Genomic DNA, 56,504 nt, shown 5'->3' on the forward strand with positions numbered 1-56,504 from the left:
ATGCGAGTGGCTAACACACAAGTCGTACAGCCCTGGGTGGCCCACAGGTGGCGTGGCGTGGACTGAAGCCTGGCCGCGAGCGTGCAGCCCTGCCCCCAACCCCGACCCGGGATGGGAGAGGCACCCCGAGAGCTGCAGACATGGGGGTCACAGGGCCCATCCCAGCAGGAGGAGGAGAGGGCTCCAGGCAGAAACCAACCTTCCTCTCCCCAGAAAGACAGGATTTCTCTCTCTCTTTTTTTTTTTTGTTACAATATTTTATCATGAAAATGTGCAGACCTCCTGCAATGTGGGAAGAACTTGAGTGAGAGTCTGCGTCTCCGCCGCCCACATTCTGCCGTGACTGTCTGGGCGGGTTGGCTGCACCGCGGACGGTCCATCTGCCCACCCCTCCAGCCTCCCACTCTCTCACCCCTCCCAACAACCTGCCCGTAAATGAGCGGGGAGGAGGTTTTGGAAGGTGTCCTGGCCACTTCCTGTCTTCTTGCAGACCTGCATCCTGGCTTTCGTTCCCCAGCTCCTCTGCTCTGTAAGGAAGGGACCTAGAAACCCAGCCCCTGGTCTTCCAGCATCTGGGTGGGTTTAGACGAGAGTGGGGACTGGAGGAGGGGCTGGAGGGGGAAGGCAGGGACCCTCTCTCTCCCTCTCTCTGTCCCTCTCTGTCCCCAGTGGCCCCCAACTTGACTACGAGGGACCCACCAACAGTCTGTCACTGTGGGCTCCCAGCTCCTACCAGATGTGCCTGAAATGACTCCAGTGTCCACCAGGTGGCTAAGGTCCCAGCCACACGGCCCGCCTCTCTTCGTCCCCAGAGGCCTAGAGAAGAGAGTGACTTCCTGCTCTGGCTGATGTCTTCATTGCTGCAGCCGTCAGTACTTAGCTTCTCACCTCTTTCCAGGGCCTGCAGAAACACTTCCCTGCGCTGCGGTCCCCACAAGGGGTCTGCAGAGCTGAGAGGGAGGAGAGGGGGTAGAGGGAGGGCAGGGTGGGGCGGGGCTGAGAACACAAGCCCCGCCCTGAGGGGCGAAGAAACGGCCACACTGCCACCCCCACTGTGCCCAGGCCCTCTCCAGAGCGGCCCCCAAGAATCAGCCTCGGCTCCGGTCCGAGACTGACCCTACAGGTGTTGAATTGGGCCAGAGGCAGCCAGGAACCCCCCTGCAGCTTTCTAGCAAGTTCTTTCTCAAAGGGAAATCCCAGCAGCCAGCCCCACATCCACGACAGCAAACTGCCCATTTGTGACCGTGGCCCAAAGGCAGCTCGACTCCATGCTGCAGGAACTTTGCGTGGGCCGAGAGCGCACAAGAGCCAGCCTCCCTGCCGTGGGCGGGTCCCACCCCCGAGTCTCCTCCCCACAGACTGGCCACACGGACAGTGAGTCACCGGAGTCACGGGGGACAGGGGTCAGAGGGGTGCAGCTGGGGCGAGTTAAACCATCTACAAAGTGCAAAGAAATGTTGCACAAGATAAACCTCACCCAGCTGCCAAAGGGAGCATGGGAAACTGCGCTCGGCCACTGGTCTGTCAGCAGCTCGGCCCCACCCCGCTCAGCAGCAGCAAAGCCTCTGCTTTGGAATCCGATATAGTCTCGACACACAGCAGAAGGCCCCCGTTTCCGACGTCCGTCTCAGTGTGTTGCAGTAAATGAGCGCCTTCGTGGTTGAAGTGCACGCTCGGTCCCGGCTGGCGTGGCCCTGGCACTGGGCGCCAGCAGAGAAGCGAAGGGTCACCAGCTCCATGCCAGGTCAGGGCACACGTCTAGGTTCCCGGCCAGGTCCCCAGCTGGCCATGTGTGAGAGGCAACGGATCGATGTATCTCTCCCTCTCTTTCTCCCTCCTTTCCCCTCTTCTCTAAAAGGAAATAAAAGTTTTGTTAAAAGCACGCATTTTGATGGGTTTCTGCAAATGCATACAGCCACGCAGCCACCCAGAACAAAGACAGACAACACGCCCATCCGCCAGAAAGGCCCCCGTGCCCCCTCGAAGTGAAGCCCGCCCTCGGCTCCAGACAGCCCCTTCCCTAAACCCAGTACCGTGTTGTTGGGCTATAAGACGCACCTAGGTTTTAGAGGAGGAAAATAGGGAAAATTTTTTGAAGCAAAAACTGTGGTAAAATATTTAACAACATAATAGTTCACCAATGTAAATGTAAACAGAACTCAACAGCAGCATTAACAACCATTACCACTGACTTTAAGCTTTAGGCACGGAAAGTCCTCCAGTCATCAGGGAACCCCAAGAACCCTCGTCACTACCGTCCACCTTTATGAAGCTCAGCTCCTCAGAATCACTAGCATCCCTGTCTTCACTCTGGTCACAGAGGATGTCACCTCCAGAGCCGCCCACGGCACTGCTGATGCCGCATGTTGTGAAGGCCCTCACCCCGGTTTCATCCTTAGCTGCCTGCATGGGGTTTTCGCCCACTCACAAACGTGGGTAACCGTGGGCCTCTGCATCCGTCCAGTTGGTGTCAGGTCACGGTCTCCACCAGCCAGCCATCCACTCCTCTTGCATGAAAACTCTAAACGGCTTGTTGATGGAAAGGCCAAAGGTTGCAACTGGCTGGTGAGCCCCCAGGAATTACGGCTGGATAGGTTTTCTCTTCTTTAAATCCCTTTTTTGTGGCTTCAGTGATATGTGCCCTAAACTGGTCAAGCAGTAACGGAGCAGGTTTTTTCAGAAGCCCCCCAGGACGTTTGGACCACACTTTTTCTATCCACATCTTCAGGCCATTTTCGTCCGTCCATCCTTCGTCGTGAACACGAACAACAACTCCTCTTGGGACTGCCTCTTTCCAGATGTTTCTTCTCTTGAAAATCCGCATTGGTGGCAGTTTGGTGCCATCTGCACAGCTGGACAACACGACCGTGCAATGGGTTTTGTCGCACCCTGAGGTTTTCACGGTTATGGTTTGGGCACCTTTCCCATCAACAGTCTCGTCTCATGGACCATAAGAGGTTAACGGGGCTTCATCCACGCCCTGATCTGGCTTATTTCAGACCAATTTTTCTTTCTTGCGTCCAGTACAGACTTGTGAAAAGACACAATCTTAGATTCATATTCTGTAGGCACTTTTTGCACAGCCACACTCTGTGCTGCATCCCTGACCCAGCCACCACCAACCCCTTCACCTCTATAAACTTGTCACCTCCAGATGCTACTGAAAGGGACTCATAATCTGCGGCCTTCGAAGGCAGCCTAGTTCCATGACCACATAAGCCAAGTTCGCCCCTTCTCGCGGCCGAGAGCCATTTCCAAGCGTGGGTGAACTACACCGCACACCCACTGCGGGGTCGGAGACGTTTCCCGAGTGAGGTGGACACGAGTGACCTTTCTATGAAGGGGGTGTGCAGGCGTTTCCTGAGCAGAAGTTCTTGAATTTCGGGAACCAGCACGCAGTGGTGCCTGGCAGGGCCGGGTGCCGAGGGCTCCATTTCACAGGACACAGACACGGCCCTTCCTTGGTGGGGGTGCGGTTTGCAAACGCGTTCCGTCTCCCCACTGGTGGCTGTCCTCTCCCCTCTCTCCACGAACCCGCCCCAGAGCAGGAGCGTTCTGCTCCGATGCGACCCGTGTACCCCTATTTTTCCCTTTATGAACAGTGCTTCTGGTCAAATCGAGCGCCTCACTCCTTGGTCCAGAGTATTTTCTCCAGTGCTCTACCTGGAAGTCTGGTGGTCGTCCAGTCTGAGCCATGACCCCTCTGCAGCTGGCACTTGTGTAACGGGGGACGTTTGGGTCCAGGTTTGTCCCCGTGTCCACGCTGCCCAGCGGCCCCAGGCCATCTGTAGGAAAGACTCTCTTTCCTTCACTGGGCTGCTCTCCCACCCTGGTCAGGCATCCGTGGGGCATTTGGGTAAGAACCTATTCCTGGTTTCTCCACTTTGTTCCACTGATCTGTGTGTCTATCCACCTGCCAATACGACACAGTCTTGATTACGGAAGCTACGAGGAGGGACTCAAAACACCCAGTGTCACCTTCTGGAGGGCAGGTCCCTTGTAGCACTGGCTTCCCCAGCTAGGCGAGTGCTCCGGGAACCCATCTGCATCGGTGCACCAGCTGGCGTTGTTGTGAGAGGGTGGGTTCGGCTTCAGTGGATTTTTTTTTTCAGGTTCTCTCAACACATGTGCCCAATTCATGATGGATGGTTTAGGCTCCTGCCCACACCATGCTGAGTGTTCAGCAGTATTTGATTAAGATCTGCACGACCTTGGTGTCTTAGCCTCCCTATTCATAGAGCATCGTTTTGTCCGGGATGTAAAAAGTCCTCAGAGGGAAATGTTTTGCCAGTGGGGGAGAGGTAAAACAAAACACAGCAGAAGCACTAAAAGGCATCAAAAGCGAGGGGTTCAAAAACTGTTTGGGGCGCCTCCATAGGTGTGTGGCCTCAGATGGAGAGCGCTCTGAAGGTGACTGAAGTTCAAACATGGAAGAACAAACGCACAAGGTTTTGTAAATAAATTCAGGTTTTGGGGGATCCCCGGGGGCCCTAACATCATAATCCATTCTTTTTTAAGAAAACAAACTAAATCAAGCCAAATGCCTGTGTACTTTTCCACACGTGCACTGAAGACCCTGCCGCAGCCCGGACGCAGGTTAGAGACTCGGGCAGCACCCGGGGCCTGGGAACAAGGGAAGGGGCCGTCCTGGGCAGGCCAGTGGGGAAGGCTCCTGGGGCCCCCCTCCCCCGCTGGGTGGGGTGGGGTGGCCGCGGGGCACTAGGCACAGCAGGACGCTGCGGTAGAGGCCCGGCCGCCGGGCCCCAGGTCCACGGAGCAACTCCAGCGGAGTGGCGCGGTCAGCACCTCGTCTGTCCACGTGAGGCCACTTCCCGGCGCCCCCGACCCTGTGCCGAGGCACGTTTCCTGCTGGCCGGAGCCTCCTCCGCCACCGACCCGAGTTGGGGCTACAATACCAGCTCCCTCCGCGGGGGGAGGATGACTCTGCGCCTGCTCGCCCTCCGCGCCCCCTCCTGCCAGCGGGCACGGTGTCCGCGGACGGAGGGAGGGAGGGAGGACAGAAAAGGAAGGTAGTTCATAGTAGCGATAAGTCTTTTTAACGCCATACAGCTGAGACGACGATGGAAATCTTCAGAACGGCCGGAAGCTCGGCTTTGACGACACTCGTGGGACCCGAGGAAAGGAACCGAGTCAAACACGGCGGACTACGGGCCGCGCTTCGCTGAAGAGGGACCGTGAAGAGGCATGGCCGTCACCTCTCCGGTCTTTTGGAACAAAGTCTCAACAAGTAAGCTTCTGCTCCCTTGGACACGAGCCCACGGGCTGGCTGGGCGCAGGGACGGCGACACGACCGGGGAGGCGTGCTTCCTGGCGGCAGACGTCCGCGCGGGGTTGGACCCGAGGGGCGGACACCGGCAGAGCTGCGGGCCCCGGGGTCCGGGGGTCCGAAGTCCTGCCGCCTGTGCTCTGGGCCGTGGAGGCTGTAAGTCCCCAAGCCCGTCGGGCTGAAACCAGACGCCCAGAGACGTGGCCAGCCCTCTAGCGCCGGGACTGGGACCTGGAAGCGCTCAAGCTGCCCCCTAGGGTCGCGCAGAAGAAATCCGTCCGTGCAGGCGCCGCAGACGCTAATGCAGAGGAGATGACGGCCTCCTGCCAGCCACCCGAGCTCCCGGCGGTGGGCGCGGGCCGGGCTGCACGGGCTCACCCCGGGCTCCCGGTCGGGGCGGCGGACAGCTCAGCAGATACAGGTCCGCGGCGTGGCTGCTCTTCCTGGTGCTCGTGATCCTGGGCATCCTGGGTCCCCGGGTTCCCCGGGATCCACCTGGACCGCAGGGTCAGCCGCAGTAACCCGCTCTGGCCAGAAGAGGGCACCCGAGGGCAGTGCAGCGGAGCCGCGGGAGTCCGCCTGGCCTGGGGGCCTGTCCTCGGAAGAGGGCTGGGCAACAAGCTCTCCCAGGAGCCCGGTGAGGCAGCTGGACAGAGGCCAGCAGGGTCACCGGGCTCCTGCAGACTTCGCCCTCCGGGACAATGGTCCTTCCCTCTGTTCCAGGAGGAGCCCCCAGCAGGAACACATCTCCGGGGCAGACCTGTGATCCCTGCACTCCAGGGGCGCTCCCAGGGTAGCGGGTGCGACACCCCATGGCCTCAGGAAGCGCGGAGGGATGCGGAGGGCGTCCAAGGCCAGAGCCAGCAGAGAGGTGGATGCGGGGCTCGGATCAGGGAGCCCAGGAGAGCCAGGCCCTGGATCAGGGGCACAGGCCCTGGGGAACCCTGGGAGTAGCAGGGAAGAGCTCCCTGGGCAGAGTAAGGCACGGGCCTGGGGTCAGAGGAAGGACGCAGGGGGCTGTGCAGGGTGCGTTCAGGGCGGGTGCTGGGGGCCCGGGGCCGGTCTGGCGGGGAGGGGCTGGACGGAGGGTCTCCAAGGGAAGAGCACTGTTAGGTTGAAGGGACCGGCACCCGTGCCTGCGCAGGGCGCCGCCCACCCGAGCGGCCTGGCTCTGCCTTCCCTGAAATGGGGATCAGCGGGGTTGGCCCCCAGCCGTCAGCTTCCCCGGGACCGCTGCAGGGGGCACCCGGGCGGCCTTCCGGGGGAAGCCATGCAGCTGGGGCCACACTGGGCTGTAGACAGACCTGAGAGGGAACCCAGCTCTGTCCGAATGGCCGGTGACCTTTGGAAAAATCACCTTTGTTCAGGGTCCCCAACCTCCCTGTGTGCACCAGGGACCGGTTTTGTGGAAGACAATTTTTCCTCCGCAGGGAGGGCGGGGGAGACAGGAGGCAGAGCTCAGGCCATTATGCAAGAGAAGCTTCTCTCGCTCCCTCCGTGGCTGCTCGCCTCCTGCTGTGTAGCCTGTCCCTGACGAGCCGCAGACTAGAACCTGGGGACCCCGATCTCCAGTGACAGTCAACTCCCCTGAGCCTGCCTGCTCATCCGTAACATGGGGACGTGGGCCGCAGAGCCTGCCCCACAGGAACACTGTGGGGCTGGGTGAGGTCACGTAAGTGGCACCTGGCACGGGCCCCCGCACACTCGGAGGCACTGGGAGCGTCCAGTGCTTGTCACTCAGTGTGCAGCAGGGCACTGTCGCTGGGCCCTGGTCGCTGAGGCTGGGCTCCCCCTGAAGATGAGGGAGCCCAAGGTCAGCCTCCCCCGCTGCTGAACCAGTGGTCTTTCCCGAGGACTAAGCAGCAGAAGCCCGCTACCACTCACTCACCCTACGGGTTGGGGTGAGCGCCTGCGCACTGAGTGTGGGCGTGGCCTGGGAGAAAACCAGGTCCGACTGTCTTCTCTGGAGCAGCCTGTCCTCCTGGTTCCCACCCCAGAAGCCCTGTGGCCAGGGTGGTCAGGGGGCCTGGGTTCGGCCAGCGGTCTGCTTAGTAGGGACCTCGAGGAGCTGGGGTGGGAAGAGCTGGGGAAGCCAGGGCAAGTGTGGGGGCCGGCAGTCCCTCGGGAGGCCTGACGCCTCTAGCCCCCTGTGTCCCAGACACTGACTGCTGAACTTGCACGGACTGGGCCTGGTCCTCGGCCTCCCTGTGGGCTCAGCCCTGAGGGGCGCCAACCAGGCCTGGGGAGCAGGGGGAACAGGCCAAGGTCCTAACCCGCCTCCCTCCCTGCCTGTCTGTGGTGGCCCTGGCTGCAACATGCCCATGGCGATGGTGGCACAGCCTCTCTAACAGGCCCCTGCTCCTCTTGTGTTCTGGAACCTTCTACCTCCTCTACCCCTAAGGCCTAACAGGCAAGGCTGCGGCTGTGGCCCGAGTTAGGACCAGTCTCCCTGCCCTGCTGGTGGTCTGCAGTCTGCCCTCACCTCTGGCAGGGAGGAAGAATGCAGAGATGCCCCTGGGGTGCAGGGCTGGAGCCCCCATGAGGCCAAGATAGGAGCGTGGGCTTTGTTCTTGGCTGGGAGCCCTTCACTTCATTGTGGGCTGACAGTGGGCCCTCGGTGGGGCTGGAGCAAACCTGGGTGCGGAGCAGAGTCTCAGAGTGGCCCAGGCCTCGGTGAGCCCCTCAGGTCCTGGGTGCTGGGCGTGACTGGACCACGGGGAGCACTCCCGGCTTCTCTCCAGAGAAGCCATTGCACCATCTCAGGGAACCCAGGACCCAGCTCCCCACAGCCGCCGCCGCCGGCCCCAAGCCAGAAGCCGCACACCCCACGGATGACTCACCAACCAGCAGACAGCCAGTTTCCCACCGTTTCCTGAGCAACGCAGACCCGGCTCCCATCCCTCTGCCTCCAAGAGCTAGAAACAAACCCAGCCCCTCGCCCTACCCTGCCTGCCCTCCCGGCCCAGCGCTCACTGCCCCTGCCCAGCATCTCTGGTCTGGCCCAAGGCAGGGGCTGGGCCCCCTCGGGAGTTCAGTCCCCAAAGGGAGGAGGTGGGAGCCAGCAGGTCTCCCAAGCAGTAACTGCTTGTTTGGGGTGGGGACCGAGGGTGCAGCCTGGCTGCAGAGGGTCCCCAGAGGTCTCTCACTTCTCCTGGTCCTGGGGCTTCAAGCCAGACTTTGACCCCATGCTGGGTTGGAGGGAAGCCCCAGCGGTCCTGACACCGCCCCCCTGGAGCGTTCCAGGGCTCCCTTAGCTGGACTTAAAGAACAGGGAGCCGAGCCGTGCAACACGCTGGCCAGGCTCCTGGTGGGTCCCGAGTGACAGCCCAGCTGAGAAACAGTTTTCCAAGGGACCCGGCTTTCGGGGACTGGGGCCACCGACAAACCCCGCAGGGGCACCAAGAGAGGAGATCTTTCTGTAAAATTTGCTACTAAAAACAAACCCCCACAAGCATTCAAGTCACAGTGGTGAATAAAACTCTTCTGGAGGGGCCTGTGCTGGATTTCCGTAACTCATTTCTGGCTGGGGCTGGTTTTATGTGGAGTCACATGTGGGGAGCGAGTGAGAACAGGAACAGGTCACCTGATATGTGCAGAGTCCTGGTTTAAAGGCTCTAGTGTCCACGGATTCCAGTGACAGCGGGCCTTTCCTTTTGGGTTTCTGAGGGAGGGCCAGAGCTGGGGTCTCCGCGTTCCAACGAGCAGGTTAGTGCATTGAAGGCGGGTGTCACAGGCCCCTGAGGGTCCCGGGGAAGGACTGGGTCAGGAGCTGAGGGCCTGAATCCCGGGTGTTCCTGCAGCCGCCCCTGGCTCCTCCTGGGCTGGGGGCCCACGACCAGCCCCACCCAGGGGACAGATGCGGGGGCAGAGCGCCTGCATGCCTGTGGGGGATTCTTCCGCCAGAAGAAACCTCATCCCTGCCTTTAATTAGGCGTTTGCGTTCAGCTCTTCGGCCGCAAACGGAAAGGCTTTGAGGCCAGAGCCAGGCCCCAATAGAGGCGGTTGGTAGACTTGGGGGTGGGGGCGTCCCCCTTGTGGGGAGTGAAAGGCGCCCTCATCTCTGTTGGGCACAGAATGCACCCACACGGCACGGAGGCCTCGCGCTGCTCGGGGATCTCCCCCGCGATGCACTGCACTTTCGCAAACGCTCGTCTTGCCCCGGGAGCTCAGACCCCCGAGCACTGGAAGGTACCCCGTGTTAGGAGTGGAGAAGCAGCCTGCCCGATGCAGGCACCGGAGCTGCAGCGTCAACCTTGTGGGCTTTAAACGCCCTGGCCCTGCTGCCACTTCAGGGCAGGAGGTTGGGCACCGCGCATCTAGTGATGAGCCCCCGCCCTCCACCGTTGGCCTGTTTCGCCCCCTGTCGGTACGGAGGAGTCACGGCATGGAATGACCCAGAAGAGGGCTTGGGGGCTGTAACGCCTGTGCTGACCACAGGGTTTAGCCCTGCGGGGCCCACTCTCCCATCCTCCAGGGCAGGATGTCCAGAGGGACCAAACTGTCGTCTGGTTACCAAGCACCTGTCTCCTTGATGTTGGGGACCAGCCCCAGAGGATGCCCCTGACCTTCATTCCCTGCAGTACCCCCCCACACACACACACAACGGTAGACCTGTGGTCAGGATGCCGGAAAGAGGGAAGAGAGGAGAGGACGTTTCAAGGTGATGATGACCACTGTCCCCAGGACCCAGGCTGATGTCCACAGCACGCCTGTTCCGTCAGCGTCCCTGCTACAGTAGATGGCCTCTGGCGCTTGCTGACAAGAGGTGACAGACTCACACCCCCCCGGTACCCACGGTCCACACACGCCTCTCTGTGTCCGGTCATCCCACCCGATTCCCTCCAGGCCCTCCCTGACCAACCAGAGAAGCTTGCGTGCCGGCCAGGACCCGCGGGAACCCTCCCTGGTCCTGGCCCCACCCCCACTGGCCAGCCCTCTGAGTCTCCCGCTCAGCGGATTGATAGCAGAGGTATCCTCTCTCTGGGGCCTCCCGGGGAACAGATTCTGGTGGAATCGATGGTCTTACAGAATAAATACGTCTTTCTCGCATTTCTACTGCATACCCCTTCGGAGCTCTTACTTGGAGCTCTGGCAAAGCGATTTTACAGCCCCCGCACCTCGCTGCCCTCGAGCCCACGCCCTGCATAGCCGTGTACTGCAGCCATTTCCAAGTGCGTCCTCCCGGAAGTCCAGTCCTGCGCCGGGGAGACTCCTCCCCAGTCAATAAACTCTATTCAGTACCTTCGAGGTCCACTCGCACACACGTCCCCCTGAGCTTGGTGACACACAGTAGCCAAGGCCATAGTTGTGCCACTAAAGATGCCGCTGATCCCCAGAGCAGGAACCTAGTCATTGTTCTGGGTGAAGTGAGGAGAGATGGGGACAGCAGCCCTTGAGGACGAGCATCCTATGGTGAGGCATCGGCTCAGGTGACGTCTTCCCAGTGTCCCCATGCCAGCACCTCTGGGAGCCTGCATTTCCAGGCACATGAACTTGTGAAGCAGTGACAAGGGAATGACGCTGTTGGGCTCTGAACAGAGAACTGTTCCTCCAACATGTTCTTCCTGGAGCGAGAAACAAAGATGGTCTCAGACCAACTTGAGGAAGAGGAAGAGGCCGAGCCAAGCTGGGGCCTGGCCTGGGACCCTGCACAGACCCACGTCCCTCGAAGGCAGGGAGAGAATGGGGCCCTGGAAGAGGCAGAGTTCACGGTGGGGCTGTGCAGCCCCCTCCCAGGGCCCCGGGAAGGCACTGTGAGCTCAGCCAACCTGGGGGGACGTGGCGCAGAGCTCTGTTTGGAAAATGTCCATTGGTCAAAGTTAAAGTCAAAGGCATTCTCTAAATGCATGACTATGATTGTGAGCAATGTGTACCCAACACCAAAGGCCTGCTGCAGGCCAGGCCGGTGGCCATCAGAGCACACAGGACAGTCTCCATGTGGCCAGAGCTCCTCCGCACAGGACTGGACGCTAACAGGCAGGACACCAGAGGAAGCTGGCAGATCAGCTCGGTGAACGGCCTGCAAGAGCGAGCAGGGACTGACTGGACCCCCAGTGGTGCAGAGCGTGGGGTGCCGGGTGGGGGGGGCTATTGAGGGCGGAGCCAACAGGGCACCTCTCTGGGCCAGGTGGGGGCCGGTGTCATTCAGAAAAGGACTAGAGTGCCAAGCAAGCAGGGGCGACAGCAGACAGGTGCATTGGCAGGGTTCTGACCCGCGGAGGAACGCCACTAGGGGTCGGCGAGTGTCCTTCCAGTGGTGAAGGGCCCTGGAGGGCCCAGGGGAACCGGGGCAGGTGTCGCCTCCGCCAGCCCTGGCCGCGATTCCCGGCCCAGCTGGTCCCGCTTTGCTTTGCTTTGCTTTTTTTTTTTCTTTTGAGGATGATACCCAAGATAGGATTTTTCTCAATTTCCAGATCCATCCATGTTTTAAAAATTAAGCCGGATGAAAACATGCTTTCTTGTAATTTACAGATAATTTATTGTAAATAAATTGGGGGGCCTATTTTTTGTGGGTTCACCTTCCTGGATGTCCATCTCAAAGACGCAGGTGCAGCAGTGAGCCCAGGGCTCAGCCGGCCCCGGGGACACAGACAGGGGCCTGCAGGGCCCTAGGGCGCCTGGACCGAAGTGGACAGGGGTCAGCAGGCCTCCAGCACTAATCCTGGACTCTGCCACCTCAGAGGAAGCCGGTGGCTCGTGTCGCTGGAGGGCGCTCCCCAGTGGGCAGGGACCTCCTCCCCGGGGGGTCCCCTCTCTGTGAGCAGAGAGGAGCCCAGCACTCAGGGGGACTCATGGAGCGCTCCCCAGCTGGGAGACTGGAGGCCCCTGCCCGCAGGCCTGTCTCCCACCCTGAGCTTCTCTTGGACGAGGCTGAAGCGACCCTTGCTCTGCCCCACACCCCAGCCGAGGCTGGTCCCTGGACAACCTCCCCAAGATGAGAAGGTGGGTGGACCCTCTACCGCCCCCTGGTGCCCACCCACCAACCGGACTTCTCCAGGGTCCCTGATGGCCCAGTGAGAAGCTCCCCCTGGAGGTGCCAGTCACCTCTAACTCATTGTGTGGCCTTGGGGAACCGTCAGCCCCTCTCTGGGCATCAGTTTCTTCGTCTGTAAGACACAAGATTGGGCCACACAGTCTTGAGAGAGAGAAAGCCAGCCCCAAGCAAGTGAACAAGGCAGGGCGGTCACAGGGCAGAAAATGTGGGGGCCACACCGCTGAGGGGCACCCTGAGAAACTGGGGGAGGGGAGTGTGGGACAGAGGCTCAACCTCCAGGCCTAGAATGTCAGGGCGAGGGGACACAGCCAAACCCCACAATGCCAACCAGGGGCCCCCAGCTCCCAGCTCTCCTGTCCCCTCCTCTCTCCCTGCCCCATCCTGGCCGCCCCTGAACAGCTAAGCTAGGACATGAGATGTCCTGAACTGATCCTTTTGACATAAAGGATATGACTGAGACCATTGGCAACATGGGAACGCATTCTCGTGATGGGGCGATAGCAACATTGTGCCCTTTCCCAGCTTCCCCGGGGCAGCCGCTTGGCGGCCACAGGTCCCTACGGCAACTCCCTCACGGGTGGGGGCGGCCTTCACACCACACTCGCAAACCGCTGTGATTTTTGAGGTGGTTTGAGCAGTTTAACATTTCTGTGATTCTAGAATTTTCTCTTAACAATCGCATGCGTCCTTGGAGGCAGCAATTTCCGTTTCAGGGTTTATTCCTCAGATACGTTGGTGTGAGGAGTCGTCCCCACACACGGGTGGGGACGAGCGCACAGACCGCCGTAGTGACGGTCCCCCAAGCGGAGGGGGAAGCACATTCGAATTTTCATTCTACATTGTTTATGTTCTTTACCTCGTATCTTTATCATCCATCACCCCATATCTGTGTTGTACCTTTTAAAACCTACTCATTTAAATAGATAATTACTGAGGTTTAAAACTTGTTTTTAAGTCTTTCATTAAGGAAATTAAAGTCCCGATACCAACTTTGGGGGGGCGAGTATTAATTTTACACGCGATTGTAAGGACGGGCCCGTGGTTGTGGAAACCGGTCGAAGGGTGAGCCGCAGGCACCTCCAGGGCTCACGCGCACCGGTGGACGGTGTTGGGTGAGAGTCCCCATCCGAGGGCAGCCCGGGGCCCTGAGACACCCGTATCCGCCTCCAGCGCTTCACCGGGCACACCTGCAACCCAATGCTCTCGCACAGTAACGTTTTGTGGCTTTCGAGAGCTCCTTACAAATTGTCACCACGACCCTATAGAGTTTTGTTTCCTCTAAAGTGGAAGAGGTAATAATAACTGGTCACCTAAAAGCATTCCTTATTTATGTATTTATTTATATTCCGATCCACATTGTGCAGATACAGAACTGAGTTTCGAATGAAGCTCCAGGGGAAAGAATGTAGCGATCTTTTATTTTTAAATGATAAGCGAAAAGGAGGAGGGGATAGCGCTCTCGCGCGCCCAAATGCGGAGGAAAGAGGGAAGGTGGGGATTGGGAAGGACGGGCCAGCGGGCGGACGGACCGGCCAGGGCGGGTCTGGGCCGAACGCGCTCGAGCTGAGGCGCGGCTGCGAGGTGGGCGTTCCCGGCGCCCGCCCCGCGTCCTCCCGCGCGCCCCGCCCCATCCGCGCGCTGATCCTGACTCCGCCCAGAGCCGCAGGGGCTTGACCCACCTGCAGGCCTTTTCTTGGTGGGCATGGACTAGGCGCCCACCCCGCGGCGGGGCTCCTGGCGCTGTGGGTTTCCCCGTCCAGGGGCGTCCAGATGCCAGGCGGGATGGAGGGTGGCGAGGGGCACGGGATCTGCACGAGGAAACGCTGGGCTCAAAGTCCCGCTGCCCAGTCGGTGTTCCCACTCAGTGCACGGCTTTGGCTCACCAAGGCTGTTTTCCAAGCCTCAGTTCCCCCTCTGTAAAGCTGGAGGAAAGAGCGTCCCTGCAGAGTTGGGGTGGAAATTTAACCAGGTACCGCGCGGGGGGAGCGTTCAGGCAAGCCGGTCCCATCCAGCAAGGAAGGGCAGGGCCGTCCCGCAGTATGGACACCCGGCAGAGTCGCGCCACTCGCTAGGTGCGGGCGTGACTCTCCAGGTGCGGGCTCAACCCACCCCTCCCCGCCGCCTCCTTTCTCTCCGAAGCTGGCTTGGGGCAAGGGGCGAGGGTTTCCCTCCTGCACCGGCGCCTCCTGCGCGGGCACCGGGGTGCGCGCCCCTCCTCCCGGCCCAGCACCCGGAGGTGCCCGCGCTCCCGGAGCTGGGCGGGTCGCAGCACATGTGACCCGGGCGGGCAGCACCAGGGCCTCGCCCGCGCGCTGCCCGCCAGGCAGAGGCAGTCAGGAGCTCCTGCCCTGCGCCCTGCCGCCCGAGTGTGCCGTGACCAGAGGCCCAGCCTCCCCCGGAGCAGGGCCTGCAGGCCACGGGAAAGAGTCGGTGAGTGCTGGGAGCAGGGGAACGGGTGGGGCACCGGTGGTGCCCAGGACAGGAGACTCAGGCTCAGGGAGGGTCCGTGGAGATGTGATTCCCCCTGCCCCCACTCTCTCCAGGCTGGTGAGGAAATCCTGTCCCGCCCCCAGAACCCCAAACCTTAGACTTCACCGGGCTACTCTGACCAGACTGGTCCCGGTCCCCAGACCGCCCATTTTGAGGGAAACGGTGCTTCTAATCAGGAGTCCCATCGTGGGTCCACTGGAAAACAGAGCTGAGGCCACTACCCCAGGGGGTTCTCACTGGGCTGGCCACCCAGGGCCTGAGGCTGTCTGGGGTAATACTTCCTCCTGGGCTCCCTGCCCTGCAGATCTAGGGGCCCGAGCCTGGAGGACGTCCTGACCTGGGAGGAGGCCCCCCGGCCTCCCTCTGGGCTCCCAGAAGCCTCTGTTTCCTTGGAATCCTCTTTCGTTTGCTGGGGGCCCCCTCCTCACCCCCCCCCCCGGGGTCGTGGAGATGTGGGGAGGGTCTGTGGCCAGTGCCTGAGCTCCACTCCCCTGTCCATCCCCCAGGGCCTCACAGGCTCGGATCGCACCCCAACCCTGAGAGCCCCGCTTCATTTTCAGGTGGGTTGGGGCCTTTATCTTCTCTCCTTTGTTATGTGGGCTTTTAATCTTTACATATTTCTTTCTGAGAGGCTGGAGTGACCATGGGGGGGAGGGGAGGCCCTGGGGGCCCACTAACCTCAAAGGCCGGCCCTGCCATGACGTGAGGTTCGGGGAGGGGGCCAGAGCTCGCGGAGCCGGAGCAGCTGAGCGGCTGCCTTGGACCCGGGCGCGGCAGCGCTGGGCGCACAGAAGAGCTCCAGGGCTGAGAAGGCACCACCGGCGGGGTGGGCCTGGCAGGAGGACTGGGGTGGAAAGCAGTCTAATGGGAAAGGGGACCCTGGTGGCCTTGGGTGGCTGTGGGTGACGAATCCTGTGGCGAAGTCGCCTTCTAGTTCTGGCTGTGCTAGTCCTTGCAGAGCCACTGCTGGAGTCCCCCACTCCTCCCCACTCACGGCCCCTCTTTAATTCCGACCCCCCAGCATCTTGCAGGGCAGGAGAGGGCCAGGGTGGGGCACGGAGCCGATCACTGTCTGTGGCGCCGATGGGGAGACCCAGGGAGCCTGTCCCGGGTCCCAGGGCCAGCTGGTGGAGGGGAGTCAGCTCCCGGCTCGCAGCCCCGTCCTCGTCCTGCAGCCTCAGCCTGGGACCTGTCCTCGAGGCGGACACCGGAACTGAGGCCTTTGTGGCAGATGCAGGGCCTGGTCCGTGTTCGAACGAGGGACCTGGCGGGGCAGGGAGAATGGACAGGCGGGGGGCCGGCCGCAGAGAGCCCGCCCAGTGGAGCACCTGCGGGGGAGGGGGCTTCCCACAGAAATAGGCTCCTCTTGCCGCGGAAGGGGTCTGGGGTGGACGCTGGGGGCTGGGCTCCTAGCCGGGGACAGCGGGTGGGAAACAGCGCAGCGGGCACCGGGCTGGCACTGGGCCCGTCCCCCGGAGGGTGCCCGCACCCTCGTCGGCAAGGGCGGCCCCGCACGCCTGGGTTCTCAGTCAGCCGGCCTTCCTGCCCTGGCTGGCTGGGCCTTAGTGACGGACTTCACCGGGCTTCCCGGCTCTGTTTGCTCAGGGGGTGACCGTCACCACCCGTCGTCACCAGTGTTCCAAGGCTCAGGGGCCAGCCCGCCCAAGGCGTGATCAGGCCAAGTGTCCCGAAGGAGGAGGCCCTGCCCAGATCGCTCTTTGTTTTTAAAAGGGATTTTATTTGTTTATTTTTAGAGGTGGGGAAGGGAAGGAGGAAGAAAGGGAGAGAAACATCAATGTGTGGTTGCCTCCTGTGCGCCCCCTACTGGGGACCTGACCCGCAACCCAGCCATGTGCCTGACTGGGAATCGAACCGGCGACCCTTTGGTGCACAGACCGGCACTCAGTCCACTGAGCCACACCAGCCAGGGCCCAGGTTTCTCTTTAATTTGGCCAAAATGTGAACTCAAATCTTTAACAATGAAGACAACACGGCACTGAATTTCAGCCACCTGGGCCCAGGGTATTTATTTTACAAAACCGCTTCCACAGCCTCTTCCCACCCGGGTCCCCACCGCGTCAGCCCTGCGGGTCTCTGTCACGGCTGCTCAGGGGCAGGGGAGGGGCGGGGGAGGGCCGGCCGACTCAGAGATGGGCAGCGTGATTACTGCCTGAGCAGTGGGCGGGCACAGAGTGGAAGCGTTTTGTTCAGGAACCTTGTGACCAGCAGTTATCTGCCCCGAATGGGCGGGGGACAAATAGGGCCCCTGCCTGGAGTCTGCCTCCCGACACAGGCGTCCAGGGAGGGTGCCGCAGGCCAGGCCGGGTGCCCACGCAGCCCTGGCCCTCCCTGGGCCGCCTGCCCCTGACCACTGTGGGAGGGGGCCGGTGGGGATGGGGCCTCACTGAGCAAGGACTCGGGGGCAGTGGGCCAGAGAGGATGGGCTGAAAGGCAGTCCCCTCCCCCAGGGCACGTGGGTCCCGTGACCTGGCTGTGCCTGGCAGAGGGGCCGGCCCTCCAGCTGCTCCCGTGTCCCAGCCTGAAACAAGCCAGATGGGATATGAGCAACATGTCCCCAAAATGCCCCTCACTTTGGTGTGTGCACTTTAAATGCTGAAGTCAAACATATTCTCATTCAGTTTAAGACTTTTTCTAAACACGGTGCTTGAACAGGTGTAAGCATCTTGTTTGTCCACTAAGTGGGAGGGTTTGGTCACAGGAGCAGACGCCGTGCTGTGAGCCGATGCCCCCCCAACCACTGACCCAGGGACGGCCCCAGAGAGCGTCCCTCCGGCTGCCTGGCACAGACGGCTCTGGATGGGGTCACTGCCCTCCCATCTCTCCTGGTTCCTGCCGCTCAGCCGGGGTTGGGCCGGAACCAGCAGTAAGCACCGGAACACAACCCTTCGGGTGACATCTGACCCAGGAAGTGGACGCAGCTGGTCTTGGTGGGGCAGGGTGGACTGTGTGTTTCAAAACATATGTTCCCTCGTCACCGGTTTCACTAAACTGAGCACAGGGGCGTGTGTCCCTCTCCATAAACCCAGGGCCGTCGCAGGTGTGTGCAAGCTGGTGCTGGTCCCTGACCACACCGAGGTTCCTGTGGAGGCGGGGCGGGGTGTCGGGGGGCCGTGTGTCTCCCCTCCGGTCTCCCCCCACCCGTCACGTCTCAGCCTGGTTCCTGCGGGCCTCGCTCCGGCTGCCAGGAGCCAGCATGGGCCTCGTCCCCACGAGAGGGGAGGTCACGCTCAGCTGACAGTCATGGCCCTTGTGTCTGCTCTGGAAACAGAATTTCAATGACTGCCCTTCTTAGGGTACAAGTTTTTTTTCAAAAATAGTAAAGAACAAAAACAAAAAACAAAACTGAATAAATCCCAGTCATCCATCAAATAACTTTTGTTTCGATTTTTTTAAACCCGGAAACTGTGTGTTCCAGGAAGCATCAAAAACCCATTTTGTTTTCACGGTTCCTTGTCCAGAATCCAAGTTCAGCTCGAAAGAGGACGGGGGCAGGGTGGCCCAGGCTCTCGGGGTCCCCTCCTCCAGGTGCAGAACTCACGGTCCCGCGGCATCCGAGGGCTTTCCCACCAGATGTACGGCATGAGCCACGGGACCTCTGTGGGGACTTCCATCTCAGATGGCATGTGAGTGCCACTTGGAAAATGTCACTTTTCCTAATTAACCTCTGAGGCACAAAATGGACACGCATTCCTGGTGCAGAGTTGGTGAGCCCACCACAGGCAGGGTCAGCCGTCCCAGTGCGCGAGGCGCTCCCCACGCAGGAGCCTGGGTGCGTCCTGCCTAGGACTCGAAGGCTCCCCTGTGACAGCAGGCAGTGGGACCCCTCCCCGGACATTCGTGGGAAGACAGACTTCAGGCCCCAGTGAGGATCTCCTGCAGTCGCAGGGTGGCACGCAGGCTTCGTCACCCACACAGAATGCTGGCCCGGAGCAGGGCCCTTCCCTCCGCCTTGGACGGAGCATCTCTCCAGGACCACAGCTGGGGGCTCACGCCCTGACCTTGCCGTCACAGACACACCACCACAAAGGAAAGAGAACAGGGACCCGGTGCCTCAGGGTGTGGGGCCTGTGGGGACGGGAAGCAGATCCCGGTGAATCCAGGGTGTGGGAATCCCACAGGTGGGTTCGTCCGTTTACCTGTTTGGGGACCGTCTAACCCAGGTGCAGACAGACTGCCCGGGACCTGGCGCTGTGGGCACGGCCCGGTGCTCGAGGCATTAGCGGCGTCCGGGCTTCCCAGCTGACGCTGTGGTCTGCGATCTCCCAGGTGGGGCCCTGCCGAGGAGCAGAGATGGGGAAGAAGCTGGACCTTTCCAAGCTCACGGATGAGGAGGCCCAGCACGTCTGGGAAGTCATCCAGCGGGACTTGGAGCTCAGACGGAGAGAAGAGGAAAGGCTGGAGTGAGTGCTTGGGCCTCGGGGGCAGGCGGGCGGGTGGGCCGGCGGGTGGACCAGCAGGCGGGGGAAGCCAGGGGTGGGCAATGCCCCCCTGCGGGCCTCAGCCTCCTCACAAAGGAAACCAGGAGACCTGACTCTCAGGTGTTCCCTGAGGGGGTCTATTTCAACTGGATCTACCTCCCAGGGTGACATCGTCCCCAGGCTGGGGGAGGTTGGGGCCACAGCACTGAGACTAGACGAGCTGGAGGTGACTAATGGTGAAGACCTGATCCACTCGGGAGCACCCGAATGTGGCAACCGAGGGGTTTTGGGAAGAGGCTTCTTCATCTTCCTTCCTGGTTGTGTGGGTGGCACCCCGTCCCCTCCCCACCAACAGAGCGGCCACCCCCACCAGTGCCCACTCCCTTCCGCTGTGCGCCCCTCCCCCACCAACAGCGCTCACTCCCGCTGGGCTCCTGGCTACCCTTCCTGGGGGCCGCAGTGGGTCATAGGCCTGTGGAGAGGGGGCATCTGAGCAGAGACCAGAGCAGAGGCCAGGAGCTGCCTGGTGGGGGGGTCCAGGCGGGGGGGGGGTGGAGGGGGGAAGGGGCAGTCCGGGGCAGCACGGGGCGGTCCCACAGCCCTTACAGGACCTGGGCCTGTCTCCGAGTCCCCACGGTCCCCCAGCAGCAGGCCGCAGCACCCGGCCTCTGCCCTGCAGGGTATAGGTTCCTGATGCGGTCAGAGGTAGGCACAGCCAATGAGCTCGTCCACAGCTTGGATGGGGGTGGAGAAACCGGGAGGAGTCAAAGGTGACTCCAAGGTTATGACCTGAACGGCTGAGAGATGAAGCTGTCCGCTCACTTGGGAAGGCACAGTTAGACCAGGCTGGGGGACAGCAGGAAATGGTGAGCCACGCTGGGTGGGCTGGGCTGCCTGTCAGGCCCTTCATGGACCAGCTGGCCCCCACGCACCGGCCAAAGCCGAGGGGCACGGCTGCGGAGCTCCCCCCACCACACAGGTGAGACCTGTGCTCCTTTCCTAGGGCGGCTGCAGTCGCTGCACCTTCAGTGAGTTGAACACACAGAGGGGCCTCGTGGCTCCTCCTCGTGGAGCTGAAGGCAAGGTGTGGGCAGGGCTATGTTCCTTCTAGGGCCACTGGGGAGGAGCCTGTGCCCCTGCCTTTCCCACCTCCCAGAGCGCCTCCCTCCCTGGCCCCGCCCGGCCCTTCCCCATCTCCAAAGCGGTCCTCGGCATAACACCCTTCACCCCCTCTCATTCCTACCCCCTGCCCTGGGACTCAGGCCACACCCCCAGGCCTGCTGGTCCTGGTCAGGGCCACATCCTCATTCCAAAGTGGCTGAGCCTGTCTGCTAAGAATGGGCCGGCCCGTGGGGGGTGGGGGTGGGGGGCAGAGGATTTCTCCATCCTCTGCATCTTCTCGGCCACCATGTGATGGGGGTGGGCTTGGTAAATACCCCCCATGCCTATCAGATGGGGAGAGGTTGTGGGGGGCCACAGAGCGGTGAATGGCCCCCCAGGAACGCGAGCAGCAGAGAGGTCGCGATGGGGAGCCTCTGCCTCAAAGGACCAGTCAGTCAGGGCCGCGGAGGCCCAGAGAGCCATCTCGGGCCTGGTTCTCTGACTGTGGACAGGGCCCTGGCTGGAGACACGCATGGGAAGGAAGGAGTCGTGTAAAGGGTGGGGGTTAGGGAGGCCTTTTTTCTGTTTTTTGTCGTTTTTGATGCTTCTTCTCTTGTTTACGGTGCCGTTGGTTTAATAAGCCACAGAAGGCAAAGCTGCCCCTGACCGGGAAAAGCCTTTCCCCTCGAGCCCCCCGCGACCTTTCCTCCAGGCCCCCCACCCCTGTGACCCCAGCAGCTGGCAGCACAGGTCACGCAGTCCCCAGGCAGGAGGGCAGGCGTGCCCGGCACGGCTCAGATGCGTGCAGGACTCTGGTCCCTGACACGGAAGCCGGCTCTGCAGAGTGAGTGGCCAGAGTGCCACAGTCCGTCACGAAACCGAAGATGGCTTTTAAAGTACAGACAGCACTTCTCTGTGTCTCTTCTCCGTGTTTTAGAGCATTTAACCAATTTCAACACAGGCAATCGCCCACTTCCTGCTCCCAGTGTCCCCTTCCCTGTAGCCCGTCCGGGTCCCTCCAGGACAGCTTCCGTCTGCTCCCAGTTCCCGATGACGCGTGGTCTGTGATGGGTGGCCACCCTGGGCCTCAGGGGCCGCTCCGTGGGCGGGCGGGACAGACAGGGCAGGTCAGGAATTCTGCACATGAGCATTTGCAGTCTGTGCCCTGAGAGGGATGCCAAAGGGGCAGCCCAGCGGGACAAACCACCCAGGTCGTGGACAGGACACGGTTGGGACAGCGGAAGCTGTGACACCAAGAAACAAGCACACTCGGCCTTGGAGAGTGGGTCCCGGTCCTGCACCTGCGGACACAGGTGTGGGCGCAGGGTCCCCACCAGGAGCCCGTCTGCTGAAAGGCAGCCCGCTGGGCCGGCAACTCACCATGCCCGCCCACCCGTTCGAAAACAATCCGAGAACAAAAAGAGAGGGGATTTCTGTTCATATTTACAAGGCTAACAGAAATGCACATTAGGGGGATTCCTCCCCAGTAGTCATGTTCCCCCACTGGGGAGGGTGTTGGGGCAGATCTGGGGAAGGCCCACCCCCCCACCTGCACACAGTCAGATGGGCCCGCCTCCCACCTCCCCTCCAAGACAAATGAGCCCGCCCACGTCCCTGACCTTCACAAGGACAGGAGACCAGCTTCACCGCACCTGCCTGACCAGATGACCCCCAAGACACCCTCCGACCCTTGGGCCAGGCCTCAGGCTCCCCCCCCCCCCCCCCAGGCTGTGCTGAGAACATTCGGAGCCCCCCAGGGAACCCAGAGGCATCTCACTGGTGAGACTGCAGGGGAGGCCTTGGCCCCTCTCCCCCGGGGAGCCTCCTAACCGCATTCCAGAGAGAGCACGTGTTCGTTCTGGGGAACGGGGGCGCCAACTACCGTGGCTCTGTGTGGCTTTCCTCCGAACTGACGGGAAGGGATTTCCCCTGGGGTCTGGCTCCCCGGCGGCCTGGCAGGGCCCCCGACAGGCGGCTCCAGGACTTGGAGGAGCAGGAAGGCGGGGCGTCCGGCCTTTGGCTCAGTGCAGGCAGCCCAGTCTCTCCCTACGGTTGGTGTGTTCAATCAGGGACCTGGGAGTGGGTGTTTACTGTGCAGGGTGTGATGTTATTTCTGGCTCCCCAGCGGGGCGCGGTGCCGAGTGCCGGGGACGGGAAAGTCAAAGGTGCAGCGCCAGGCACTTTCAGATGGAGGCGGGTGGGGTGTTGCCAAGAGGACGTGCGTGTCTCTGTGAGTGAACTTGGAGCCTTAGAGCAGGGCCGACGTTTGTGCGAGAGAATGGGCATCCTGGGGCCAACCTGCTGCCAGCTGCGGGGCTTGGGCTGTGAGCCCGTGGGTGCGGCCACCCCTGGGTGTGGGGAGGGAGGATGGACAGCTACTCACAGGGGCTGCTCCGCTCTGACTGACGCCCGGGCAGCCTTGGCCTTCGCTGTCCTCGGGGCCCCCGGGGATGGGTGATGAGGGGGAGGCCAGTGGGAGGGGGACCAGGGGAGGCTCCTGGGGGGTAGTTCCAGCCGCAGGTGCAAGAAGCCAGCTACCAAGAGCTGAAAGGCCCTTTGGGAAGGCAACTGCTTCTTTCTGCTCATGTTCTCTCCCTTTGGTGTTTAGTTGTGGTGGAGAATATCAGCTAATCTGCGCACCAGGGCAGCTAAAAGAAATCTTGAGAAAAAGCATAGTGGAAGGAAGCATGTGTCCCAATTTCAAACTATACTACAAAGCTACAATAATCAAAACAGCATGGTACTGGCATTAAAACAGATCTGGGGTCAATGGGATAGAACAGAGATCCCAGAAATAAATCCTCACATGCACCATCAATCACCCTATGGCATAGGGGACAGGGATATACAGTGGAGAAATGACAGTCTCTTCTGTAAGTGGTGTTGGAAGAACTGAACAGATACACGGGGGGGGGGGGGGGGACCAGACCTTATTGTACCACATACAAGAATAAACTCAGAATGGCTAAAGACTTAAATGTAAGACCTGAGACCATAAAACGCCTAGAAGAAAACACAGGAAATAAGTTCTTCAGTATCGGTCCAAGTCATATCTTTTTGGATGTGCCTCCCGGAACAAGGGAAAGAAAAAAAGTATAAACAAAAGGGACGACATCAAACTCAAAAAGGTTTGCACAGCAAAGGAAAACATCAACATTACAAAATCTACGCAACAAGTGGGAGAAGATATTCACCAATGACATATCTGCTAAGGGGTTAATATCTAGAATATATCAATAACTCATACAACTTATCGCCAAATTAAAAAGCACACAAATAATTCAATTAAAAAATGGGCAGAGGACCTGAATACAAAGCTCTCCAAAGAGGACACACAGGTGGCCAATAGACTTAGGAAAGGATGCTCAACCTCACCAATCATCAGAGAGATGCAAATTAAAGCCACAGTGAGATACCGCCTCCCACCTGTCAGACTGGCCATCAATAAACCAGCAAACAGCAAGAGCTGGCAAGGACGTGGAAAAAGGGGACCCTCGGGCACTGTGGGTGGGGACGCAGACTGGTGCAGCCACGGTGGGAAGCCGTGTGGAGTTTCCTCAAAACTACAGTTGCTACACAGCCAGGTGGTAACACTTCCAAGGATGTACTGGAGAACAAAAGCAGCAGCTCAGAGAGGTGTGGGCGCCCCCTACGTGATCGTGCGTGCACTGCAGCCACGGTGGGAGCCGCCGGGCGCCTGCCAGCAGACCAGGGCAAGGACTCTGTGCTGTGTGTGGACAAGGGAACAGCCCGCACCGAGAAAAGAATGACCTGTCACCATTTACAATAGCTCGGATGGACCTAGAGGGTATTGTGCCAAGTGGAATAAGAAGGAGACAAACGCCTTATAATTTCACTTATATGAAGAATTTTAAATAAAAGCAAAGCAAATGAATAAACCAAACAAAGCAGATACTGAGAGCAACTGATGGGGAGAGCCCAAGGGGAGGGCGGTGGGGGATGGGGGAAAGAAAAACTAATCAATAAGAAAATAAACTAAAGCAGCCACCGCGCCCCCAACACCTCATTCCGTCCTCCAACAGCCTCCAGTGTGGCTCCTGTGCTGTCCCCAGGGACCCACTGGGAAGGACGAGGCCGGTTTCCCGCAAGGAAGACCACCCGGCAGGCAGTCTCGGCCGTGGGAACGCAGGGGCGGGCGGCCTGGCCGAGGGCTGCTCTGCGTTATTCATCAAGTACGTGTCCCACATCCATTCCCGCTACTCGTGTGTCGAAACAGCTCTAAGTACAGACGTGACAGTCACATGTCCTCGGTTCTTAGTGTCACATAAACACAGGGGTGCCTTCCTGAAGGGACCCTCTGACCCAGAGACCCAGCTCTGTGACCCCTCCCTCGGGAAGAGCCCAGAACTCCGAGGTGGCCCACCAGCCTGGCTGAGGGACCTGCACCCAGCGTGGGGCAGAAGCCGCTGCCTCTGGCATTCCTGTGGGCCGGGCCCCCTCTCTGCCCATCGGAAGTCCCCTGCCTTAAGGTTGCTCTCCCCGCCTTATGGAGCAGCCTCAAAGCTGTGTCCAGGGTGGCATTGCCAGGCTTTCCTCAGTCCAGAGAGGGACCCGCGCCCCTGGGCGAGGACAGCAGCCCCATTCCCGGGCCGGCCCCCAAGTCAAACATCAGGCCTGGGACCCGCCCAGCGAGGCAAACAGGTGGGTGGTTCATCGAAACGTCTGCAGACAGGCCCAGGTTCCCGAGAAACTCTGCGAAACGTTGCCCAGCGAGAGCCAGGGGACACGTGTAACTTGCCTTAAAAGATCAGAATAATACATTTAAAAGTATTTTTAAAATTAAAGTAAGATACAGATCAGAATAAGAACACAATGACCACGATGGGGAGTTGGAAGTCACCCCCAGGTGGGCCCGTGGCACCCGCCACGCTGCCTGGACCAGAAGTGGCTGGAACAGGGCGTCAGCTGCACCCATGGCCCGGGGTTGCTCAGGTCCAAGGTCGCCCAGCAGATGGTGGCAGCCTCTCTGGGCGCCTCGCTCTTCCCCCCCACTCTTTCCTCTTTGCCACTTCTGTCCTTGTGTGGTCATTCACTTCAGAGGGCCTCAGAGAGCGTGGGCACATTTCCCTGTAAGTCCTGGTGTTTGTTCAGCTGACCAGACTCCGGGTCCCCACAACCTCCCTCTAACGTCCTCACGTCCCCTGTGTCTCCTTCGGCAACGACCTCCAACGGAGTTGGTGTGGTCGCCTGACTTTCGGCGACGTACGTGTCTGTCCCCTCTGTGACTCGGTGTTCTCCGGGCTGCTGCCGCCCCTCCCCGGGTCCGACCCGACACATGTTTCCCGGCCTTTGGAAGACGCACCTTCAAGCTGTTCTCAGGAGGGGCTGGGGCGCGGGTTTTAATTTGGGAATCTCTCGGCTTGGGGGCAGCTCACTTCCGTTCCTCTCAGGATCCTGGCAGAATAACAAGCCCCCCAAACACCCACGTCCAGATCCCCCAAACCTGTGAAAGTCTCAGGTTTCATGGCAAAGGGGAACGAAGGTGGCAGTCACCATTAAGGCCGATGAGCAGCAGCCCTGGATGTGGGAAGGTGGCCCTGGGGAACCCAGGGCGATAAGTGGGCGGAAGCAAGAGGCTGGAGCCCATAACAACCAGAGAGTCACCTGAGACGGACTCCACCTCCGGGGCCAGCATGTGCACCCAGGTGCCCCCGGAAGCTGGGAAAGAAAGGGGACAGGTCGGCCCCAGAGGCCCCAGGAAGGATGGCCAACACCTCAGTCCCAGCGCAGTGACACCCAGGCCGGACAGCTGACCTCCAGAACCGGGAGATAGGAGCCGGGATGCTTTCAGCCCCTGGGTTGGTGGCCTGGCAGAGAAGGCGTGGGCGGCCTCCCTGGGCTCCCGCCGGCCCGAACCTGCTGCCTCCTGTGGCCCAGCTGGCGCCGCCTGCCTGGGACGGCGTTGCCTACAGCGACCCGAAGGTCCGCCCCTCTCTGTCCCAGCCCAGAGAGCGTCCATTCCTGGTTCTCAGATGACAAGGGCACCTGGAGTCCGTCCAATGTTGTCACTGAAAGTGGATACGTTTGATCTCATCTCGACCACAACGTTATGCCTGGCGGGCGTTCTCTGAGGCAGAACAAAGGCAATGTGTTCGCTCTCTGGGGACAGTTCTTGCAGGAGTTTGTGCTGGCAGGCTTCCCGGGAAGGGAACACCAAGTGATTCAGGGCTGCGGTCCTCCTGCGACGCTGGGTGCCGGGGACTCCTGCCTGGACCCTCCGAGCCGAGCTGTCGTAGCCATGCCGGGTGGGGGCAAAGGCAGGGAGTCCGCCCGACTTGCTCCCCCACCGGGAGGCCCCAAACCGCTCGTAGAGGAAGTGCCTCCTGGCTTTGGCCTCGGAACTCTGTGACCACTGTCGGGAAGGTAGAGTGACCTGTCGGTTTTCTCAGCAGGGTGCCACCCTGCCATCCACCTACTGGGTGCTGTCCTCAGCTAGGGGCTACGGACTCAGGTCAGGGTGGCAGAGGGGACGTGACTGGCCAAGGCCCCACAGAAAACAGCGTCGGCCTCTCCTGGAGACTCAGTGACCCTTTCCGCTGCGCTCTCTGTGACGTGCGCTCTGCCCCCTTGTCCACCACTTGGCCGTTCTCTCTTCTCTGTCTCTTGGACATGCCCACTAGGAGCAGATGGTCCCAGGAACCACATAGCCTGACCGGACCACCCGGCCCGATCCCTGCTGGGCTCCCCCGAGCCTCCAGTCCCACCCCATCGGAGGCAGATTAGATACTCAATGCCAGCGACCTCGGGCCCACGCTCGCCCAGCTGGGCGGGACCCCTGGGCTCGTGGCCCAGCTTGCAGATCTGTGCTGAACAGCTCAGGGCTCCGGTGCAGGGCCCGAGGGGCACGGGACCCAGGACTGCTGGCCGTCCTCTGTCCTGCTGAGCTACTCCAGGTCCTGTGGGCAGCGGTGGGCAGTGCCTCAGCCTGTGACTCGGAATCCCTGTGGCCCACGCCCCCATCGCCAATGAGCGAAAGTCACGCACGTACATTCGGGAAAATCGGACCACTGCAAACAGTCACGGAAGCATTTGCATGCCACGTCATTTCGAATAAAAATAAAGCACTTCACTTCCAAGGCCCCCGAACTGCACATCTGAACCCACGTGTTAGGCCATGAGGGAGTGTTTTGGGTGCTCACACATGTAAAGCCTGTTGCAGAAACGAGACATCCAGTTGTGCCCTGTCTCTGTGTTTCCCCAAGGGAGCTGAAGGGCAAGGTCAAGAAAGGGCGCCCCCAGAGGGAGCTGGTGTCCGATGTGGCCCGCCTGAACGAGACCCACTGTGCCCACTGCCTGCAGCCCTACCGGCTCCTCGCCGCCCCCAAAAGGCAATGCCTGGACTGCGGCCTCTTCACCTGCCCGGGCTGCAGCCACGCCCACCCGGAGGAGGGCTGGCTCTGCCACCCTTGCCACCTGGCCAGGTGAGCTGGGACTGAAGCTCCAGGGGCCCCACTGGGTTGGGGGCCTGGCCCGTCCCTTCGGTGGGACAGGCTGAAGAGGGGGTGGGCCCGTGTGTGGCTGTGGGCAGAGCCGTGTGTGGCCAGGAGCCTCAGACCTGAGCTGCGTCCCCCCGCAGAGTCGTGGAGAGGGGCTCCCTGGAGTGGTACTACGGGCACGTGCGTGCCCGCTTCAAGCGGTTCGGGAGCGCCAAAGTGGTCCGGTCCCTGTGCGCACGGCTGCCGGGCGCAGGTGAGGAGTGGGCAGAGGGGACGGTGGGGGTCGGCGGGGTGGGGGAGGGAGCCTTTGTTCCCAGGCTGTTTTCCTGTTTCGGGACCAGTATCCCTTTTCTCTGGTGTGTGTGTGACTGCCTGTCCATCAGTCCCGTTCCTGGGGTTTGTTAAGGGGTTGGCAGCTTGCTGTGTGGGGTGCAGACATTTGCACCCCGGGCCTGGCCCAGAGCCCGGGAAGCCCTGCGTCCTGACTTCCCCCCGTCTCCAAGGTCGCATGTGTCAGAGCTTCATAGCGAGTCGGGAGCTCACAGACCAGGCTCTCCAACTCGGCAGCTGATGGAACAGCCGGGCCCAGACTCGTGTCCCAGGTCCCCAGGTCCTTCCTCCCTGGGCGGTGGGTTTGGGGTGACACAGAGAAATCCCCCAAGCCAGGATGTCTGTAAGAGTGACAGTGGCCCTCCTGATAGCCAGGCTGGGACCACAGAGGACTGGGTGTGCCGCCGGGACACGGGGAGGGGGCCACACTCTGTTCTTGGGGGGCTCCTTCCCCTTTCGTCCTCAGGCTGCTTCTTCGAGGCTGACATTGTAGACTCGGGCTGGAGCCCAGGGGAATGTCACCTCCCTGCCCGCTCAGCCGTCCAGGAGCCAGCTGAGGGGTCTTCCCGCAGCAGAAGGAGCTTGGTCCGGCCCCCTCTGCGGGGCCGGGGGAAGCACCGGAGAATCTCAACCTCAGTGTCGGCTGCTCATGGCAGGAAACCGCATGCCATACCAGAGCCCTGAGGACCCGCTAGGAACCTAGGCTGGTCCAGGAACCTGTGTCATGTACAAGGTCACAGGGATCTGGTCCGGAGCTCAGTTAGCCAACGCTGCAGGGAGCCTGACCATTTCAAAGCTGTCACCACCGAGAGCCAGCAGGTGGCGCTGTGGGGCAGCCGGCACCTGCTTCCCAGAGCGGCCAGGACTCAGGGGTCTCCAGGGACGCAGGCTGCGGTCCAAGGGGTGGCGTCCCAGGGGCTGTGCTGTCCCTGAGAGTGCCCACGAGCACAGTGCATGTGTGCACTGAAGTGTGCAAGGAAGGGGCGCTAGAGCTGGGGAGAGTGTGCTGCTAAAAATATTCAAACAAAGAAACGAGTCAAGTTAGTGTTTTGGAACCTGGCCCAACCAGGACCTGAAACAGACCTGAGGACTGTGCACAGCTGTGGGGGTGGGGGGAGTCCCCAGGGTCTTGGGGTGCCCTTCGGACTGTGGGGTGCGTTTTCCCAACGGCCCCACCACGGGACAGGCAGGCGCTGCGGGAAGAGCGTCTGGGATGCAGGGAGGTGCCCCTCTTCGGTCCAGGAGCTCGCCAGCCCCCACAGGGGTCTTCCCTCAGCGCCTTTTCCTCGGCCGCAGGTTTGTCTGACCGCGTGCAGAGCCTGCCCAGCATCCGAGGTATGTCCTTCTTGCTCGGACGCTTGTGCTTCATGTCCACCTCCCTGCCCAGAAAGCCCTGCCCTGGCTGGTGTGACTCAGCGGACTGAGCGCCAGACTGTGAACAGAGAGGTCACTGGTTCAATTCCCAGTCAGGGCACAAGCCTAGGTTGTGGGCCAGGTCCCCAGTAGGGGGTGCTCAAGAGGCAACTATATATCGGTTTCCCTCTCTTTCTCCCTCCCTTCCCCTCTATTTAAACATAAATAAAAAATGTTTTAAAGAAAGGAAGAAAGAAACCTCTGCAATGTCCAGAACATGGGAAGTCCTTCGGTTTTCTTTAATCACGACTCGATCCTCACAGAGGGGCTACTGTCACTCCCACCCTTGTCCCAGGTGCAGAGGGAGACGTAAGGAGTTGATAACAAAGGGACGTGGAGGTCCTGCTCCTACTCAGTCCCAGGGGCAGGGACCCCACCCTGAGGTCACACACACCCCGGGCCTCTGGGCAGCCGTGTCCACACTCCCTCGGCCCAGACGGAGTCCACTTCTAGAAGCCTCTGTCTGGCTGTTGGACATGAGTTTCCTCAAGGTCGTCACTGTCCAGAGAGATAATTACCAGGTCTGTCCCCTGAGGGGGGGACACCGGCTGGCTGGTACTCATGTCTGGCGGCCTTGGGGGCCGAGAAAGGAGGGGAGAGAGCCCTGGGCTGAGACTCACCCCCGCCTGACTGTGCGCGGGGCTGGGCTGGTGAGCAGGGGAGTGAGCCCGTGGGAGAAGCGGATTCTTCGGGAAAAGGGGACTCGGCTCCAGGCCTCCTGCACCCACCGGGACTCCAGGGCCTTCAAACGGTCTAAAGGGGTCAGTAAATGTGCGGTGATCACCGGCACCATGTGACCGGTGACCATGTCGAAGCAGAGCACTCGTTTTCTGCTGTGACAGGACCAGTTTTAATGATGCTTGGGGGGTCCTTGTGCGGCCTCGTCTGGGTGTTCTGTGACGGATGGGTGGGTGGGTGGACGAGTGGATGGACGAGTTGGCGGGTGGGAGGGCGAGAGGATGAAAGGACAGATTGGGGGAAAGAGGCGGACGGACAGACAGAGGGTTCGCCTCCAGCCTCTCGCTCCCTGAATGGGTGTGTGTTGCAGGTGGGCCTGAGCCAGGCCCTGGAGACAGAAGTGCGGGCAGTGAGCAGACGGACTCGGACGGACAGCTGGACCGGGCAGCCCGGGCCCAGCCCCTTCGCAGCACAGTGAGTCCCCCCAGCCACCCCCAAGACCCCCCCAGCTGCAGCCTCGGGCTCCAATTTCCTGGGAATCTCGGTGCTCGCCAGAAGTCCGCTCTGGCATGAGCCCTAAGACTCTGCCTCCTTCCGCCCTGTGGGACAATCACTGAGGTCGCCAAGCAGGAGGGTGAACCCCAGAGCCAGTGGTGGGCCTGCCAGGAGGGCCGCCTGGACCTCCCAACCTGCGCCCACCCCCGGGCCCCCCGCCAAGGGCACACGCGTCCCTCCCGCTGGGGCAGTGGGAGGCAAACCCTGGGGGCTCTCCTCTGGGAGCTTTTTGCTTTTCTTAGGACCGAGCATGAGCCTTGTTTTCATTGGTGTTTGTTTCTGTTTTCACTCACTTTTACATTGATTTGGGGGATAAAGATGAGCAAAGTGACCACCAAGTTCAGACGGGGAGCGGGATGGAGGGCAGGAGGGTGCGTGTACACGGAGCCACGTGGAGAGTGACGGGTCTGCCCGCTGCTCCTCGGGGGACACGGGCCTCTGTGTGTGATGAAAGCGGGCCCGTGCCCGTCCCTGAGCCTCCAGAGCGCTGACGGGCGTTCACTCTCTTCCCCGCACGTCTGCAGGGTGAACACCGCCCAGGGGTGGGGGTCAGAACCGGCCTCTGCCCCTGCATCTGCAGCACGGGGAGCTCTCCCTCCCACCTCTGCCTCCCCAGGGGGGCAGCACCTCGCAGCCTGCGCCCCATGGCTGCAGCCTCCGGGGGCCTTGTCCTTGGCACGGCCCCTCTGAGCAGTCGCATGTCGGTCATTGGCTTCTGCTTATCCAAGCGTGGTGCTGGGCACACAGACCTGAGGGGGAGGGCGTGGGCTCTGAGCGGCCCCTCTGTTTGTTTCCAGCACCCACCCTGCAGCCCAGGGGCGAGGGGCGTCTGGTCCTCCCCCTCTCCTGACCCTGCCCCCCTCTTGCCCAGCCCGTGCCCCCCAGGGGAAAGCGCCTGCTCCCCATTCACAGCTGGGACTTCGAGGCCGACTCAGACGACTCCGCTGGGCCTGGCAGTCGCCCCCCGAGCCTGTCCTCAGCCCCAGAGGCCCTGGACAGCCTGCAGGTCAGTGGGCACTTGGTTCTGCTCCCCACTCCAAGCCGGGATGACGTGAGCCACAGGTGGGGGGCGAGGACCAGAGTCTCCAGGGGGTCTGAGCTGGCGGCGTGGGCATGTGGGGTGCAGGGCAGGGAGTTGGGGGCCCAGAGTACTTGGGGTGGGTGCTTATCCCAGAAAGAAGGCAGAGCCGTGGCTCCCGAGGGCCTCCTTCCCTTGGGGACGATGGCACAAGGGAGGGAGCCCTCTGCCGGTCCCGGAAGGACAGAGGAGGGGTGGGGGGCTGCAGCCACCTGCCGCTTGGGCCTTCGGGGATTATGAAGAGGTACCCAGAACGATGCACCTGCCCCCCAAAATAACTCCCCACCCTCTTTCCTTGGACCTTTGGTCTCTGGGGAAGCTAAGCCGCCGGGCTGCTGGAATGTTTCTTCCTCTTCGTGTGACAGGTGGCCCTGTGTGTGGGGACACAGCCTTCTCCCCAGGAGACAGGGTCAGAATAGGCAATAAGAGCAGGGTTCCTGAAACCAAAGGGACCTGCTTTCTAAAGGCACAAAGCGGGCAGGAGTCTAGCGCTCAGTCAGCCAGACGACGCCTGGAAACCGCAGGGGGTGGACCAGAAAGACCCACGTGCCAGCGAGCTGCCCCCAGTGTAAACCTCCTGGGTCAGCAGGTCCCGTGGGCTCAGGCCCTCACAGGTGAGCCCTGCCCGGAGGAGGCCGGCGCCAGGGGCTCTGGACACCACTCCCGTGAAGAGGTGCAGACAGACAGCCTCTCACCTGCCGGACCGGACGGCCCCGCTGAACTCTGCCTGCCAGGAGCGGCCCATGCGGCAGCCCTGGGGGCCGCTGCCTCTCCTGGTAGGTACCTCTGCTGGGCTCTGCACGGTGGGTGGTTCTGGAAGCCCGGGCCACCACTGCAGTTTGGGCAGACACACTGGCTGATTTCAAGTAGCGCCCCCTTCCATAGGACCGATGGGCAAGGGCCGTCCTGGCAAACGCCATGGACTCCTTCCCGCTCTTCCTGCGCTGGGCGCACCGCCGGCAACACTCGGGCAAACCAGTGTGGACGCCGGAACTGGCCACGCAGTGCCTGGCCGCCCCTCAGAGAGGACGTTGTTGCAGGACAGGGATATGCAGGTTTTCCTGAAATGACTGAGACCAGTGGGGACAGGGCAGCTCCAAAGCGGAGGACCAAGGGTGCCCCTGGGGACCAATGGCACCGGTCCTGTGGGGCGCCACCTGCCCTGGTGCCCCCTGGGCTCCCTGCTGTGAATCAGGAAGCCTGTAGGTGCTGAGAACCCAGATCCGCTCGTTGAATTTCGTTGCCCATTGCTTTGTAATGAAATCCCAAGGTGCTTCCTGTTCTTGGCCCGAGGGAGTGTGTGGGCGGGGGGCGGAGGCGCCGGCTCCCCACGGATGCAGGAGCAAATAAGGTCACGGAAGCCGCACAGCCTTCCCACTAATGGTCTTGCGAGGTGTGGTGAAGACGCCGCCTGTTCCCATCCTCCCCTCTGGTTCTGTTATAGTCCTAATCTCATGAGCCACCCGCCGCAAGGGTCCCGGGCAGCGAGTAAACGAGTCTGCATTGACTGAGCCTCCAGACCTGGGCACGCTCATTTCCTCCCTAATCGCCCACGCTGTGAGGGCGGGGGCCGGGGGCCGGGTGGGGGGAGGCGGAGCGGGACGGCAGCAGCCGAGAAACGGCGTTTGAGGTCCTGCCTTGCCGAGCTCCAAGCCCAGCTCTGCTGACAGACCACCCCTCTCACTGACTCTAAGACACATTTCTGCCCTTCCCTTAAATGTGAGCCCGTCACAGCAAGGAGGGTATGAACAGACTGCACTGGGGCGTGATTGGCAGGGTTATTGCCCCTGAGGCCCCTCCTTCCCCGCCAGGCCCCGCCCCCATTTCCCCTGTGGCTGTGTGGGTGGGTACTTTGTGGGCCCAGGGATAAGCATTTGCAGCCTCACCACAGGTGACTCCCACCCCCCAAAGTGCCCCTCACTGTTCTGGCACCAAAACAGCCCGCAGTGACTGGTGTGGACAATCACTAAAATCACTTCCTAAAATCGCCCCCACTCACAGAAACTTCCAGGACCCACGGCGGCCATACCCCATACCTGTGCACTCAGTGTGGCGTGACCACAGGACATTTGCTTTGTCCGTGTGGCTTTCACATCACCCGGGCCCACGCGAGTGCCGGGGCCAGGCCCATGTGTCCCGAAGGTGGCGGTTCTCGGCCCCACAGCATCAAGAACAAACTCGTGTCTTTGTTTTCTTTTATCTTTTTTTTCCCATTTAAAAACGTGCCCAGTGACTGTCAGACTTTCACCCCCAGTGATCCGAACCGACTCTCCCTCCACAGGGGTGCGCGTGGCCGGGAGTGAGCAGCCACCCGCCCGGTGCCTGACGGACGAGGACACCTCGGAGGAAGAGGGCGCCCAGGCCCTCGCGGTGGCCTCCCGCCATTCCCCACGGAGTGTCAGGGCCGCCTCTGAGATCCAGGTACCGTGGCTGGGGAGGGCTCCTCTGGTAGCTTCTACAGGGGCAGGGGGCCTGTTCGCTTTCACATCGAGTCATCTCGGAGAAATTACGCTTTTCATATTTCAAAGCTATGTGATTGCACAAGCCTAAGTGACCGAGATGAGGGTCACCACCAAAACACACGTCTTCTGTCGGCGTGAAAGGGCCGAGACGGGGCCCTGGCCCCTGTGGAGGAGAGAGTGGGGTCGGGCTGCTTTGTAACTGGTGACTCTTGGGGGCTCTGCTCTGGACGGAGAATCCTGAGCCACGGCTGTGCGAGGCTGGCCTCCGGCACGTTTGCGGGAGCTGGGTTCCTCCGCATGCGGATGCCAGGCACAGACCCCCACCCCGGGGCCCATCATGGAAGAGTTGGAGGGATGCATGGGTGGGGCTCCCCTCCTGGCACCCATAGGCCAAGCTCTGGGCTGTCAGGTGGAGAGGCATAAGGTGGAGCAGAATGGACTCCCCAGGATGGAGACCTTCCCCAGGATGGAGACCCCCCCCATGACAGAGACCTTCCCGAAGGGCCGTGCCCTCGGGGGCATGAAGGCATCAAGGCCGTGTTCGCTGGGCTCCGAACAGGAATTGATTTTTCTCCTGCTCCCGTCTGGGAGCTAATAGCTTCTGGTGCCTCAAGAGCCCGGTGACTCAGGGATGAGGAAGTTGTACATTCAGTCACTTCACATCGTCACCTGGTGTGTCCTCTGGCCCACAGGCGACCCGGGGCCCTTGACAGATAATGGCTCTAGTTCGTTCAGCCGGTGCAGTTAATTGGCGCCTTCCTGTGCTGAGGGGACAGCAGGTGCCCCGGTGCTCGGGACACGTCGTGGGGCTTTCCGGCCCAGCGTCCTGTCTCCCCGACATGCACCCCCAGCTTTGGCGGGGCGTTCCAGACCCCTTGGCATGAGACAATGGGAGTGACGGTCACCTGCGCCGGGTCACAGCCTGGGTGGGGTCTTAGCCTTCCGTCCACAGCCTGGGGACTTGGTGCTGGGTGCTCGGTCTTGCTGGTGGGGGTGGGCCCTGTCCGGCCACGGCCTGGGCCTCTGCCGCAGAGTCCCAAGCTGAGTGAGCGGACATCAGGGGTGTAATGTCTGGGGCCCACCTGGGGACAAGGCCCCCGAGCCCCTTTGTTAAAGGAGGTGCAGGTGCCAAAAAGAGCGCAAGTTAAAGAAACAACTGGTGAAGAGCATGAGCACCGTTCGTTCACCACAGCGTCAGTGCACGGCGAGGGAGCCAGACGAGTTCCCACACACACCACGGAACAGGACCCGCCCCGAGAGGGGGCCAAGTCTCGCGTGTACGGTGGCGGGGACGGGCCTGGAGGGAACCGTGCTGAGTGAAATAAGCCAGAGAGAGACACGGGCCACCGGGCTTCACCGATACGTGGAATCTAAAACAGCAAAGCAAACGAACGGAAAAAAATGGAGACAAACGCATAGATGCAGAGAACGTAAATCAGTGTGTGGAACACATGAAACCAGTGTCTTATCGGATGTCGGCTGTCATTAGAAATAGACTTATAAATAAACAAATGGTGCTCTTAATGGCCCTGGTGCCATTCGGATCTCGGGACAGGCTCACCCAGGAGAGCCGGTTCTGGAAGCGGGGACAGGGGTCCGCATGCGCACCGTGGGCAGGGTCCCAGCCAGGACCGGGGCAACCACAGCTGCAGCAGGAGCCTCGGGGGAGCTCAGGGTGGGCCCCGAAGCAGAGCCACCTCTGAGCACGGTGCTCACGGAGGACCCCCGAATGCAGACCCACCCGCCTGCTCCCTTCAGTGTCCAGGTGCCCACGAGCCCACGGACGCCGACGCAGAGGAGGAGACCCTAAAGAGGAAGCTGGAGGAGCTGACCGGCAACGTCAGCGACCCCGGGGCCTCGTCCGAGGAGGAGGGCAAGGGCGAAGGGGCCGAACCGGGCAGGAGCACGGCCTCGGAGCACTCCCCCAGGACGACCCCGCAGGTATGGCCCCCACCAACAGCCTCAGCAGGAGTGGGGCCGGGCTCAACAGTCTGTGGCTGAGCCCACAGCCCAGGGCAAGCAGCTGACCCCTGTTGGTCCCTGAGGGGGTCCTTCGGTGGACGCACAGGTGTCCAGGCCGAGTTGGCCACCCGGCTGCCCCGCTCCAGGGGTGAAGAGGAAGGGGTCATGGAAGGGAGGCCCATGATGGGGGAACCTGCCGTCTCTCCTGCCAGCAGTCACCGGCAGCGCTTCCCTTTCCCAGGTGAGCACGTCTGCAGGCCAAGTGCACAGGTGGGAAAAGAGCCCCCCGGGCCCTCAGGACCCCACCCAGACCACCAGGACCCCAGACGAGGCGCTGTTGGAGCTGGAAGACAGGGTGGCCCTGACTGCTTCCGAGGTTCAGCAGGCGGAGAGCGAGGTAACCCCATGGCCTCTGGGGGCAGGGGGCTCCCCAAGGTAGACAGTGGTGACCCCGAAGGTCTGACGACAGGGAAGTAGCCCCCAAAGGCTTAACGGGGAACCCCTGTCGGCTCCAGCCCAGGAGCTGGGGGGGTCCCTGTGGGAATCGCACCATGCCACCCCTGTGCCCTACCCTGTCCTTTCCCCCTTCCCTGTATAGTGAGGGACAGGCAGGGTTTGTAGCCACAGGAGGGAGATGCTGTCACTCACCATGCTCCTCCCCATGGGGAGGGGCTTCTCTGGAAGCAGGCTCAGAGTTTAGGACCACGTTCTGGAGAGAGGAACACACCGGCAGGAGCGGCAGGAGTGTGGGCCCTGAGCTGTAGTTTGGGGGTGAGGGTGCTGGCGACTTACAAAGGTCAGAGGGCAGAGCCAGGCCCCCAGGAACAGCTGACGGACTGGGCTCTGCTCCGCCCTCCCCCTGGGGGCCCACGGAGGAGAGAGGGTCTGCCCCTGCGGTCATCGGCACCCACTGCCCTCCCCACGTCCCTGCTCATCGACAGGCACCCTCGGTGCCCAGAAGCTCGGGGCAGGTGTCCGGAGCGGTGCCTGTTGGGGAGCCGGCCAGCCCGAGCACTTCCACTCACCGACTCCCGGTGCTGGGCAAACAATTTCCAACCCCCCGAGGGCGGTGGCACAGTGCCTGACACCAGGGGCCCAGCTGGGACCCCGAGACGGAGGGACCGAGCAGTGGGCGGAGACAGGCCGCAGACCCCGAGCGCTGTGCACTCGGGGAACGAGGGCCTGGAGTGCGTCCAGCTGGGCGTCTCAGGCATCAGCAGCGATCCCTCTGGAGAGACAGAGGGTGGGGGCTTGTCCAAGGGGAGGGAGACTGCCAGGGCCTTGAGAGTCCCAAGGGAGGGCTTGGGGACCGCTGGGGGCCCGACAGGGTGATGGGTGGGTTCCTGTTCCCTGCAGCTTCCTCTGGCTGCTGTGGGAGGGGCGGCTCAGGGTCGCAATGGTGCCGTAAAGCCCCACTCCTTAGCCCCTGGTGCTTCTCTCCCCCGGTCACTGTCCCCCTCCATCCCTGCTGGGAGCCGGACTTCCCGACACTCTCCCGAAGTGTCCAGAGCCCCTTGGTCCTGCCTGGAGGTGGCCCAGCCCCACCCCACCCCACCGACAGCCACACACCCGAACGGAATGGGCCCCAGGAAGTGCAGCTGGGTGGGGCCCCAGTCTTAAGGGAAGCACAATAAAACTGGCGAATCGGGGCAGCTGCTCTCCAGCACTGCGCCTCTGAGATGGACATCTGGGTGACATCTGTCGTCGTCCCCTGTTCCCCTAGGTTTTGGACATCGAGTCCAGGATCGCGGCCTTGCGGGCCGCGGGGCTCACCGTGAGGCCCTCGGGAAAGCCTGGGCGGGGGTCCAAGCTCCCGGTGAGTGGACAGCACGGGGCCCAGGGGTTTGGTGCCCGGACCTCCGGCCAGGAGCACAGGGTCACCCCAGGACCTGGAACTGAGCGCCCCGGGCTGCCACCCCCTCTCCGTGAACTCGGTGTCCTGACTGCCATCGGTGACCCGTGCCCCAGGGGGGTCTTTCTGTTTGTGGTTTGTTGTCCTCACTGGAGAAAGCACTTTCTGAGGGGCCCTCCGCTCCTTCCATGAGGATTTCAAACCCACCCACCTGCACACGCACTTTGAAGTGCCAAGGACACAGTTTGAATGACAGCACCTCGAGCTGACACAGGTGTGGCTGGGACAGGTGGAAGGGGCGGAGGGCCCCCCACGCCCTTCTCTCCCGAGACACGCTGGGAGCCTGCAGACCAGATGGCCCCGGGGAGGGAATCTGGCCGCAGATGAAAGGTGCCCGGGGAGGGCCTCCGACAGGGGTGCCGGGGAGAACCAGTGAGGCGAAGTTCACAGGGCGGCCGGTCCTTTTCCGGCGTGAGTGCGTCCGTGCAGAACCCGGCTTCTGTCTGGAGCTCAGAGCAAACTGAACTCTCCTCTGCTCTGCTCCGCCGAGCCGGCCGCCCCGTCCCAGAACACAGGTTGGCGTGAGGGGCAGGGCTGGAGCGCCTTCCCCGCACTCCCCTGTGGGTGTGGAGAGAGCAGGTCCACCCTGCACCCGGTGGCCCCCTGGGCTGGAGGTCACGCAGCGGGAACCACATGCAGCTGCTCCCTTGTCCTCCAGGTCCTCCTCCCTCGATGTGCGAGGACCCCTGGCCTGAGCCCCGAGCACCCGCCCGCAGGCCCTGAGGACGAAGTCAAGGTGTGTGAGTCCCACTGACCTCTAACGGTCAGACAAGGAGTCAAAGTCCAGGGGCAGGACAGATCCCCGGGGTGGCTGGCGGGAGACTGGTTGGCGGCCTCACAAACTCACTGAGCCGAGGATGGACATGTGTGGGACCCTCACAGCCTGCACCACCGGAAGCTCCCCCAGAGCTAAACGTCTCTTACATCCTGGCACTTGGCGCTTAACTGATTGACAACATGCATTTTAACGTTGAGAAAAGTCCCAATGCTGCCCAAGGACAACAGACAGTCCAGCTGATTCTCTGGAATCTGGAGGGATGATAAGTCCAAAACGAGCTCCCGGAATTCCTAAAAACTGTAGTTGAGAGACGTCTCCTCCCTTCCAGGTCATGGCTGTGCCCCGCCTTCTGCAGAGGAAGCTCAGTAATTCCCCTGAAGGTCAAGGTAAGAGTCACCTGCCCCCCGACCCCATGGGTGTGGAAGGGGGCTCTGAGTTTCTTCGCAGCCAGTGGGTCCCAGCAGCTGGTGCCCCTGCCCCCGCGGACACTCCCACTGTGACTGACCCCTCCTCAGGTCAGAGTCCCAAGACCCCCTGGCTGTCACATCTGAAGGAAAGGAAAGGGGCGGGTGCACCCCCACACCAGGGCAGGGACGTCTCCACGGCCTTGCCCCAGGGGGGCAGGATTTCGGGCTGGTGCCAACGCCAAGGAGCAGGGGCACTGAGCCGCTGACACGGGAGGGCGGAGCTCTGGCGGCTTCTGGGCTGGTGCTCGCCTGCGCTGCCACCTCTTTGTTCATTTCTCGGGAGGCGAAGACTCTCGTTTGGGGTGCGAGTGTGACTAGTAAGCCCGCCCCCCCGGGTTCTCCCCAAAGGCCAGGACGGCGAGTCCTTCGATCGGAAGTCAGTGAACCGCGGGTCCCTGACGCAGAGGAGCCCCAGCGGCAGGAGGGGCTCCACCCTCCGCAGCTTCGCGGTAGGTTCCCCGGCCCCCCCCCCCGCCGACTGTGGCCGGTCAGGTTGCCTGTGGGCAGCAAGTCCTCCGAGGAGAGGAAACCGGGGCAAAGTAACATGTAAAGGGACACACGAAAGATTTAAAGAAAAATGGGAAGCATTTCTCAAAGGCGCCAGATAAATCAGTAATGAGCCTCTGCTTGCCCCGGCCTGGGTCTCAGCTCGGGGGCAGGGACAGTCCGGAGGCAGTGAGGGCCCTGTCCCCACCCCCACTGGCCGGTCCAGTGTCGTAAAGGCCATTCAGCCAATGTCACCTGCAGATGCTGAAGTCAGGGGACTTTCGTGGGAGGAGGACACTCTCCAGAGCTGCCATCCCAGGCCCCCCCAGCCCGGGAAGCGGCAGGCTCTGTCCTCAGTTCCCAGTTCTCTGTCCTCAGAAGTGCGGCCGAAGGCCCTTCTCTGACACCAAAGTCCCCGTGTCTCCAGCAGCAGGAGAGCCACTCTCCTCACGCCAGCACCGCCCGTGTAAGGAGACCCAGCCCCTTACACAAGCAGCCGACCTCTGGGGCTGTGAGGTCACACTCGCATCCTGGGGCCATCAAGATGACTCAGGACCAAGGTCCTCGGTCAAGGCCCAAACGCCCTGGGTCCCAGAGCGCCCCACACACATGTCCCACCGGCTCCTGGCCTGCTGGAGCCCTGCCCCAGGGAGCCGGGCCTCCCAGCTGCCCCCCCCCATGTCTGAGCAGAGACCAGCTGCCGGGGAGGCGGAGCTAGCGCCGCCTGCTCCCCAGGAGCCGCTTGTAAAAGGACATCAAAGGGTCTCATCACAGAGACGCACAAAAGCAGGGGCACGACCATGAGTGGCCTTGGTGTTCCTTGTCTTGGTGACAGGGAGGTGCAGTGTGCGTCCTCATTGCGGCCCCCATTAGTCCACCCCACATGAGGGGACACGTATTCGGGAAGTGACCAAGAGCTCGGACTCCCTGCATGGCCCAGCTTAGCCAGGAAAGAGGCCATGTGGCCACAGCATGGCCATCCCCGTGGAGACCCGAGGACAATGAAGAAGAAAGTGTCAGTGGGGACTTGAGGGAAGAAATGCTTTCAAGTGAGACTGTGTTTCAGAGTCTGAAGGGTCAGATACTTTGTATCCATTCTCCCCCTCTGATGGGGGACGTGTGTCCGCAGGATCCGCAGCCGGGAGCCCAGGGCGAGGAGGGCTCGATGAACCCCCAGCGGGCCGACTCACGCCTTCTGACCAACGCGTCTGTGTGTGTCGCTGCGTGCACTCCAGTGCGTGCACCCACATTCACACCACTGAGTGTGTATGTGCACACGCCCATGTGTTTTACATGCACGCTCAGATGTCTAAGTTCCTGTCTCCCTCTGTGAACAGCCGTGCATGTGCATGTGTGTACATCTGTGTGCCTCGTGTGTGTCTGTGTGCACTCCTGTGCATGCACACTTACTGTGTGTGTGTTTGTGTTTTTAGAAACCGGTGATGATCCACCATCCCTGAGGGGCAGAGGCTCGTCGGGACAGGACCACGCCTTGCTCTCCGCCCCTAGAAGCTCTGACCCTCGGGAAACTTCGAGGGTCTGTCCCTTCTTCGCGATGCTGCCATTCAGACCCCTTGAAGGTCACACAGAAGACCCACCCACTATGACCTTTCTCTCTCCCCCTCGCCCTTTCTTGTGTTGCTTTCCTGAGTGGGGCGAAGAGGGATGGCACTGACCGCCCGGGTTCATGACCGGGCGTCGGCCCACGGGGCTGGAGGGCTCTGTGCGTGCGGGTGTGGGGGGGGAGTCGGGACGAGTAACTGAACTCGAGACCCGCTGAGAAACCGGCGGGAACAGAGCCGTACCCCTCCCCCACCCCTCCCCGCACACACCCATCCCCGCACACACCCATCCTGCTTTTTTCTTCCATTTCTCTGCGTGCGTTAAATTCTTTCCCAATGCACACAAATTGCTGTGATAATAAAAATCGACACATTTGTTTCTGATAGCAATAAACGTGTCCATCTTAAACGTTCATGATGAAGACTGACCAGAAGTGACGGACAGGACGAGCGGGGCCATGTGGGGCCCCACGGGAGCGACGGGCGGGCCTGAGACAAGTCACAGGCGGGTGGGACCATCGTGTCAGGTGTGGGCGGCCTCTCCTTCCACTCGGTCACCTTCCCGCGTCGGTGGCAGCGGCCTGCGTGTCTCGGCGCCTGGCTTGCTGTCTCCCGAAGGCCAGCGTGAAGGAGGGAGGCTAATGTGTTTTAAAACCACTTGGCCCAAATGCAATTACCTCACCCAGGAAGGGACAGATCACACCACTAATGAGAGTCTTACAAGAAAATGGAAGAAAACAAAGACTCTGACGCCACCTGTGAGGGAGGCAGGGACAGGGCAGGGGCATTGGGGGACATCTGGGGGGTCGGCCGGCTGCTTCCTCCCGGGGCTATAAAAGGGGTGAGCTGGCTGCTGACTGAGCCACCACCAGGGACACCAGCAGCACCACCGTCATGGGGAACCGCGGTGAGTAGCACAGGAGACCTGTCGCTCTGCCCTCCTTCTCTGCAAGTCTCCCCGTTTGGGTCAGGGCTCCCCAAAGGGACCCCAAAGGGCCTTCTGGCAGCAGCAGCAGCAGCGAGGGGCTGGCAGGGACAGACAGGGGCAGCCACCCCATGGTTCTGTGTCTGAGGGCCACCCCCGCTGCTCCAGGGCACCCAGAGCTCAAGCCCTGTTGAAGGCAGAGATGAAGGGTGAAGGGCACCAGCGCCACCCCAGTGAGCATCCGGTCAGGCCCACTGCGCCAACGGCAAACCCTCCACCGGGGAAGCAGGCCTGGGGGGCCGACCGGGGCCGGGCCCCCTCCACCAGCCCCGGGGGCAGGTGCGGGGGAGCGGACGCCCTGCCCTATGCCCGCGCCTCTTCACACTCTACTCTCCGTAGTGCTCCTGTCACCTGAGCTGGGGTCCCCCTCCCCATGGGGGACACCCCACTAGCTCTCTTAACAGGAAAGGGTGGGCATTTTGAATCATCAGACAGACAGCACCTTCCTTGTGGCTCAGGGGCAGGCTGGGAAGTCAAGGTCAACAGAAGGGTCAGCCCTGAGGCCCACATGCTGGGGACAAGGGCTGAAAGGGCCGCCTGGTCACTGCCTCCCCCGAAGCACCCACCCCTCCTCCGGCTGCAGGGGGTGTTCTGCTCCACGACAGCAGGTCCCACCTGCTTCAGGCTCATCTGGGACTCTGTGGACTGGACCTGGGGTCAGGGGAGGGGACGTGCTCTTGGTGAGGTCAGAGGATGCTGACCTCCCACAGCACCTGGGTCCACTCCCATCCCCCTTAAGCTGGGGTGAGGGAAAGAACCCCCAGCCTGGTCCATGCCCAGCCCCACAGCCCCCCAGACCCCCAGACTTGACTCGGGTTGCACAAGCGCTCCCTCCCCGCTGCAGCTCCCCACTGACCCGCTCGCCTCTGCCCACCCCACCCCGGCCCGGGCGCTCAGCACACAGCCCTGCAGGGGCCTCCCGCCCTCCTGGTCCCCTAGTGCAGACGGACTGACGGACCGAGCCATTCCAGGACAGTCCACCTCCTCGTGGCCCAAGCTCCCTCCACCTGCTCCCTCCAATGACAGAGCCCAGCAGAGGCTGACAGGCGCGGTCACCTCGCTGAGTGCTCTCTGTGCAGAGGTCAGTACAAGGCCCAGGAGGGGCCCTGCCAGGACAGCCCACTGCCTCTGTGCTCGCCCACTGCAGGCAGAGCCGGGAATGCGCACACTCATGCACACACAAGCACATGCCTGAGCACACCCCTCACACGTGTGCACGCACGCACTCTCACACACACAGCACTCACGGTATCTAGGCCCCCAGCTCTGTGCCCCCCAAGAGGGTAACGTGGCTCCTGCCCCTCTGCCCAGGCCGTGCCCTTCCAGGTGGGGTCCCGCCGCCAGCTGGGCCGCGACGGGGAGCCAGGGGGGCAGAGCTGCTGCAGGCCTGGCTCCTGTGCCTGCTGCTGCTGAGCCTGGCCCTGCGGGGGGCTGCCAGCCGAGCCCACCAGCACTCGATGGAGATCCGCAGTGAGTGCCCCGCCCGGCCTGGCCGGCCTCCCTCACCTGCCCCTCCCACCCCTCCCTGCCCGGGGCCCCCTCCTCAGCTGGGGCGCTGTCCTCACTGAGGACCCCAGCTCCGGGCGGGGGCGCCTGCTCTTCACCGTCCTCAGTCCGCATGGCCCTGCCACCTGCTCCCCAGTGCCCCTGCCCAGCACATGTTTGAGGGGTTCTCTTCCCCACACCGGGGTGGCCTGGGGCCAAGCAGGATTTGCCCACCCCGGCACAGGAGTGGGTGGGCAGAACAGGGGTTTTCTCCTTGGTCCTGGTGTGAGTCTGAATTCCTATTTCCAGAAGTTACCCCGCCACCCTGAATTGGCCCTCTGGGTGCCCCTCCTTTGCAGGGTCCCAGCCTGGCCGGGGGGACTGGGCAGCCGTGAGCTCAGAGCCCTGTGGGCAGTGCCTCGGTCATGCAGGAGCCCACGACACCACACACAGGACCCCGGGCACACGGGGGGATATGGGCAGGATCCGGGGCACTCGGGGGGATGCGGGTGGGGCCCTGGGCACAGGGGGCGGGGGACGCGGGCACAGCGGCTCTGTGCTCTCCTTCCAGCCCCGGACATTGACCCTGCCTGGTACACCGGCCGCAGAATCAGGCCTGTGGGCCGCTTCGGCCGAAGGACCGTGGCCCTGAGGACCGTCCCGAGGCTGAGCCCGTGGCACCAGTGGGCAGCTTCCCCCTGGAAGGAGGCGCGGAGCCCCCCCAGGGTGGCTGTCAGCCGGGTACAGGAGGAGTGACCCAGCAGCCCCCCCCCCAGGGCTGCTTTCCCGTCAACTCTAATAAAATTGGCCTCATGTGCATGCGTCTGTGTGGTGCCGCAGCGGGGACCCTCAGAGCCCAACAGCCTGGAGGGTACTCATCAGGGGGCAGAGGACCCGGGTCATCCTGGTCACCTGCAGCCAGCCTGCCGTCACTTGTCAGATGGGGCAGTGACAGGGCCACCAATGGAGACCTGCCCCCAGGGGGCCTGGAGGGAAGGACCTTCCCAAGTTCATCAGAGGTGCCCGCTCTGCCTGTGGCCCACCAGCAGGTGGCAGCACTCGCCACCTCTAAGCTCAGGGAGATGTGAGGGCTGGACCCCAGACAGCTGCAGGCTCCCCAGCTGCCCTTGACGTGGGTCCCCAGAGTCCGGGGGTGGAAGTCCCAGCCCCAGGACCTCCTCATGTACCCCTGCTTGGAAACAAGGGTTACTGCAGTGAGTCATTAAGATGAGGTTGGGGGCAGCAATCCAACACAGCGGTGTCCCTATAAAGGGGGAGCTGGGACACAGACCCACTCGGGGGAGCCGCCCTCTGAGGATGGGGGGATGGTCAGAGTTCTGCACACCCAGGACCCCAAGAGGGCAGAGGCCTGGCGGCTCCCCTCCCGCCTCGGGAGCCAGCCCTGCCCCCACCTCCTCTCCGGCTTCCAGGCTCCAGGGCAACACAGTGCTGTTGTTTGCGGCCCTTGGTGAGGGCAGCCGTGTCCCCAGGGATGGAGATGCAGACGGCTTTATGTTCTCTGCCGCATCAGGAACGTCGTCAAACCCACGAGAACATTCGGAAGTTGTCACAGTGAGCGCCACGCGCCCGCCCTCGGACCCGACACTCATCCCCGAGCTCCCTTCCACACCCTTCTCTCCCCACCCTTGGTGAGGAAGTTGGGGACACCACACTCTCCCCTGCTCAGCTCAGCATGTTTCCCCAAAAACAAGGACGGTCTCGGACACAATCACGGGATTGTGGGCCTGCGCAGTTTGAATGATTCCGACACGCGGTCCAGCGTCCAGTCCACGAGCGACGCCTCCACGTCCGCCAGGAAGGCCGGGCTCCGCCCCGCAGCCCCGGGCACAGTTCCTGACGCCCCTTAGCTCCTGGTCCGTTTACCGGGCTGCAGCCTTGACTTGTACCGGAGCCCGAAGCGTCACCTGGTAGAATGGCCCACGGATGGGACTGCTCCCGGTGGTGTGTGACCCTGTTCCTCTGCCCCGTGGTCCCTGTCCCTGGGAGGGGGACTCTGTCACTGTATCTGTCCCTTCGCTTCCCTCAGAGGTCACGACCAGAAAGAGCCTTGAGAAATCTGCTCCGCTTCTGTCTGGAAGGGTCACAGGTCACCTGAGAAGTGTCTTTTAGAGCAAGTGCCATGAAAGTCTGGACCAGGGGACACCTGGGTGGTTCCCATCTCCCCGAATAGACGATGCTCCCATCGGGACCCCCGCCCCATCCCACCGGGGCAGCCCCCCAGGTGTGGGGAGATGCAGGGAGGCTCAGGGCACTGGGCTGCTGGATTTGGGAGGGAGGCCCCGTGAGAGGGGTCATGACCTTGGCGGGGACGCAGCCAAGGACGATGCAACCTCACAGAGACCAGCCCACCTCGAAAATGGGCAATGAGACCCCCACCTTACAAACTCACCAAAGACCAGGTTATAGAAAGTGGTTTAATTTTTGAAGAAAAACCCCTAAGTGGTACAGTTTCCACCTCGGGCCAGCAGGCTCGGCCTCACAAGAGCTCACTGGGCACCAGCGTGGCCTCAGCAAACTTGCAGCTGGGACAGGGCCCCCCACAGACCCCTGCCGCTGCCACCCCTCCAGGGGAACTTCTCTGAGGCCCAGTGAACATGGGCCCACCCCCGGGATGGTCACTCCCCCTCCCCTGGGCCTGCTCCGTCCTCTCGTCAATCCCAGCAGCAGCCGGGTCCTGCCCAGCCCCTGGGGTAAGAGGACCATGCACCCACCACAGCCATCCAGACCCTGTCCTGCCCCGTTTCACTTGTGACCCGTTTTGTTCCTCTGAGCCCTGAGCAGCCGAGGGGATGCCAGGGGTGCCAGGCAGGGGCGGGCATGCCTCACCTGGGCACCTGGGATTCAGTCTGCGCCCAGGGGTGGGAACTGAGGCTGTCGGACGCCGGTCCTCTCCCGAATGACCCCCAAGGCTCTGCGGGGCACTTGTGCTGAGGGGCATCAGCTTCGGGCCCCTCCAGGGACCAACCAGCCTCAACGCTGACCCAGAGTCAAGTGCTGCGGTCCATACGGGGCTGGCAGTGGCTCACCCTGAGGACCAGCCGGGCCCAGGCCAGGGGCACCCTCCCCAGGCCCCTCCTGGAGTGGATACTTCTAGTGGGTGCAGCACTTGGCCCACCCTGTGGGCCCCTGGTTCAAGGCCAGTCGGGCATCTCCCCTCGGAGTCTGGCGCTGCTCCCTCTCTGCCCTCTGCAGCAGCTCCCGGGCTGGGGGCACAGAAGGAGAGGGGTGGTGGGCGGACAGTCCTCCAGCACGGCACTGCCCACCTGCATCGGCCATCCCCCTGCCCCCCCCCGCTGGTGCCCACAACGTGAGACTCCGCCCCAACTCTCCCGCTCCCCTCCCAGTCCAGTCCCTGGTGACCTCCTGCTGGGCTCGGGGGGCCAGACCAGACCAGCTGAGGCAGAGGCAGAGATGACCACCCCCACCCCGGCCCTCCCGGCCCCCCACTCACCAACGGTGCTGAAGGCCTCGGTCACCTGGAGGTTGGCTCTGGCGGAGGTTTCCATGAACAGCAAGCGCTGGCTCTCAGCGAACTCCTTGCCTTCCTGAGGAAGTCGGCAGGGCAGCCCACGGCACTCACAGAGTTCCCAAGGACACTGAGCGGATGTCCTTTCTCTTCAAGCACTCGGTGGCCCCATGTGGCGGGGTCAGCCACTTTTGTTTTGGGTTTCGTTTTGTCTCCTTTCCAGCTTGCTGACCTGCCACCCCTGACCGTGAGACCCGCACGGCAGGCGCAGCCCCTGGGAACCGACTTGTCCCCTCTTCGTGGCCAAGTGCTGCTCCTCGGGGACCACGGGCCAGGGGCAGCGGGGGCTTGGGGGAGACAAGTTGGGGAGGCCGCCTTCGGGGGCACCTGTGGGGCCCCTCCTCTGGGCCCCTCTGTGTCTCCCACATGGGCCCAGCCTGCGTGAAGCGGGGAGGTCCCAGGGCACAGGGGACAGCACCAGGGCTGCAGAGTGTGCCCCAAGGGGACAGGTGCCCAGGGAAGGCTGTGGCTGGCCCACGACTGGTGTCGGGACAGGGGCCACCCGGCACACGCCCCCCCAGAGCTGGGCTGTGTCTCCAGCGCTCCCCCCGCCGGTGTCCCGGGCCTGCCTCCGCCTCACCTGGCCTCCCCGACTCTCTGAGGACGAGGAGCGCCCTTTCAACGGTGGTCCCCACCCCAGGGGCGCACACCCTCCAGGGACTCGCTGCGCCCCACACCAAGCACCCTGTTCTCACTGCAGCACACGGGGCCTCCAAGCCCCAAGGCCTCTGGCAGGCCCCCCGCACCCCCGCCTGGGGCCCCTGGCTCCCACCCACCCCTCAGGCAGCCCTGCAGCCCAGCCCCCGCCTGTCCCCCCAGGTCCCTCTCCTGCGCTCCCTTCCCGCTGCTCCCAAAGGCTTTTCTGAGATCCGCACACACGGACACCCTCCGCTCGCACACCAACACACACCCCACAGGCGCACCACGTGCACACACAGCACACACCACACACACCATGCCCCGCCTCAGTCCTACCTCCAACGGCACCTCCCGCTCCTCGCCGAGGTCCGCCTTGTTGCCGACCAGCATCACCACGACCTCCCCCGGGGAGGACTCCTTCTCCAGGTCCTTCAGCCACTGCTGAGCCTTGTGGAAGGACTCCTGAAAACGGGACAGAAGTGAGCGCAGACGAGCCACGTGGGCGGTTTGGTCGCTGTCCGGGAAAGAGAAGGCCGCACTGTGAGAGGTGCCCTGTGACCCCACGGACCCTGTGACAGCTCCCCCAGGCCGCCCAGGCTGCTCCATCCCCAGGAGGACACTGCTCTCTCTCTTCCCGCCTGCCTGGTCTGGACCCCAGGGCGCCCCTCCCCCACCAACGCTGCCGGAGGGTCCCTGCAGGCCAGACAGCGGGCTCCTGCCCTGGGACCCACGCAGCCCCTTCCCTCCTGACAGCAAAGCCCACGGGTCTGCCTGCTCCCAGCAACTCCCTCCCCTCTGCTCCCCTGCCACAAAGCAGGGCAGACCCCTGCTCTCCCCCCACATCTCTGCAGGAGCCCTCCTGCAGGAAGCCCTCCCCCACCTGACCGGGCGGGTTCAGTGGCTGTCTTGTCAGCCCTTCCCCCCTCCGGCTCTGGTGTCACTCTCTGTACAGGACCTGCAGCCGGGGGCCGTGTCCACCTTGTTTCTGTGACACGCCCTCATCCACTCGTGGGCACTCAAGGAGTCCTGAGAGGCAGTGACAGAGGTCGCCAAGGGGCACAAACCCAGCCACACAGAGAAGGGGTGGTCAGGGAGGGCTTCCTGCAGGAGGCGACCCACTTCCATCGACATGCCCCTGCTGGTTGTCGTGATGCTTCCACAAAGCACCAGGACGGGCCAGCCCCACTGTGCCCTCGGAAGACAGCACCCTAGTGCCCGGAGAGCACAGGCAGGTGCCTCGCGAAGCCCGGTGGCAACGTGCCCGAGGGCAGCCTTACCTTGCTGGTGATGTCGTACACCAAGAGCGCGGCGTTGGCGCCCCGGAAGTAGAGGTGGCACACGCTGTGGTACTTCTCCTGGCCCGCCGTGTCCCAGATCTCCAACTTCACAGGCGCAGCGCCCAGATCCACCACCTTGGTGAAGAACGCACCTGGAACACGGAGGCCCAGAGGTGGCTTGCCCTTCCCCGGCGCCCAGGCTGGGCTGCGGCGAGCCCTGCGCTCAGCCAACCACTCCGCAAACCGCAGAGGCGCGGGCTTCCTGCCGCCCGCAGTCGGGGAGGCTGAGCAACCCTGTTCTGGAAGGCGGCTCCTTCCATCAGAAGCCAAGTGTCTAGGGTGATGTGCTCAGACCCGCTGTCGGGTACCAGAGGCTTTGAGTGGGAAGAGAAACTCTCAGGGCCCTAACTCGACGATCGGGGCTTTGCTGGAGGAAGCGTGTCAGTTTCCAACCGCGGTGCGCTCTGCCCTCGCCAAGTGTGCGGGGTGCAAGGAACTCAGCCGGGGGTGGAGCCAGCAGAGTCGGGTAGGCGGGGCTTGGCAGGGGAGGGCTCCGGGCAAAGCTGCTGCCCCTTCCACCCGCCCCCGCCCCGCGTGGGCTGTGGAGCCTGTTGGGAGAGCTTGGCGACCGCAGCCGCGTGCTCGGAACGGGACTTCCGCTGTGAGGCCCGCAGGCCAGCGTCCTGGGGCGGCCGTAACACAAGACCCCCAACGGGCTGGCTTAAAACAGTAATGCACGCTCCCCACACAGGCCTATCGTCTGGGGTTCACTGTGGCTCCCGCTGGCAAGTGCGCACACGACCACTAGGTGTCACTATGCCCCCGAAAGATGTCCCTACCACCGGGCGGCAGCGAGTGCACCGGCACTGCCCCACTGTGGCCCGAGGGTTCCAGCAGGAGGCAGTCGCAAGCCTCCCCTGCCAGCCCCTCTCCTGCAGGGGCCGAAGCCACCCTGGTCCCTGGGGGTGGACCGCAGTCCCAGGGCTCTGCAGTCTCCTGCCAGCAGGCTCAGCCCCCAGGGGGCTGTGCTCACTTGGGGGTCCCACTCTGACTCAGCTCTGTGTCTGCTGCTGCGACTCCAGCTCCCCTCCTCTTCCTCTGCGTGGGCAGGGCCTTGCCCTGGGATGGCTGGTGCGCCGCCCAGCCCATGACCTGCTGGGCGGAGCCACGCCCTGTGCTCGGCACCCTCTGCTGTGAGCCACCCCACACACTCACCCTCGGGTCCAGACCCTCCAGAGGGAGGCCAGGGACTCCCCATCTTCCTGAGAGCTGGGGCGTCCTGGAGCTGGCCTGCCCGGAAGCTGGTGCCAGCAGGGACCTGCCGGGCCTGGTCCCACCCTGCTCTCGGGAGTGTGGGGCGGACGTCTGAGGAAAGGGGGCAGCACCCAAGGGTGACCACCTTACATCCTGACACTGTAATCCAGGACTGAAGATGTCAGGTTTCAGGGAGCCCGCCACAGGGGACACTCCCATCCCGTATCCCCAGTGGAAACATGGAGACGGGCCATTGGTCGTCAGCTCACCTTTACTGAGCAGCCCTGCAGTGCGACCCCCGGTCCACCACCTGTGAGCTCCCAGCGGCCCCCGCAGGAAGCCAGCCCCCCAGTCGCTCTGGGGCTTTGCTCCTAGGCTCACCCCTCCCCCCACAAACAGACACAAGGTTTTGTTCATGAAGCCAACGCTGAGCCTGAGAAAGAAACCAGCGCCCGCCCTCGTGGGAGTTGGTTCAGCACAGACGGCTGCCACACACACTGAGGACGGACAACGGCCCATGTCCTCATCCGAAGAGTGGCAACGTCCACATCCAGCCACGGCTGTGGCGTGACAGCTACGCTGGTACAGAAGACGCAGGGATACCGTGCTGACCGGTGTGTTGTGACAGTGATAGATGGTGCTGGGGGTGGGCACCATCTATTACTTCCTCCCCAATAAGGTGATGATCGCAGTGACCCCAAAGGCTGCCCAGCCCTCAGGTACAGGTATGTGCAGCAGGCTCGGAGGTGGACAAGAGCACCTGGTGCCCCTGGGGCTTAGCTGGTAGAAGCAAAGGACGGCTTCCTCAGCTCGACATCCCCAACGCCCGGCGCAGTGACTGCCACGAAGAGGGTGCCCCGTGAGTCAGTGCTGGCCCCGTGGGCCAGCATCTCATCGGATCAAGGAGGACTGCTAAACTCCGCTGTGCCCCAGGTACCCCCCAGACCCCGGGGCAGTGCCCTGGCGTCTCCGCTGGGGGACGAACACAGGGCAGCCGGCCTGTCACTCACAGCCCACGGTCGGCAGCGTGCTCCTGAAGTCGTCCTTCACGTAGCGGAGGGCCAGGCTGGACTTGCCCACGGAGCCGCTCCCCAGCAGCACCAGCTTGAACACCAGGGGCGGCTGCCCAGCCCCCGGCCGCGGGGCCCCTGCCGCCTGCGCCATGCCCTGCGGAGACACACAGCGACTGCAGGTCCCCTGGTGGCCACCACCAAACAACCTCAGCCAGTTCACCCCACAGCACTGCCTCCCGGCAGAGGGACGGACGGACAGATGGATGGACAGGCAGGCAGAGCTCCCCAAGTCAGAGGCCTGCGGGCAAAACCCCTGCTCCACTCTGCGCCCCATGTTCCCACCAGGAAAGTGGGGGCTGGAGCTGTGTTTGAGGGGTGCCGGGCAGCTATGTGTGGAAAGCGTGTCTCTGGTGCCGGGAGGGACGGTTGCACAACCCATGGCCCAGCCCTAAGGCACGGCCATGACAGGCCGGTCACCCTGCAGGCTGACGGTCTCTGTTCCACTAACCCTCGCTTTTCAAAATCTACTACTTCTCCCCAAAAGTATTGGAAACACCTGGGAGGGAAAGCGCGCTCACTGTTTGGGATTCATCAGTTAAATTTTGCCTCTCAAAGCGCGGTCTGCTGCCGTGGCTCAGTGGGTTGCATGCTGGTTTATAAGCCACAGGGTCGCTGGTTTGATCCCCAGTCAGGGCACATATCTGTGTTACAGGCCAAGTCCCCAGCAGGGGGAGCACAAGAGGCAACCGCATACTGATGCTTTTCTCTCTCTCTCCCTCCCTTCCCCTCTCTCTAGAAAATAAATTTTAAAAAAAAAATTTTTTTAAAGCAAGCTACCTGGGAAGCTTGGTGTTTCAAAAATCTCTGTCGGAAACAAAAGTTGGTGTTCGGAGGAAGGAAGGAAGGGAGAGAGGGAGGGAGGGAGACACAGGGAGAGGTGGAAACCTCACTGTTCCGAAGTGTCTGCCTGAGTGGGGGCCGTGTCTGGGCGCCCGAGGCGGAGGAGGAGTGACCTGGGCCGGGGCAGGGTCTTGGTGGGGGGATCTGCAGGGGGCAGGCTCTGCAGAGCCAGTGGTCCCGGCCTGCCTGGCCCTGTGGGGGTGTGGGGATGCCCTGGACCCCTACGTTTGTTTCACAGACCGCCGCCACCCTGGGAGGGTCCCAGCAGAGCAGGGCCGGTCTGCTCTCCCAGAACCCGCCCCACCCCCCAGTGCAGAATCTCAGAGCAATTCATTCCCCAGGTTTCTGACCCACTGGCCATCCAGGAATAAAATTTACAGCCCCGCTGGTTCCCCGAGTCCAGAACTCCGAGCGAAGCCCCAGAAAAGGTAACACAGTATCGCCTCCAAGTCCCAGGCAGCCAGAGATCATGTACTAGCCCCACCGTCTGAGGAACGGGGTACTGGCCCCCGGGAGGGGCCTCTGGGCCTGCTCCTTTCTCTGAGTCCCAGTGGATGCAAACGCCCCTCGGGCCGCAGCCCCTCCCAGGCCCCAGCTGCCATCCTTGCCCCAGCAGGTGTCCAGCCCCATAAGTAGCCGTCAATCAAATAGCCGCATGGCCTGCACCGCCCAGTTCCCCTTCTCCCGGAGGGATCTCCATTTCCAACTCCGCCTACGTTCGTTGGGCTATTTTTAAATGGCTGGTCTCTCTCGCAGGCTGTGGCCTCTGCAGCCTCATCATCATCACAAACAAGACGTGTGCATGACGCGTCATCCCGTGCCCTCTATGCAGCCAGGCATCACATTTTGCCTGCTTTCTTCTAGGCTTGTTTTTAAGTGGATCTTAAAAACAAACAAACCGAAACCCAAATTCCCCACACACTTCCGTACCCGACCTTCAAAAACGGCCCGAACCAAAGGCAGCTTCGTGCGCTGCTCCCTAGGTTCCACCTGCTTCCTGACGCTGAGACGTTCCCACGGCCGCTGGTTTGCTGCCCCCAGACCCTCCGGCTGCATCTTGGCTGGTTTCAGCTTTTCCCTCAGCGGGAAGTCAGACCCGCCACCCACTGTCGTGAGCCGTTTTCTGTGTAATCACAGGTGGCGAGCTGTGCGTGAGGAGAGGCCGAAGCCCTCTGCTCAGGGAGGAAGCGGGAGCCCACCTGCAGGTGCTGTTAGGAGAGTCTGGGGTCTTTCCGGCACGGAGAGGGTCTCTGGAGCTTGGTGCTGGTGAGCTGGGCCCAGATGCGCCCTCCCGCCACCTGGAGAGGCCTTCTGTCTCCTGTGCCCCGAGGAAAGGTCGGGACACAAGCCCTAACTAGTCTTTGGGGGGGGGGGGAACATTGCAGGAATTCGGGGTCTCTAGGTCCCTTGTCAGGCGTCCCTTGTGGGTGTGGCCCTTCCCAGCCTGTAAGGAACCCGGGGTTCCCGTGAGCGCCTGGGGCCCCCCTGGCCACAGCCCTTCACTGTGAGGCCCAGAGCTGAGCTTCAAGCAGGAGTCTCCTCCCAGGCCCCTGCCCCCACCCAGCTCCAAACACGGCGGGGCAGCCCTCTGCAGAACGGGCCCCTTCCCTCGCTGTGCCCCCTGGGTTATTCACGAGTGGGAACATGCACAGACACGCATGGACACGCATGGACATGCATACACACGGAGACACAGAGACACACACAGACACACACACTCTGCCCAGTGCACAGTGGGCAGTAGAAACGACAGGCCCCCAGGCCTGGGCACTTCCAGGAAGCCTCGCCCCCCGGCCCTGCAGGGCCCCTACCTGTCTCCCTGTGTCTGGGGGAGGGGTCGGCTTCCCGCTGCAGCTGGGGCGTCTGGGGGGGGTGGGCAGGCTCCACAGCCCGGGTGGAGGCAGCGGTCTGTGCCCCAGGCAGCGCCCAGCCCCCCGACACCAGCAGCTCGCGTTAGGACACTTCCTCCTGCCGGGCTCCCAGGGCAAGGTCCTCTGGTCATGTGGTCACCTGGGACAGGGCAGGGCGGGAGGCTGGACCTTAGAGCGGGGAGCACCTGGGCGCCCAACCGGAAGTGAGCCTCCTGTCAGGCGTGTGCTGCCACCCAGCACACGGAGCTGCTGGGCCCGGCGGGGACCTGGTGTCAACAGCCCCCTCCCTGCTCTCCCCCAGGGGCTGCTCTCGGCCCAGAAGAGGAGGGGCGTCTCGGGCAGGTGAGCGCAGCCCTGCCACGGACGGCTGTGAGCCAGCTCCTGGGGGCCTGCTGGAGGGACAAGGTGGGCCGGTCCGGGGGCCACCAGGGGACAGGGGCTCTGTAGTGCCACCTGTCAGCTTGGTGACCCTCCAAGCTGACTGTGCTCCTCTGCGGAGCCATCACAGCCAGGCAGGACCCTGGGAGCTGCTGCAGAATCCTGCCCCGGTCGGAGTCTGAGCCAAAGCACACAGGGTGGGCACGCGGCCCCGGGGTGGGGGGAAACACAGTGAGACCCCCCCGGGGCCTCAGGCTTGGGCCAACCCCAAACGACCTAACGACCCACTTCACCCGGAGGGGCCTCCCCCCAAACTCCGCAGGGTCCTCACCAGCCAGCCCTCTGCTTCCTCACCTCCCAGGCGAGGGTGTCGGCGGCGCCTCCCCACCTTCCTTCACTGCCGCTGTGCCCTGACCCCGGCCCAGGGAGAACCGCCCGCCGGGAAGGAGACCCAGAGGCCCTCACGCTTCAGCCCGAAGACTGCGTCCCTCCTGGAGGCTCAGGCACCCACACTGCCGGCGGGGAGGATGGGCGCGGACCACAGACGGTCAGAACCCCACCGGCCCGAGGTCAGGCCCACGCCAGTCAGGCGGGGATAACACACAGGCCGGTTACTCCGTGACCAGGGCATCCCTTGTCCATGGCCGTGGGACCTTCCCACTTTCTCTCTGGGCACGGGGTCAGCTCTCGTGCATCAGCGTTAACAGGGACAGTTCCCGCTGAGCCCCCGGCCCAGGCCGCCGAGTGCGGGCGGCACACTCCACATGCGTGTTCCCCTTTGGAAAGACGTGCGCGATCACAGAATCCTGGAGCCGCGAGGGCCCCTGGGGCTGGCCAGGACTGAGCACCCGCCTGGGTCTGAGGGATCTCCGGGTGGCAACAAGGGCTGTTCAGCCTCTGCTCCCAGGTGACAGTGACACCCCGAGGCAGCCAGGCACCCGGTTCCTCTCCTGAAGGTCAGCCTTCGATAACTTCCCCCGCCCCCACCGGGCTCACTCGGCCGGGCCCCACCGAGCCAGCCCCACCGTGCCCGCTCCGTGAACGTTGCTGAGGTTTGGATGCGCTTCTCAGGGCCGAGGGTGGGCACCGCACCGAGACCCACGGCCTCCCCTCCTACGAAGAGACCCCAGTGTGGCCCAGGCAGGCAACAGGTCTCCGCGCTGTGGATCTGTGGGGGAGCGAGGGCTCCCCCTCCTCTGCGGCCCCCAGGCAGAGGAGGGGTGAAGGGCGGCGATCGGCCACACAGACCTTCCACCAAGCCCTTATCTCCCGGGCGGCAACCCTCCCCGCCTTGCCTGAAACCTTCACCCTCACTTATCTCAACGGAAAATTCCAGCAGGGATTCCTGAACCGAAGTGAAATTCCTCCGCTCTGCAGTCAGCCTGGCGCTTGGCTGCCCGCCAGGCCGGGCAGCGGGGGGCAGAGCCAATGGCTGCCTCAGGGCGCCCGGGCCAGCGGGGACAGGACAGAGCCCGCCCAGAGGAGGCCACCCTGGGTCACACGAGGTCCTAGGGAGCAGAGGGCACCGCAGAAGGGGAAGGGTAGGGGCGACTCCTCCCAGGAGGAAATGTGGACAGACGGACGGGTGGAGGGGAAGCTTTCTGAGCCCACAATCAGTGCGAGCACAGCATGGAGGCCTGGCATGTGGCACCGGTCGGAGTCTGAGCCAAAGCACACAGGGTGGGCACGCCCTGTGGGACTCGG

General features: G+C 62.5%; 3 protein-coding genes across 10 annotated transcripts; 2 read left to right on the plus strand and 1 right to left on the minus strand.

Annotated features, from left to right (window-relative positions):
• Positions 1-8,970: 8,970 nt before the first annotated feature.
• Positions 8,971-41,830, plus strand: MLPH (melanophilin). Of its 5 annotated transcripts, XM_053655223.1 has the most exons (17): positions 14,009-14,711; positions 15,278-15,331; positions 19,059-19,192; positions 27,535-27,753; positions 27,909-28,021; positions 29,395-29,433; positions 30,560-30,663; positions 31,616-31,750; positions 32,412-32,598; positions 34,104-34,243; positions 36,043-36,225; positions 36,488-36,643; positions 37,970-38,062; positions 38,817-38,894; positions 39,265-39,322; positions 39,752-39,852; positions 41,323-41,830. In XM_053655223.1, the coding sequence occupies exons 3-17, from the start codon at positions 19,083-19,085 to the stop codon at positions 41,347-41,349; spliced, it is 1,743 nt and encodes a 580-aa protein (XP_053511198.1). In that variant the 5' UTR covers positions 14,009-14,711; positions 15,278-15,331; positions 19,059-19,082; the 3' UTR covers positions 41,350-41,830. The 5 variants fall into 5 exon arrangements, with proteins under 5 accessions (XP_053511199.1, XP_053511201.1, XP_053511198.1 ...); XM_053655224.1 differs by lacking the exons at positions 14,009-14,711; positions 15,278-15,331 and adding an exon at positions 8,971-8,992; XM_053655222.1 differs by lacking the exon at positions 15,278-15,331 and having other exon boundaries at positions 14,010-14,711.
• A 515-nt stretch (positions 41,831-42,345) lies between these two features.
• Positions 42,346-44,677, plus strand: PRLH (prolactin releasing hormone). Its single transcript, XM_053655189.1, has 3 exons — positions 42,346-42,358; positions 43,763-43,906; positions 44,493-44,677. Exons 1-3 carry the CDS (start codon positions 42,346-42,348, stop codon positions 44,675-44,677), a joined length of 342 nt encoding a protein of 113 aa, XP_053511164.1.
• A 1,671-nt stretch (positions 44,678-46,348) lies between these two features.
• Positions 46,349-55,215, minus strand: RAB17 (RAB17, member RAS oncogene family). Of its 4 annotated transcripts, none has more exons than XM_037161453.2 (6): positions 54,363-54,652; positions 51,649-51,805; positions 49,385-49,536; positions 48,444-48,569; positions 47,394-47,487; positions 46,349-47,145 (listed from the first exon to the last, which is right to left on the minus strand). In XM_037161453.2, exons 2-6 carry the CDS (start codon positions 51,800-51,802, stop codon positions 47,033-47,035), a joined length of 639 nt encoding a protein of 212 aa, XP_037017348.2. In that variant the 5' UTR covers positions 51,803-51,805; positions 54,363-54,652; the 3' UTR covers positions 46,349-47,032. The 4 variants fall into 4 exon arrangements, with proteins under 4 accessions (XP_037017348.2, XP_053511202.1, XP_037017349.2 ...); XM_053655227.1 differs by lacking the exon at positions 46,349-47,145 and adding an exon at positions 55,155-55,215 and having other exon boundaries at positions 47,400-47,755; positions 54,363-54,561; XM_037161454.2 differs by lacking the exon at positions 46,349-47,145 and having other exon boundaries at positions 47,400-47,755.
• Positions 55,216-56,504: the final 1,289 nt, after the last annotated feature.

Source organism: Artibeus jamaicensis, unplaced genomic scaffold (genome assembly GCF_021234435.1).
Source record: "Artibeus jamaicensis isolate MK-2021 breed Jamaican fruit bat unplaced genomic scaffold, CSHL_Jam_final contig_944, whole genome shotgun sequence".
Classification (NCBI taxonomy): Eukaryota; Metazoa; Chordata; class Mammalia; order Chiroptera; family Phyllostomidae; genus Artibeus; species Artibeus jamaicensis.

Coding starts and splice junctions, on each gene's coding strand:
- MLPH (XM_053655224.1), top strand. CDS start 19,083: ATGGGGAAGAAGCTGGACCTTTCCAAGCTCACGGATGAGGAGGCCCAG. Junction 29,434..30,559: donor GAGCCTGCCCAGCATCCGAG/GTATGTCCTTCT, acceptor TGTGTGTTGCAG/GTGGGCCTGAGCCAGGCCCT. Junction 32,599..34,103: donor GGGGGCCGCTGCCTCTCCTG/GTAGGTACCTCT, acceptor CTCCCTCCACAG/GGGTGCGCGTGGCCGGGAGT.
- RAB17 (XM_053655227.1), bottom strand. CDS start 51,802: ATGGCGCAGGCGGCAGGGGCCCCGCGGCCGGGGGCTGGGCAGCCGCCC. Junction 48,570..49,384: donor TGTACGACATCACCAGCAAG/GTAAGGCTGCCC, acceptor TCCCGTTTTCAG/GAGTCCTTCCACAAGGCTCA. Junction 47,756..48,443: donor AGCGGGAGGTGCCGTTGGAG/GTAGGACTGAGG, acceptor GTCTCCCCCAAG/CCCCCGCTGCCCCTGGCCCG.
- PRLH (XM_053655189.1), top strand. Junction 43,907..44,492: donor GCACTCGATGGAGATCCGCA/GTGAGTGCCCCG, acceptor CTCTCCTTCCAG/CCCCGGACATTGACCCTGCC.